Here is a 68,953-nt window from a genome sequence, read left to right on the forward strand (position 1 = left end):
CAAACTTCCAGTGACTTTCAGGGGGATGTGTGCATCTGGCTCCTTTGCCTTATAGCCCACAGGGGCAGGGTCCTCCCTATGCCAAATAGTCTGCAAGTGGAAAATTGCAACACACCCACCTCGGCCCTTCTTGTGACTGTTCTTCTGATTTGAACACGTTAGGTTGTTAGTGAGGAGCAAATTGCAAAACAAGGGACTTAAACAGGATGCATTGCTACAAAACCTTTCAACCTCTAATGCACATTAGCCAAGCGGCACAGTTCCATCAACCCCTCTCTTTTTTTCCCCTAAGAGTGGATAGGAATGTGGGACACACACAAGTTACACCCAAAATTCTCTAGAGGGGCCGGTAATTTTGGGTCACCATTTCTGGGTGCACAATGGTAGAGATGTAGGGTTGGATCTTTTTTTGGAGATGCTGAGTGCCCATAACCCCACCTGTCTTCAGTTTTAAGTACCTCAGAACAGGGACCGAGTCTTCCTATGTCTCTCCAGCACAACGCGACCCTGGTCCTGAGTGGAGACCCTGAGTGCTCTGTGATACAAATAATGGCGACCAAGTGTGTGAAATCCGTGCTGTACCTCAGCAGGGTGGCTTTGATCTTTCTGAGCAGCGGAGTCAGTGCTGTGGGTGGAGAACTTGCCTGAGGACAACTGCATCATCCTCTCCTAGGCAGCTGCCTTCAAATCCAGGTCACCTCTGAGGTAACCAATGGATGGGGCAGAGATGGGCTATGAAATTGTGACTTACAGAAAATGAATAGGGACAGTAGAAAGAGCCTGGGGATGGGAGTCAGCTTTATAGCTTTAGGCAGGAAAGTGGTCTAGTGGTTAGAGCCTGGGCTTCAGAGTCAGGACTCTGGGGTTCTCTTCCTGGTTGTGCCAATGACTTGCCAACTAACTGTAGGCAAGTTGCTTTTATTCCTCTGTGCCTCAGTTTTCCCCAGTCTGGCAAATGGGACTTAGCACTCGGGCTCACCAGGGTGTTGTGTTTAGTTAAATGAATGTGTGTAACGTGCTGTGAGATCCTCCGATGCAAGGGGCTAGAGAAGGCCAAAGCATCTCGGCAAAGGCCATGGCTCCTCTGGCAGGGCTGATGGGGAAGGCAGACTGTAGGAAGAAGCAAGGCAAAGGGCTTAGCATTGGTGCAGAACTTGTGTTCAGCTCCAGGCATGGCTAACCTCACAGTCAGGGCCGGCGCTTCCATTTAGGCGACCTAGGTGGTCGCCTAGGGTGCCAGGATTTGGGGGGGGCGGCAATTCTGCAGCGGGGGGTCCTTCCGCGCTCTGGGTCTTCGGCGGCAATTCTGTGGCGGGTCCTTCCCTTGCTCCGGGACTCGCCGCCGAAGTGCCCCGAATACCGGGAGCGCGGAAGGACCCCCCCCCCCCGCCCGCCGCAGAATTGCCAACGACGACCAGGGGCGTGGAAGGACCCCCGCCTAGGGCGCCAAAAACCCTGGCGCTGCTCCTGCTCACAGTGTTACATGATTCGCTTTCCCCGGGCTCGAAGCTGATTTCCTCTCCTCCCCCCACCCCCTTTTTTGCTGGATTTTGTGCCCTATTAACTCTTCATTCACTGGGATGAAACAAATGAGATGGGGAGAGAGGGAGGAGGTGTGTGCAGAGTCTCTGCTTTAGAGAATGAACTAAAGACGGCTTTCAGATGCCCTTAAAAATAGGCCTTGCTCCAGGGATACACAGATAGCTGCAGCAGGAGGTTCTGGCTGGCTTTTGGCTCTAACCAGCACCCGGACACTCTAGTTTACGCTGAGTTCTCTATCCATCCATCCATCCATCCAGGTTCTTATTCTGGGGTGAAGTTCAACCTTACGAGTCTGGGCCCAGGCCTGCAGTTGCAGGAACTTTGGGTTTGCCCAGATCCCAGGCACAAGTGTGGCTGCCTTAGGGTTTGCTGGACAGGTCTAGCAGCAAACCAAATGCTGGGGATAGCTAGGTATGCGAGCATGGGGTGGGCGGGGAAGGAGTGAGATCATCTCTGCTGTAGCCCATTGGCTGGGGAGTCGGAGTGGGGGAGGGGACGACGAGGTAAAGCCCATGGGAGGTTTTCCCACAAAATGTCCTGCAAAGATACCCAGGCAGCCGGATCCCTGGGGAGGCTGCACTGACCTATTTCTACCGGGTCCGGGCTCATCAGTGTGATGTTAGCTGGAAACTTGCTCACAACTGGGCTTGGTCGTGGAAGGGGAGACAGAAGTGATATCAAATTCAGGGCTGAGCTAGCAGTGTAAGAAAGCTGGATGTGTCCTCTGTCTTTTATTACACTATAAGTATAGGAAAGGTGGGGCTCTTTCTGCAATACAGCGTGTGGCTGGGAGGCCCATGCCATGTAGCCCCATTAAAGGGATAAAGCTAATGGAAACTATTCATGCATGATATTCCCAGTGGAGCTGGAGCTGCAGGGCTCAGAGTAGGGGTGAGAGTGGGGTTATATATGATCCAGCACCTCTCTTATAGGGCATCCCAGCTTCTTTCTCCCTCTGGAAGGGGGCTGTGTGTGCCATGCCCTCACCTTGCCTCAGGGACAAATCTGGTCTGTTTCTATTCATGCCACTGCCCTCAACTTCAATAGGCCCTGCCATCAGATGACAAAGTAAAGGGAGAGAGCACCCATGATGGGAGGGATGGGAGCTTCCCCAAGACCTGGGTGTGCAGCCCGCTGACTGGGGCAGGACATGCGCTGAAATCAATCAGTTTCACTGGTGGGGCAAGGGATCAAAACATTTCTAAAGCTAAATGTCCCATGTTATCAATAGGGTGACCAGATAGCAAGTGTGAAAAATTGGGACCTGTTTATTTTCAGGGGGAGGGGGAAGGAGTATAGTTGCCTGTATAAGATAAAGTCCCCTAATATCAGGATATCTGGTCACCCTAGTGATCAAGCATCTGCCCAGGACAGGACTTTGCCAGGACAATGGGCCCAGGGCAGAGGTGGGCAAACTATGGCCACGGGCCACATCCAGCCTGTGGGACTGTCCTGCCCGGCCCTTGAGCTCCCGGGCAGGGAGGCTAGCCCCCAGCCACTTCCCTGCTGTCCCCCCTCTCCCGCAGCCAGGGCCAGTGCTACCATTTAGGCAAACTAGGTGGTTGTCTAGGGTGCCAAGATTTGGGGGTGCCAAAAAGCGGTACCCCCATTTTTTATAGCATTCCTAGGCTCGGCTGCGGCACGGTTTCTGCTCCACTTCTCCTGCCTCCCAGGCTTGCAGCGCCAATCAGCTGTTTGGCGCTGCAAGCCTGGGAGGGGAGGAGAATTAGAGCAGGGGCGGCGTGCTTGGGGAGGAGGTGGAGCAGAGGTGAGCTGGGGGCGGGAGCTGCCGTGGGTGGGGGGGGTGCCTCAGGGCGGGGAGGCAGGGAGCTGCCGCGGGGCTCGGGTGGGACCCTTGCATCGGCCCTGCCTGCAGTCTGAGCTCACTGTGTTGCCAGCACTCTGGCCCACCACTCCTGCTGGACAGCGCGGCGGCATAGCTAGCTTCGGCCAGGCGGCAGGGCTGCGAGCTCCTGCTGCTCTGAGTGGCATGGTAAGGGGGTGGGAAGCGAGTGGGTTGGATAAGGGTCAGGGGATACCGGGGGGCAGTAAGGGGACAAGGGGTGGTTGGATGGGGTGGAGGTTTGGGGGGGTGGTCAGGAGATGGGGAGTGGGGGGGGGTTGGATAGGCATGGGAGTCATAGGGGGGGGCCTGTCAGGGGGCGGGGGTATGGATAGGGGTTGGGGCAGTCAGGGGACAGAGAGCAAGGGGGGTTGGATAGGCATGGGAGTCCCGGGGGGGGGCTGGCAGGGGCAGGGGTGTGGATAGGGGTCAGGGTAGTCAGGGGACAGGGAGAAGGGGGGGTTGCATGGGGGTGGAGTCCCAGGCGGGGGAGGTCAGGGGACAAGGAGTGGGGGGTTGGATGTGTCGGGGTCCTGAGGGGTGGGAAGTGGGGGGGGCGGGGGCCAGGCTGTTTGGGGAGGAACAGCCTTCCCTACCTGGCCCTCCAAACAGTTTCGTAACCCTGATGTGGGCCAAAAAGTTTGTGCACTCCGGTCTAGGGGGTGGCATTATTAATTTCTGATCTCCGAGCAGGATCTGCCACTTGTCCCAAAATCCTGCTCGTGTAACCTCCCCTCTCCCCAGGCCTCTGTGGGGTTTGAACCCCTTGGCCTTTAGCATTGACCTGAGGCAGGAATTCCATCAGTTGGCAGCAGCAGGAGGCTGTTATCCACTAGCGGACCAGCCTCTAAAGAGGCAGAACGCCGTTAGCTCCCGGGCAGTGCCCGCCCTCCCGTCTCTGCCCAGCGGGTGGGGCCCTGGGGTGCCTTGGGGAAGGCGGGGGGTGGCTCCAGCCCCGTTCATTGCTCCGGGCAGGGAGCCGCAGCGATCTGGCTGCCTATCGGCTGATCCTGGTCGCTCCCCCAGGGACCATACACGTGTCTTGTGGTGTGTGTGGTCCCCCCGCTCCCCTAAGAAACTGCCTGGATGGATCCTCCCCCCTCCCCTCCCGGGCGGGGCGCCCCCCTACAGCGCGCAGGGGTGTGGCTGCACGAAACTCCTCCCCCAGCTCCCCGGGGAGGAGCCCCCTCCGCTGCCAGGCACTGTCCGGAGCTGGCGGGGCGGGGCCTGGAGTCCCACCCCCAGGGAGGAGGCTGCAGCGAGCCCCCCCGTGCGGTGCCACTTGCCTGGATACCTGCACGGTGCTTGGGGCAGGGGGGCGCCAGCCAGCGGCCCCTGGTGCATTTAGCACGAGGGGCGTTGCCTGCAGATTCCTTCCCCCAGCTGAGCAAGCAGGGGAGGGACCCCCCCTTTGTCTCCCCCAGCAGCCGGTGACCCCCCCCCCCCCACCAGCCCTGCAGCGAAGCTCCCCGGGCTGCTCGGCTGGGACTGTCACACCTGGGCGAGCTGAGCTCCCGGCCGGAGAGCGACTCCTGCGCTCACTCATCCCCGGCCCGGCGACCTTGAGACAGGTACCGACCGCTCCTGCAGGCGAGCGCCCAGCCCGAGTCCGTGCCCTGCCAGCGCCACGGGCGGGGAGGCGATGCTCAGGTGTGTGCCCGGGCTGCACCTGGGGCGGGGGACTGTGACGGGTGGTGGTTTGGATAAAGGACACGGGGAGGGGGGGTGTCTTGCAGGGAGGTCCCCCCCCACCGCAAGGTGGCTCGTGCCTCCCTTGGGATGATTTTTGCACAAAGGCTGTTGGGGTGGGGGTGTGTTGTGGGGGGGTGTGTTGTGTCTGTGATCAGCAAACAAAGAGCAGCAGCTGGGCATGCCGCGATCCGTCCCCCCCACCCCCTTTTTTGCAACGCTTCTTCTTTTGTTCGGTGAGCAGAGTCCCCCCAGCTCCAGGGTCTTTAATGCTGCCCGGTCCTTTCTTTCCCAGAGAAGGGGGGGGTGAATTATTGATCACTTATTACCAAACTCTCCTTCCCCTTCGCCCCCCCTCCCGCCAGCCAGTTATCTGCCTCTTCCCCTAAAACAACAGCACCGTGTGTGGGGAGGAGGGGGAGAGGGGGTTGGCGAGATCAGGGGGGGGGTCACCAGCAGAGAGAGAGATTCTTTCCGAGGCTGCTGACCCTGCCTGACAGCGGCGCATAGCCAAGTCTGCAGCAATGATTCCAGTTAAGCACAGCCCTGGGGAGGGTGGGCAGTGGGTTCTGTGGCCAGAGGGGCTGGAACTAGGGCTGCAGCTGCATCTCCTGGCTTGAAGTGGTTTCCATCATATGCAGGGTTTACAGTTTGGTTCAATGGCTCTCAGTCCCCTCCCCCCCGTACAAATGGTTCCAACTTCCAGCACCCCCGTCTGTGGGTGCTCGGCAAACTAAAGGGACTAGGGAGCCTTTGTAAGTCAATCCTCCTCAATACCAAGCTGTTTCTGCCGAGGTGCAGAGGGGTGCATGCCCCTCTCTTTGTCTCTGGGCATTTGAGGTGGCACGAGCCCAAACCTGGCTTAAAGCATTAGCCTGTTGGACAACAGAGAGGCGGCCCTGGGAGAGGTGGAATGGGGGAGGGAGGTGTTGGTTCCTTGGCTTTCTGCTGAGTCCTGGCTTGCTGGCTGGTCGGTGTAAGTTCTCTTCCCCTAGGAAGAGCCCAGAAGATGGGGTCTGGGTCATGATTCCAGTGTGGGTTGGTTGCCTGCAGGTTCTCCCCTCCCCTTGCAAGTTCTTTTCTCCAGAGTGACAGAAGAAACCCACCGAGGTGCAGTGCAGCCTGAGCTGTTTTTAATAACCCTGGGCTGGGTCTCTAGTGCTGCCTACTGCTAGAGAGGAAAGTGGGACACGTCTGACTGCAGACTTCCCCAGCCCAAGCTGCCAAGGCGGGGCCGCAGCCTCATGGTTTGATTGACAGGCATCTTGCTCTCACCCTCTCCCATGCTCCTTGGCTGACTTTCATGCTGCACAGACCATTGGTGCATCAGGACGGGGAAGCCCATATTTGATGCTTCACACTAAGGCAAATGATGCGCGTAACCAGTTGTCCCAGGCGGTATATTCATAAGTGGAGTTCTTGACCTCCCCCAAGCAATCAGCTTATGCCCTGTGCCATGAGCGTCCATCACCTTTATGCTAGTGGGAATAGTCACACGTGTCTTCATAAAACTGCCTATCAGAAAGGCTTAGGTTTGGGGAACCATGGACAGATGGTAACAGGGAACCTGTGAACAGAAGGGGCAGCAGGCTTAGAGCTGGGGGGAGTGCTTTAAACCATAGGATAGGGAGATGGTTCACAGGCAGAAATGACCAGAAGCTCCTTAAAACAGATTATAATAAAGGAGGGAGACAAATATTTGGAGGAAATGTAGCAAGCCTGCTCCCAATGGTTTAATCAAAAGAGCAACCTAGAGGAGTCTCCTTTCTAAAACCTCTTGTTTCTGGTCGTGGGCCGTTGCCCATTCTGTGCCCACATGGCTAGGCTGTCCTGTGAGGCAGGGCGTGGAGTCACAGGGATATATTCAGACTTGGTGCCAGCCCATGAAACTCTGCTGAAGTCAATCATGCTTTCACCCCCTTATGAACTGGGCCCCGCAGCCTCTTCTCCACTGGGAAACGAGGTGGTGTCAGGACACATGTTGAGTAACATGATTGTAAATGTGTGAAGGAGGACGTGTTGTCCTGGTTCACTGGGGCCCGCTGACTCTGTCAAGCAGGACACTCCTTTGGCCTGTGCTGAGTGCTAAGCTGTGTGTGACCTCATGAGGGCTATCCTATGTTATTTCCAGTGTAGACCAAACGCCCAAATGCAGCGACTTCTCTGCCATGCGGGTGATGGAAATGGGTGGATGTGATTTCAAATAAATAAATAAAAAAGCCTAGAAGACATTGCAGCTGGAGGCGTCTTCCACCTGCAGGGGGTTCATTTCCTTGAGTCGGGCTAACGAAAGAGACCGTATCCACTTGAAAATGCAGGGAGAGGGGAGGGATTTGGCTGGGGACATGGCTTGGTAGCTCTCTGTTAATGTTTGATGATGATTGTCAAGTATGTTGCAATATATGTCCTGGCAGTTTTTCAGCGCTCCTTTAGGATGCAGGGATGTCAGTGTCAGGAAGCGGCAAGCTCTGTTATTGTTTTATTGTCCTGGGGAGATTACTTTCCAGCTGGAGAGGGAGGAATCTGACTTTCCAAGGCATCCTCCTTCCTTCCTTCTATTATTTCTTTCTTTTTCCCCAAGATGACTTTTTTTTTTTTTTTTTACAGCCTTTGGAGATGATCCAGAGAAGGTGAGTTTTCAGTATTTACATTCCATTCCTCAAGCTCCAGCATGTGGGATGGGCTGCCCTCCTCTAAGCAGAAGTTATTTTCCACTCCAGCCAGTAAAGGCTGCAGAATAATAGGGTGTTTGTTGCCTTGCATCCTGATTGCCTTATGTATTTGAAAAGAATGTAACTGAGACTCTGGGCCCCCCACGGACTTCACACCTGTTGCTATGCCCACTGTGACCCAAGTTCATGGGAACAGCAAGGACAGACCTCAGATCCTTGTGCTCAGAGACACAGAACCCTGCTACCTGAGCTGCAGGAGAATCTCCACTGGCTGTTAACACTATAGAGTCTATGACTTGCAACTGAATAGTTAGAAGGCAGTGGTGTACCCTCTGCCAATTCTATTTAGCATTGTCTCATTTTATTTTTAAAGTGCTCTTGTGGCTGCATAAACCATTAAACTACAGTCAGGAACTGAAAGGCTGGTGTTTTAAGGAGTAGCTTAAGCTAAAAATGGACCCTGCATAAGAGAGACAAAAGATGCGGGTAGGGATCAGAACTAGAGTGCGGCAGGACCCATGTCAGTTTGAAGGTCAGATATCATACTGGGGCTAGAAACCAGCGATGAACTCAAGGCATGGAGTTTAGATCTGGGCTGTCCCAAATTTGGATGGTGTTTGGATAGGGCCCATTAGAGAGAGATGCTCAAGCCAATGGATCCAGCATTCATTGGGGAGAGGGTTCTGGATGCAGCAGTCAGTGGGGAGAGGGTTCTGGATCCAGCACTCAGTGTTCCGATTATTTTTCCAGCTAAGGTGGGTTTTACAGACAATAAGGAGTGAGGTAAATGACAAGCCATGGAGGGTGAAATGTTTTACCAGCAGGGTCAAAGTGCAGTGGGGGGTTATTTTAGCAGAGTATTTTGTACAAAGCTCGGACAATTCCTCTTTGTCAATTACAGGCATCACTGTTCCACCCTTTACCCAGAGCCTGGAACTAAGGTGCTCTAAAATGCCCACCAGAGAGGGAACATGCTGCTAGATAAAAGCCTTCTAACCTTGTTATCTAATGTTCTGCCTGGGGGTGGGGGGTGGTAGAAACCTCATGGCCACGGTGTCCTTGAATCTTCTGTTCCTTCCAGCTTACTGACGATCTCTGTGAGACCTTGGGCAAATCAGTGACCCTCCCTTTGCCTCAGTTTCCCCATCTGAAATACTTCAGGGACATTGTGTAGATTAAAGAATGGATGTTAGTACAGCTCCTTGAAGATGTGTGGGGGAGAAACGTTAGAGCTGTGCTACATTTTTACTCATGCGATCCATGTAGGTGTTAGCTCTCTGAAGAGACCCTCACATTCAGATGGTGGAAATAATCCTGATCAGAATAGAGGTTGAAGTTTTCAGTCCTGGGTACAGAAAGCAAAGCTCTTTAACTCATCATTAGGCTCCTAAATAGAAACAATTGCTATTTGGATTCTAATAGCACCTAAGGGCCCCGCTGTGCAGGGTGCTGTACAAACATAGTAAGAGACAGTTCCTGCTCCAGAGAGCTTGATGTCTGAATAGGCAAAGCAGTGTGGGAGAGAGGAAGTGTACTGGGTGGCAGAGGTGCCGAGCCCCTGCAGCTCCTGTTGACTTCAATGGAATTTTGGGGTGCTCAGCAAATCAGGCCGAGTGGGGCTAGGTGAATTTAGGGAGCTAATTTTCGACACCCTAGGTTTGAAAACTTCAGTCCAATCTCACAAACCCACCATGGTGAAGGGGGTCGGAATTGGCCTTTGATCTTGGCATGGGGAAGTCGGGGACTCTGCCTGAGTTGAGCCTCCGCTCTGCACCCCCCTGATTTCTCCCCCAGTGTCAGATCTCTGGCACGTTTGTCTCTTTTACCAAGCGTCAGTTCATTCCTCAGACAGCAAATCCCTCTCCATATAGATCAATATAGATCCACCCTCATTAGGATTCCAGAGCAGCCCTCTCCTGGCAGCCGTCTGCCCCTGAAATGCTCTTGCCTGGACAAACGAGCTCGCTTGACCCCTGCCTGTCCCTGGCTTAGATGGGAATTAGTTCAGTTGGCCTGTGGGGAGCTCTGGCAGGCAGAGGGGAAGCGAAGGCTTTAATCATAGGGTGACCAGATGTCCCGATTTTATAGAGACTATCCTGATATTTGGGGCATTTGCTTCTATAGATGTCTATGACTCCCAACTCCCTTTCCTGATTTTTCACCCTTGCTATCCGGTCACCCTACTTTAAGCACCTTGGCCAGGGTGGCAGCCAGCGTCCCAGAGACCTGCTCTCGTTAGAGGGTTATCCAAGGTGAGAGCTTCTGTCAGATGAGTTGAATGCAGCAGTTGGATGGAGGCTGGAGCCAAGGTGCAGGGGGAGGTGGATTTAATTAGCCAAACACTGTGTTTGTTTTATGCCCCAGCCCTCGGGGGACCGGCTGCACTGTGTGACCTATGTGTGGTGGAGTCGCTGCAGCAGCTCGAGGTGGGGAGAGAGTCCAGGGGGGTTGCAGGCAGGTACCTGCTGCAGGTGGCTCTGGTGCCGGACTGCACAAATCCACCATCATAGTTTGTTTTGTTCGCCTTCTCTTGTATGCAGGTCCTTTCCCTGCACCCGTGTCCCCTTGCACCGTATCCTTACTCCTTGTCTTGCTTCCCAGTTTGCTCTGGGGGGGATTTTCATAGGCACAGCTGGGAGTTAGGCACCAAATTCCCGTTGGGGTCTGTCATGAGGGGAAGGGGATTGTCTGTTAAGGGAGATGAGCTTAGCCCCTTGTGACTAATTATCTGCCTCCCTGGTGATGGGTCAGGGGCTGGGGATCAGGTGAGAGCCTGCAGATCATCTGGAAAGGGGCCAGGCGGCAGGACCTGGTTTGTCTGTCTAATAACTTATATGGGATTGTTTTAGTTTGGAAAAATAAACTCCTCCCTGAAGGCAGGGACTGAGATTCTGCCGCTGGTGGGAGCATTCTTCTCTGTCCTGGCCGATGAGTGCGCCCCACCAGCTGGCATGCTCTGAACTGCCCTTTGGGCCTTCTGAAAACATCTCCCCTTGAGAGCCCGTGAGCTGAGTGGGGTGGGCTCAGTCCCACTCCTACCAAGCTTTGGGTGCTGTCACCTCCACCAGGAGAAGGCTGTTGCAGGGGCACTTCTAGGGCTTAAATTCAGGGCCCTGAAAGGTCGTCAGGTTTGAAACACTAAGACTCATCAGTTCGGTGGGGCTGATGGAGCGTTTCGCATGTGCAGAGCAGATAAACTCCGGAATTAGCTGTCTCTTTAAACCAAGCTCCTCTCCGTTCGGCTTGGTGCTAGGCATCATGGTGCCATCTCTCAGCGTCTGGTGTTTGCCCAAGTGGCCTTGGCTGGTATTTGAGATATTGTGGCCTAGTGGTTAGAGCAGGGACTGAGCGGCAGAACTCTTGAGTACTAATCTCAACTTCAACGGTCACTTGCTGCATGACCTTGGGCAACTCACTTAATCTGTCCGGAAAAGGGGTGGGGAGGTATCATGATACCTTGCTCCCCTGACAACTAGATGGGATAGAACCTGGGGCTTCCCTCTCATTCTAGGGTCCCCTCATCAGGGCTTCGCTCCTCCCGGGCTCAAGGGATCTCAAAACATGCTTAACAAAGCAAGGGTGTGAACCAGCATGGCCGTTGCTTAACCCACTGCAGCCTTGAGCACCAAAAGTTAGAGTCGGCTATTGATTCATATTAATGGCATGGGTTGCCGCACCTCCTGGCCCCCAGGGAAATCTGGTTTGGTACCCGATACCTCAGTGAGGGTGGCAGGATCTGGTCTATCCCTTCATCACCTTTGATTTAAACAGGGCAAATAACATGGTGACGGAGGGCTTGGTGGATTTCATCCTGTCCATCCCATTCTTAAGCTGGTCTTGTCTATCTGAAATGTTAGGAGACAGACATAAGAACCTGTCAGGTTCCATCATCCTAGGATATGGTTTCCGGGGCTCTGTCCACTCCCGGACGTTTCTCCCACTTCCCCTGCAGAGATGGTTCCATGTTACGAACTCTTCCCAATATAACTCAGAAGCAGCTTCTGTAGTTCCTCACACGTATAGAATTGGACAGAAATAAACATTCATGGTTTTTTGGGTTGGTTATTTTTTTTTTGGTTTACTTTTTTCTCCCCCTAAATCCTGAAATTTCATAGAAACATCAAAATCCCGCCCTGCGATCTAGAACTGGTCAAATTTACAGATTTAATCCAAATTTTGTTTGGGTAGAATATTGAAATTTTGACCCCAAAAGCCCTTGGTTGAAAGTTGGATCATTTTGACCAGCTCTACCCCATTCTCTTATGAAGCTGCAGCAGCCACCGTGTCTGCTCTTGTCCCTTCCTGTTGTCTTTTGCTCTTCATCACTGTTGTTGGATTTGGTGCCTTCAGTGTAGCAGTCTTGTAAGGAATGCCCTGCGGCAGTTGGCAGTATCAGTAGTGATAGTCTCTGGTGAAGCTAAGCTCCTGGGTGAATGGCTTTGTACATTTTGGACCTCCTAGCACTGGTTTCTCCTTTCTTTACTTTTCTGCGTTACCTTTTAGGTGTTGAGAAGCCAAATGAGATGCCCCCAGTGATGCCGGCAGCACTCCCTTCCCTGAGCGACCTCCCCTTGATCGCACCTTGAGAGGTCCTCCCTGAGCCCCCCTGGCCAACGGAACAACGCTGGACCATGAAGTCCCCCAGTGCTGTGATCTGCAGGGAGAAGCCGGCTCTGAATGTTTACCCTTATGGCTCTGAACAGGATGGCTGGGAAGAGGCCAGGGATGAGGACGTGAACTCAGCCCAGATCAACTGCACCATAAACCACCTGGAGCAAGCTGGTAAGGGAGAATGGATGTTGATCCAAGAAGCTGAAACCTATTATTGTAGACACTAGACATGGGCAAAGTTGTTAGATCCTCTAGCCTCACCCCTCTCCAGCCCAAGCTGTTCCCTAGAGACTATTCTCCAGGGCTCTGTCCAGGCCAAGTCTTAGATATCCCTAGAAACAGCTTCCCTTGGTTCTGGTCATTTGCTTTCCAGCCAACCAGATCTCAGGGTCAGGAGACAAGCCAAAAGCAGCTAGTGATTTTTGGGTGTCCGGCTTGAGACCCCTTAAATGTGTCTGATTTCCAGAGGGCAAGTGCTCAGCGCTTCTCTAGGGCTTCTGATGCAACCTCAGTCATGCTCTGAGAACTGCACACACACAACTTGTCAGGAGCCTCAGCAGATAGATCACTGACTGGCTGGGTCACGGAGACCTGAATTCCCTTCTCCTCCTTAGAAGCTTTCCTCTGGGTCAGAAAACACGCGCCGGGCAGCATGGCCTCACCCTGGGTTAAACAGGGGCCATCAGTCTCCAGGGATGTCAATCTGGCAACTCATTACTCTCATTAAATCCCGACGCGTCAGTTTGCACCAGCAGGGATAGACCCCTAAAGCTGCCTTTGCTGCTGGAGAAATCTGCACCAGGGGACAGGGAAATGGGCCTCTGTTATTTGAATCTTGCGATGGCCCCCGCCCTAGGGGTCAGGGCCCCACTGCACTCAGAGCCCTGAAGAGCTCTCAGACAATAGACAACAGGTGGAGAAAGCAAACAGCTGGGGGGAACATGGGGAAGCAATGAGGCGATATTGGTCAGCATGGAAACATCGGTCACAGCACACCAGCTGCCTACCCATTGGCCTTCTACCTCTGCCCCTTCTATTCCCTTGTCCCCCAGCTCCCCTGGAAATCTCTTGCATGGGACAGCCATCCTGCTCCTTCCACCTTGGCTCTTCCCCTCTCTGTGTCCCCCAGGGCCAGCTTTGTTGGGTGAAGCGGTAGGGCTGACCTGCGTGTGATGGTGCTTTCTCTCTTGGGCAGGTTGGTACTGGGGTCCCCTCACAGCAGCAGAGGCCAGACGCGTTCTCTGCCCTGCCCTGGAAGGCTCCTTCCTGATGCGTGACAGTTCCAGCCCAGACAACCTGCTCACCCTGTCGGTCAAAACCTCTGTTGGGCCCACCCACATCCGGATCTGCTACAGCGCCGGCCGCTTCGGCTTCGACTCGTCCGTCCTGGCCAAGCCCAAGCTCCAGAGCTTCAAGGACGCCATGGCCTTGGTCCAGTTCTACTCCCTGGCCTCGCTGAAGCAAGCCAAACGGCTGGGGCCGTCGGAGCAGGAGACCACGTCCGTGTCCAAGGATCCGGCCATCCACCTGAAACTGATCAAGCCCCTGTATGTCTCTGTGCCGGCTTTGCAGCACCTGTGCAGGCTAACTATCAACAGGAGCACTCGGCAGGTCTCGGCCCTGCCCTTGCCTGTGAGGCTCAAGGACTACCTGCTGAAGTACCCGTACATGCTCTGAGAGTCCCGTCCCCCCACCTTACTCACCTTTCCATCCTACCCTGGCAAAACATGGTGCTCTCCCTGCAACCCACGCTGATCCAGCACCAGCACTGATGGCCTCCAAAGGGTCCCTGGCGTTGCTCAGCAGGAGTGCTGCAGTACGTGGTCTCGGGGTCAGGTACAAGTGTGAGGAACTGAGCGAAAGGCAGGGATCTCCGGAGCTCAGATCGAAGCAGGCCGGGGGCAGAAAGCGTGTTTGTTTGTTTGGTTTTTTTTCAGGCTCTGTCTGGCTCTGTCGTCCCTAGCTAGGGCCGCTAATAAAAATTAATTGTACTATTGCTTGTTCTCCCCTTGCTACATCTTTGCACTGACTTCTGCTTGCTTCACTGAATATCCCTTGGACAGGGCTTCCATTCTTGCTGTTAGGGGGAGAGTGTGGGTTAGTTTGGGTAGGGTTTGATGCTATTTCTTTAATATAACCAAGTCCTGATGCACATCTGGGGCTGGGATTTTTTTTTTTTCGAGAAGCAACTGATGATTTTTTAGGGCCCAACTTGAGACACCATAAAGGGGCCGGATATAGGGTGGGTGCTCGGTGCTGCCTGGAAATCAGGCCCCTTTTAAGGGGTCTCCAGCTGTGCACCCAGAATCACTGGTCACTATGGGAAAATCTTGACCTGGGTTTCCCCAGGGCGGGACTAGATCTCCAGGCATCTCTATGGTGGAAGCAGCTCGGGCTAAAACACACTGAAGCTCACCCTATGATGCTCTTTACACCCCAGCAATTGCTCCACTGGGAGTTTAAAAAGCTCACCTAGGAAAAGGATTGTTTGGCTGGCTTCTCTGGAGATGTCCGAGTGAAACAGGCAGACTCCTTTCTCTAGCAGCATGTGGTTCTTTGTTCCAGTGTTTTGCTAGTTGCATGAGGCCCAAGTAAAACCAAGCTCAACTGCTGCAGCTAACACAGGCTCCCCTTCCCAGAAGCAGTTTTTGGTCTGTCCACAGCGCACAGCCAGATTTATACTGGTGCATCCGGAGAAAACCTTCCCCACTCCCATAAGGCCTTGGCTGTTCCTACCACAAGGAGGATGGTGGGTGGCTTCTCCCACACATGGTGCAATGTCCTTGGGAGGTAGGAGGACTGGCTCACCCCAGTTCCACAGACCCTGTCGGCCCCTTCTCCACAAGTCCTGCATTACAACCCTGACAGTTTTGTAGCCCTGATTAGAAACATGATTGAGCTGTGATTCCTATTCATGTGGGAGTGGCGGGGGGTGGGGTGGGTTGTGTGAAGGGGTGGGGGTGTATTACTCATGTTGTGTGTGGAATCTACCATGTTCCCAAGGCAGGATGAAATTCACCCCTGTGCAGAGGGCCAGCACAAAGACTAAGTGCTCATGTACCCTGCACAGGGCTGAACTTCCTGGTCAGTAACCTCTAGGCCCAGATGTGTGGGCATAATTACTGCATTTGGGATAAGAGTCCGTGCGTTTTTGCAGCTGGGTCATTCTATTAAAAAAAAAAAATTGGGAGCAGTAGCTTAGATGGTCCCTACCTCAAACTCTGCTGCTTTCCTCAACTGGGGCTCGGAACAAGTGCCTGTAAAACAACTGACATTCTCCTGTTTCCTTTTAAACAAACAAACGGTGCTAACGTGGATTCACAACCTCGTGAGACGTGTGTGTGTGTGCGTCCAAGCCTAGCATGCGTGGGGTTTTAATCACAACCTCATGGGGCTTGTGTGTGTGTGTGTGTGTCCAAGCCTAGCATGCGTGGGGTTTTAATCACAACCTCATGGGGCTTGTGTGTGTGTATGCGTCCAAGCCTAGCATGCGTGGGGTTTTAATCACAACCTCGTGGGGCGTGTGTGTGTGTGTGTGTGTGTGTGTGTGTGTCCAAGCCTAGCATGTGTGGGGTTTTAATCACAACCTCATGGGGCTTGTGTGTGTGTGTGTGTGTCCAAGCCTAGCATGCGTGGGGTTTTAATCACAACCTCGTGGGGCTTGTGTGTGTGTGTGTCCAAATCTAGCATGCATGGGGTTTTAATCACAACCTCATGGGGCTTTTGTGTGTGTGTGTGTGTGTGTGTGTCCAAGCCTAGCATGCATGGCGTTTTAATAGCCTTTCCCCTTGCAAACCCTGAGCCTCTGCAGGAGGGTTAGAGCCTCTCACCGGCTTTTCTAGGAAAGTGTGATAACAGGCACATCTGCTCATCGTTCTGCCAGCGAGAGAGGGGGAGAGCAAATATGTTAGCCCAGCGCAGTTCTTGGAAGCTGATGCGTTTCGGCTGAATCTGTGCAGGGAGGATGAGCCGCCCTTTGGAATTGCCTGCCGTGGGTTGCTGCATGTCAGGAGCAGCCTGGTGCCTGGTTTGTTGTTTCCTCTTTCGGAGCTCACGATTCTGGATTTGCTTCCTGTGGAGCTGCTGAAAGACTTGAATGAGGGGCTGCCCGTGGCCATCATGCTCTCCCTCTCTGAGGGAGGCAGATTGGTTTATTCCTCATCTTATGTCGGCACCCCAGCAGTGCTAAATTCTTCAGGGCAGGGGATGGTTGTTTTGTGGTTTGTACAGCACCAAGCACAATCAGGCTCTGGTTGGGGGGAGGGATAGCTCAGTGGTTTGAGCATTGGCCTGCTATATCCAGGGTTGTGAGTTCAATCCTTGAGGGGGCCATTTAAGGATCTGTGGCATAAAATCTGTCTGAGGATTGGTTCCCCCTTTGAGCAGGGGGTTGGACTAGATGACCTCCTGAGGTCCCTTCCAACCCTGATATTCTATGATTCTATTATGACTGGAACTTCTGGGTGCAAACATGGCATAAATAATAATGGTACTTAGGAGGAAACCCTGTCCCTCAAGCCTGTGCACTTAGTACCATGGGGAAAGGCAGAGAGCTGGGCTCTGTTCCCAGTTCTGCCACAGACTCCCTGTGTGACCTTGGGCAAATCACTTAAACCCAGGTGCTCCACTCTGCTTTCATGAGGGGACTGAGTTCCAGCCAGTCTCTTCTGGGAAGAATGGGGAGGGGGGGCTGTGTCCAATGTCCTACTCCCCAGGACCACTTAAGTCCTTCAGCCAGGGCTCCATAGGTGTCTGGTTCCCTGGGTGATGCAGGGAGAGATCTAGGGGATAAACCTGGCATGGTCCCCTGGCTCACCCCAAGGGTTTCCATTTGGAAATCCAAGCGGGAGTGACTTGGCAGCTGGGGAGTAGGGCTGGTGCTGGGGTTTAGTTGGTTTGCCACCAGTTTGTCTGTTTTTAACTGTGTGATCTCCAAGCTGTGGAGGATTTCAAATAAAATGCAACCCCTCCCCCCATATCTTGGAGCCAAATAAAATGCAACCCCTCCCCCCATATCAGGCTGCCTGGCGGCATGGGCAGGGGCCCACACAGGGTAGAGCTCATAAATAAGGCCACGGGTTATGCATGCACCACTCGCACAGCAATTGAGATGCCTCTAACACAGAATACAGCCCCCTAGGTACAAAAGAAAGGGAAATTCTGCCCTGCTACTTCCAAAATACAGCCCCACTGAAAGGGACTCTGAGTCAGGACGTCTGGGTCCCCTTCCCGGCTCCACCATTGACATTCTGCAAAGGGGGAGGAGCTCTTCGGGTCACCTTGGCTCATGCAGGATGGATGTGGGGCTGGGGAGAGGGCGGCAGAAGGCTAGTGGCTGAAGAGGGTTGGGAAGCTGTGGTCTAGTCCCACCTCTGCCACTGCCTTGCCGTGCGGCCTTGCACAAGTCGCTAAGGGCGAAGTTTTCGGAGGCGGCGGCTGATTCTGGGTGCCTCGGCCCGCGGGAGCCCGACCTGAGCTGAACTGCCATGACGTCAGTGGGAGTTGATGGGAATTTCAGGTGCTCAAAGCCTCTGGAAGATCGGGCCCGAGGGGCCACGTAAGCAGAGCACCCAAAATCAGGTGCCCGTTCTGAAAGGGTTAGCCTGACCCTCCGTGCCTCAGTTTCCCCATCTGTAAAATGGGGGTGATACAGGCCTCCCTGCCAGGGTGTGGGCGAGCCCAGCGTGCTAATGTTTGCTCAGTGGCCGCGTGCCGTAGAAATCACTAATAGCCGCTGCCTAGGCAGGCGGGCGTAGCCGAGGGCAGAATTTCTTACAGCGTCCGTTGAATGGAGACGGGTTGTCGCGTTGGGTGCGCTGATATCTGCAGCCCCCTCCCTGGCTTTTCCCAGGACCACCCCGCAACCTGGGCCTTTCAACCCTTTTCAACCCGCTCCCCCAAGCCCAACCACCCCCCTTCTCCCACTGCAGCCGTGGGTTTGCTGTAGTAGGGTTGCTGCCTGGCACCCATTCTCATCGCAGGGTGCTAGCGATTCCCCACCAGGCCAGCTCGGTTATTCCTCACTGGGCACGGGCGGGGCGCTTGTCTGGTCTCCCCAGTGCCCACCTATTGCTTTGCAAAGACCCCCCTGCTTTGCTCTGGCTATGTGCTCTGGGGAGGGCTGGGTTCTCTCCGCCTCATGCTCTCCTTCCTCGTCTTTCCCTCGAAAGCAGCCTGCCTGCTGGCTTTCTGAGAATAGGATGCTGAGAGGCTTGTCAGCTGAGCTCCCCCGGCCCCACCCACGCCGGCTGCAATAGCATTGGCAGCCGCCGCCCCCTCGCCTTTTGCTTTATGGATCCATTTCTCATTTGACCCAGTTAGCGGTGCCATCTGGTGCCTCCGCGCACGCAAAGAGGATTACGCAGCCGCCGGTAGGAGGGAAGGGAACTGGCGCAAAGAGGCTCGCCCTCCTCCCCTGGCTAAGCCGAGGTGGGGGTTGGGTGCAGCGGGGAGGATCAAGGCTTGGGCTCCCCCAGCCCCGTGCGAGACGGCGAAGATAATCGGCTGGCACGTTTGTGCATCTCCCCAGCGCAGTGCAGAGGGCTACCCAAGCTCTGCCAGGCCAGTTGTATAGAAACAATCCTATGCACTACCCACCCGGGTTCATTACTTAAGCTCGACCCCTACCCTGGAAGCTGGGGGAGTATCAGTCCCATTTTGTTTTACAGGGGGAAACTGAGGCACGAAGCGGTTGGTTCGTTTTCAGTGTCCTGCCCCAGATCATGGAGTGAGCCACTGAGCCAGGAAAACAAGCTAGTTCCACCCAGGCCCACTAGCCAACAATTCCTCCCTACAGATAGCTTGATTCACTACTTCAGCACAGCCACTAGTGTGGAAGGCAGCAGCTGTTTGACAGAGCATAGCAACCGTGCAGAATAGGACAGGAAGTGGAGAATGCCAGAGCCAGTGAAACGGCGGGGGGATTTTAAGAAGGCAGAAGAGATGTACTGTCAGGACGCTTCGGCTCTTGCAAACAGTGCGGTTGCATTATGAATGTTCCCAGGAGAGCAGGAGCTTGGGTTTATGTCTCCTTTGAAACGTGGCACCTGGTAGCAGCGCGGCGCTCCCTAATGACACCACCTGGGATCCTGGAGACGCGCTAGAGCTGCGTGAATTAGGGGGAGATATTCTCTGGGCGGTTCTGTTTGAATGTCGGTGCACATTGGTGTTTGTCCGCCTTTGTGATTTTTTTTTTCGTGTGCTTCAGTGCTTAAGCTTTATTCGCGCGTGTGCAAGGAGATGACCCGTCTGGACCTGTGCTTAAGGCACTGCAGTCAGGAGACGCTTGATACTGATGCTGCCACCGACTTTCTGGGTGACCTTGGGCAAGTCACTTTCTCTCTGTGTGTCTAAAATAGGAGTAATACTTCCTTTCTCCCTCCCTTTGCACAGTTATGCCCTGATCTAAGCTCCCGGGTGGCAATACAATGAATAATAATAAGATGCTCACAAAAGATGGATATAAAGCTTGAATATTTGCCAAAGGCGCATTGTAGATTCACTGGTAACATTTGCCGTTTATGTGCTGTTGGTCAGTTACATAAATCGTCCGCTCAAGGAATGGAAACAGTGCCCCGTGTCATTCCGATCACTAACCAATGCAGTGCCAAGTGTGACTATCTGCAGTGAGCAATAGGCAGGCCAAGTCCGAGTCCCTGAAGAAATTTGCAAATCACGGCGGTTAGCTAATGAATTTGAGAATCTCATGGACAACGGGCCAGGGCATTTAGCCAAAGTTTCTGATTAAATGATTCATTCTGACTTATTTGCCGTAATTGCCAACACCACCTCTTGCAGCACCGGGGCTTTCCCTGGAGGGCATCTGACTGCAGCCTTGCTTGGCCCAGCCTTATGAAATCAAAGGAGCCTGGAGCCTGCGATGGAACTAGCTGAGATCTCTCCAGCTAGTCTTGTTCATTTTCCCTTTGGTTACCTGTGACGCTGCAGGTAGGGAAGGTTGCAAAGTTGTGTGCGTGTTAAGGAAAGCAACAGTTTGCAAGAACCATGCAAACTAGGCAGCTGCTGGTAGAAGCAGCCAGTCTCTGCAATGTACCCCGAAGACAGCTGGAGGGAGGGAGTGATGGCTGATGCTGCGATTTGTGTTGCAGGGACAGTTTCCAGTAATGTTCAGAGCAGCTCAACAGTTCGTCTAGTCTGCTCTCCTGTCTCTAGCAGCAGCATCTCCCAGATATTGCAAAGGAAGGTGTGTGTGGGGGGGAAATAAACACAAGGCACCAGACCAGTAGTCCAGTATACTGTATCCCAAAGGGAACCCTGACCCAGCTGGAGAACAGCTCATGCCTTGAAGCATGAGAACGGAAAGTCTGGTCATCTTGGCTGCAGTGCCTGCAGATGCTGTTGCTATTCTAGTGCTGTTCATTCACAAGTGACTGAAAGGCACTAGCCAATCCGAATGGTAGCAGGGCAACAGAGAGTCAGGCTCCTTCTGCCTTATTTTTTTTTTGTATTCTCCTAAACCATTTGCCTCTCTCATACCCTGCAGCAGTGAGTTCCCCAGGCTAACGATGTGGTGTCTGAAATAGCTCTATGTAAGCTTGGAAGGGTTAGATTTTATTGATCAATGTTGGTAACGGTTGATTTCACCGTACACACACAAACCCACGAAACAATATTTCCATCCACCATAATCAAAATGTACAGCGAGGCAAAGTAAGGAAAATGCTGCTCGGGAACTTAGTAGGGATTGATTTCAGGATATTTACTTGGTATATTTTGACATGTGATGTTGATAATTTGTGCTTTAATGGTTATAAAGCTTTAACTTTGACTAGCAGTGCCTATTGTCATTAAATGAATATTGCCTCTCCCCCCCCATAATTTCATGTAACTGTGAAAATGTAAATTGATAAGAAAATGCTTAAAAATAAACATCCATTGTATCTGTCGAAATTATAAGGAAATAAAAATCAAATTCTGCCAAGCCTAGGTATATGGTCCTTTTAGAATCCTTTCCTAGCTGTTGCTGTTTTCATGTATAACGATAATTCTTTTCTTACTCTTAAACCCTCCGCCTCCATAACAGTGTGTCAGCATTTTCCACTTCCGCATCTTAAGTTTGACATCGAATTTGGGGCCATGCATGTATTTAAATGTCAATTATCATCCCATCCACACAGTGCTTTAAGCACATCAGGCCTGACAAAGCATGCGCCTCAGCTGGGATTAATCTGTGGCGCTCCATGGGAGTGGATTTACACCCGTTGAGGGTCTGGCCTAACGAATGAGAGAGGATCAAAAGAGCTCAGAAGAACAGAGACCCCTGCTGGTCTGGACAGGTCTAAGCCACGGGTGCATAGGTTGTGGAGCATGCAGACTTTTCAAGGAGCCTGGGCCTCAGGCTGAATTCCCCATAGGTTGCACGTAGCCCTGTGTGGGTGTCTGAGCTCATAAGCCATGCCCGGTGTGTGCCTGTGGGGATTGGTCCTGCTTTGAGCAGGGGGTGGGACTAGATGACCTCCTGAGGTCCCTTCCAACCCGGATATTCTATGCGTCTGATGAAGTGGGCATTCACCCACGAAAGCTTATGCTCCAATACATCTGTTAGTCTGTAAGGTGCCACAGGACTCTTTGTTGCTTTTATGATTCTATGGTGGGTGCATTTGAACCTGCTCGAGAAGACACATGGCATTTCCATTCAGACCTGTTAGCGCTGTGTTTGGCTTCTTGACATGCACGTTCAGGTCAGAATAACCAACTGACACGGTCCTGTCTACACTGTAATCTCTGTCTAGAATCTGTAATGCAGTAGTCCTCCCACATGGATAAACTTGGTTTGCTCTGCAGAGTAGATAGGACTGAGACAAACTTTCAGACCATGCCACCACCCTGGACACCCCAAAGTGAGGGAGGTATCATCCCCTTTAACACATAGGGAAACTGAGGCACAGTGATGGCGTGTCACACAGGCAGTCACTGGCAGAGCTGGGGAGGTGGAACCCAGGTGCCTTGACTTTAACCCACTTCTCCTTTGCATTAACCTCAAGACTATGCTTCCTCCCATTCCACAGTTGCTTTTCATGTCCTGCCTATGCTTGCCAGAGCTATTGCCTTGACTACAGATTCCTTGAGGCTGGCTCTGTGCCTTGTGCACATGTAGGTTTTGAAGCATCTGGCCGGGAGCCAATCAGTGCTATGTGAAGAGTGGAAACATCTCCCTGTGGGATAAGGCCGATAACATACTGGGGATGTTGAAGGATCTGCTCTCTCTTCGGCATGCAGGTTCTCACGTGCACAGGGACAGGGAATGTCCAGGGAACGTCCAGGGAACATCCAGGGAACATCAGACTGGCACGTCCTGGGATTCCAAATGGAAAGACTTGGCAAGCCCAGGCGTAGCGCAATGCGGTGGCTGCCAGAGACAGGCGGCCTCCTCCCCACTGCCGTGGACTCTTTGAATGCTGCTTTAATCAAGGAGAGAGTTCCGTCTCCCAAGGATACTGCAACCCAGCCCGGTCTGAACGGCAGGGCCAGAATTCCACTCAGTGGGGTATCCAAAGAGAAGAGTCACAACATGGTGACGGGGGAGTTTCAAGTGAGGTTCCTACATCCCTATCGAGGCATCCAAATAAGTGGCCTGATTTCTAGAGACGCCCAACACCCCACAACTTAGTGGCAGTCATGGGGCTGAGATAAGGACTTAGGTACACAATTTTAAGCACCCAAGTTTGAAGACTTCTGCCACCGTCTTTGATTCAACTCATCCGTTCCTTGATTGTGAGTATGAGAAAGGCACCCCTGTGGCTTTGCTGTCACAAGCTCTGTACTAGCCTGATTTGCAAAGGTGCATAGAGCCCTCTACCTGCATTAACTTCAGCGAGAGTTATGGGCACTCAGCTTCTTGAAAAAATGAGCCCAAAATTGGCTCTGCCCCCAAGCTCTCAGGAGGAGGTGATGGCAGACTTAGCTCTGGGCCATTGAAGGCTCCTGGATCTGTGCTGTGAGCATCTCTCATGTTACAGGATCTGGTGACAACATGATAGTCACCTGATGTAGTTAAAGCAGGGTATAGAAGGGACCGAACATCACAGGGTCCACGATTAAGGGACCATGGATGCTACAAGGCCAAACCATGTGTTAATTGGGCTGGACACAATTGTGTTGCAGCTGGATCTGTGGATACGGTACTAGTGTCTGTAGCGAGGAGGCTTAGAGGTGGGCACAGAGCACTGAGGTGATATGTGCTACGGGGCTTTGGAGACATGATATGGAACCTCATGGACTATTGGGCTATATGTGGCACTGGGCCTTGGAGACCATTTTTTAGGACAAAGGATGTGACCTCAGAGCCTGCTGGGGGTACCCTGCTGCCCTATGGCCTTTGCCAGTTGGCTGAGGACGGAGTGGAAGAGCTGCAGTTGAGGGACATTTAAAGTTTCTCCATTATGTCTGCCCTGAAGTCTTCGTTGGATTCTACCCATCCTTCCCCAAAATAGGAAAGTTCAGCTCCTCCCAGGAAATCCCTGGTTTTCTCCTCCTTGTGGCCATGGAGGTATCTCAGATGCCTTCCAGCTATTGCAGGGTGAGTTATCTCCCCATATCCCTCCCATGGAGCCGTCTCAGGATGTTGACCCGAGCTGGGTGGCAGTGGGGCGCCAGTGGACCTGCAGCAGTATCTGAGCCCGAGTGCAGAAGCAAGGGTGTGGGAGCAAGATCCATCGATGTCTGCGGTGCAGCCATCAGTGCTGGTGCCTACAGCATGCCCGTGGCCCTGGGACGCCTACCCTGCCCTCATGGCACTGAGTTCATGAGGTGGTGGATGGGACCTTTAGCCCGGGCTAGGCAGCAGCAGCCCCGGCGGAACGAGGGGCCCTGTCCCGGAGAAGCCTGCATGGCATGGTGCACCGAATGGCACCCTCAATGCCCCCTGTCGCGGTGGCAGGGCCAGCTGGCTGCTGCCAGGGCCCTGGACAGACAGTGCCTGTGCGGCTGCTATAGCCACACATGCTGCCCCTTCTCCCCATGGCAAGACCCCCCCGCACTCCCAAAGATGCAGCTGGCCTGGGGGAGGGCAGCACCCTGGCAGATGGGGCGTCCCCAGCTGGTGTGAACCTAACAGCACCTCCGGGGGGGCTGCCCCACTGCAAACCCCTCCCATCCCCTGCGGGTCTACTGGGGCAACAGCCCCTCACCCAGGCCTTCATCTCTTCCGTCCTCCTCCTCCTCCTTCCTGCCCCTGATCCCTCCGCCCCAGCTGGCCGGCTCGCCCCTGGCCGGGACGCAAGCAGCTGCTGCCCCCTGCCGCCTCTCCGCTGCACCAGCCGCCTCCGTCTGGCCAGCCCCGCCTCTGTCTGGCCAGCCCCGGCTCCGCCCCCTGCCCGGCACCGGCCGAGGCCCCGCCCCGCCGCGGCCGGCTGTCAGTCACGCGCCTCTGGGCCCTTCCGGATGGGTGGGGCGAGGAGGGGGTGCGCGGGGCCGGGCGGCAGGTAAGGGGCTGGCGCTGCCCGGAGCTCGTGGCAAGCAAAGGTGGGGACGGGAGGGGAGTAGCAAAGGGAGGGGGGCAACAAGCCGGGGAGATGTAGCAGGGCAAAGAGAGGGCGTAGCAAACGGAGAGCCGGCAGGTTTGGGGAGGGGGGATGCAGCAGGGCAAAGGAAGGGTCTGGGGGTGGCGGCAAAGGGAGAGGGGTGGGGTAAAGGGAGGGAGGTGGGGGTGCATCAGGGTAAAGGGAGAGGGTGGAGTAGGGTAAAGGGAGAGGGGGCAGGGGAGATGCAGGAGGGCAAAGGGAGAGGGGTGGAGGATGGCAGCAAAGGGAGGGGAGTGGGGGGGTGCAGCAGGGTAAAGTGAGAGGGGGTAGGGGAGATGCAGGAGGGCAAAGGGAGAGGGGTGGGGGATGGCAGCAAAGGGAGGGGAGTGGGGAGGGTGCAGCAGGGTAAAGGGAGGGGGTGGAGTGGGGTAAAGGGAGAGGGGGCAGGGGTGCAGGCGAGGTACTGGAAAGCGAAGGGTGGCCAGACTAGGGGAAGGCAGGAGTCTCTCTGGGGCCTGCAGCAGGACGGGTTAGGGGAAAGTGTAGCCAGCAAAGCACAGCAAGCTGCAGGGATTGTACATGAGCCCGCAGGGTTTTCTTGCAGGGCTTTAGTTTGAGCCTGTGCTTGTCCTTCCTCAGGACCTAGCTGTAGGGCTTCGTAGAGCCTCCCGAGAGGGTGATGAACACGTCTCGGGAGTGACGCCTCGCCAGCAGCAGCCGTTGCACACACTGCCCAAGCGCTGTGGAGTTTTTGGTGGTGAGCAGGGCCATGCACTAACGGAGGGAGAGCTGGGAGGGGGCGTTATATGTACGGGGATGGAGAACACAGCAGGTAAAGGGAGACACTGCCACTAGGTTAAAAACGATAAAGCCCCCTAGCTTAGTACCAATAACCCTATAGATAACGAAGTGCTAATTTCTCACTATGCGTGCAGGCCCTGATCTTGCAATGGGCTCCCTGCCAGCAGATCCCTGCTATAGGAGGTCAATAGGCTGATACTTGTGCTGAGCCTGTTGCAGGATTTTAGAGCCTTATTCATTGCATTTCTTTTCTGCTTGGACAATGCAGGCTGACTCCTATGAGTCTGATGTGTACATAAGATAGATGTTACAATTCTAAATTTTTTTTTTGCTTGGAGACTCCATGCCTGTCTGCTATGGTGTCCGTTCCAGATAGGCTTTAAGGGCGAGTCTGAGTGTTGTCCCTCATGCAGACTTTACATTCGTTCTTTCTTTGTTAGGCTTTCCCCCCCCGAATCTGAAATAAGCCTTAAAGGTTTGTAAGCCATCTGTGCTCTGTCTGGGGGATAGAGAGCCACAGAAATGTAGGGATGGAAAGGACCTCAAGAGGCCACCTGTTCCATCCCTCACGCTGGGGCAGGGATAAGTAAATCATGGATACCAGGATTAATGATGCCATGGCCTAGACTAGTACTGTGGGGTTTGGGCTGCCGGTGGGGAATGTTTGCATCCAAGCACAATGATATTTCTTAGGACCATTCTGCCTCCTTTCCCCCAAACCTGGCCCTCGACTGGCTGCCAGCATCCCTTCAAAGGAGGAGAGATCTGATGATGGATTGGAAGCTCTTTGGGGCGCGGACCATTTTTGTTGATGTATAACACCTAACACAATGGGCTCGTGGGCCATTATGAGGTGCGACAGTAATACAAACAATAAACAATGGTGGGGCCTGGGATGAGTCCTGCACAGGACGCTATCAAGCTGCTCCCTGTGGCTGTGGGTCTTTGGGTAATTCCCTGTAGCGGATAAAGGCCCATTGTGCTCATCTGAGATGCAGCCTCATGGCTAAGGGCTTCCAGGGCGTTTCCTGACTCCAGAATGCTCGGGGGTCTGCTCCCAAGCCAAGATCTGGCCTTTGCTGTCTATTTCAATGTGTGTCTTTATCCATCTCAAGAGAGTTTTTGTATGTGCTGCGTATTGCAAACTCGTGCTCTGAGATACTTGTCTACGGCAGAGATTCTTTCATGGATTAAGCTGCTGGGGGAGGTCTCTGCACCAGCGTCACGGAGGAGAGATTTGAGACAGAGCTGGGCTGTTTTTTCTCACATCCCCAAATGGCGCATTGTTAATTATTATTTGTGTTACCGCTGCACCCAGGGCTCATTGTGCTAGGGGCTGTGAGCTGTCTCTGAACCGACGTCCTCATCTGGACGTTTCTGTGGGAGCAGTGAGGCCGTGAAGATGTGTTGGCATTTCCTTGAGCCTAGCGCTCTTATTGGTGTCAGGCTAATGCCTAGGGTTCCAGGTGAGATCAGGGCCCCGGTGTGCTAGGAGCTGTACGTGCATGTAGTGAGGAACGGTGCTTACGATCTAAATCAGTGAGACAAAGGGGAGGAGAAACAGCATTACCATCCCCATCTTAAAGGTGGAGAACGGAGGCACAAAGAGGGTGACTTGCCCAAGGTCATACAGGAGTCAGTGGCATAACAGGGAACTGAATCCAGGTCCCGAAGGCCAGTGTCTAAACCACAAGCCCGTCCTCTCTCTCTAGTAGATGCAACAGCCCGACAAGGCAGTGGTGAGGTGTGTGGGCTTCAATTCCTGCCCAGGTTGCAGGCAGGTATTACCTAGCACTGCAGGGGGCTGTGTCCTTCTCTGGCACCTTTCGTCTCAGCGCCTCACAAACATGACCAAGATGTCTGCCTCACACCCGGGGACTTAGGAGGGTGAAGGGAGGCACATCATCCCCGTTTTAACAGATGGGGAAACTGAGAGGGGGGACTGGCCCACATTTGAACCAGGGCCGTGACTCTGTCTTGGGCAAATTGCTTCTCCCTTTTTTGTGCCTCCATTTTTCCCCATCTGGCAAAAATGGGGGTGAAGTTATTGATGCAGGGCGCTTTGGGCTCTGTGGCTGGGCTGTGCTCTCTGAGCGCAGCGAAGCGTTGGAAAGCAGATGCTCAGCGAGTGCCTAATAGATGTGTGCAGGCTTGTTTTGAAATGTGCCGTTTCCCTGTGCAGCATGGGTAGCTTTTTAAAGCATCCCCCTCCTGAGTGCGTTTAAACGCTAAGGATCCGATCCCTTACCTGTTATACCTTCCCTTGACCCTAATGGGCATTGGGTGGGGCCTGAAGCAACCAATCGGATGTCACCGTCAGTCTCATGACTCATGTTATACGCTGTGGTACCAATTTGGGGGCTTCACATCCTTTCCCCCCACCCCCGGCTGGAATTTGGCAGCTGAATGGGAGAAACTGATTTGAATCTTAAACTTAAATCTACGATCTTGTTCTGATTGTTTGTTTATGGACGAGAGGGTTAGCCAAGAGGTTGTCTTCCCGATGAAGATCGGAGCCACCCCTCTGTCTCCTCTCGAGCAGCTGCTTCCGATGCAATGAGTAACACGACCACTCCCACCTCTGCCGGCACCTCCAGTGACTCCTTGGTAGGGTACATCCTGGTGCCCTTCTTCCTCATCACCGTCATCGGCATCGTTGTGGTGGTGGTAAGAGACTTGTTTTTGTTTGGGAGTCCCCATGGTGCGATCCTCTAGGTCGCTAGTTCAAATCCAGGCATTGACCAAAAGTTGTAACCACCTCGGTGGCTGCTGGTCCCAGTGCAGATCACGTTGGGAGCTCTGGCAGAGACCAAGGGCTGAATGGGCCCCATGGAGACCACACTCCTCTCTCACCCCTAGACGTGGTCTCTCCAGGTTGGGGCTGACCTATGCCAGTGTGTGGTGAGCTTGAGTGGCCGCTGCCTGGGCTGTCCCTGCTCTGTGGCTAGAGGATGTCAGTCCACCCAAGGGGTGGCCGTGTGAAGCCTTTCCCCAGCACTGATGTCCCCAAAGAGTTGGGGAGAGCGCGATCCGCGAGGGCGCGGTTCTCTGCTGGCCTGGCAGAATCTGCACTGTTGGTACAGTGCCCAGTGGCTTCTTGTCTCTGACCTTTGGCTGATTGCACTCCTGCTGGGAGGGCACTGGGCATTTAAATGCAAACAGAAGTGCCTCAACTCTCTTTCTCGGTTGGTAGTGGCCTCCACAAATACCTGGCTACGTCTGGCTCCTGAGAGCTGGGCTGGCCCAGGCAGCTCGCTCAGTCAAAGAGCTCAGATCTAAAATCAAAACCCGAGAGACCCTCGCGCCCCAAACAGTTTTGTTCGAATCGGGGAGGGGAGACCTGCGGTGGGGTTGCACGTAAAGGGAGGATTCATTGTAAGTGGGCAATGATGGGCCAAAGCCCATCCCCAGGGTGGTGTCTTGTAGACTATAAATGGGGTGAGGGGATTGGATGGCCTTTTAAAATTTTTTAAAGGGAGTGTGTTCTAGCTTGACCACAAGGCATGGACTCAATGCAGGACTCATTGGGTGAGGTTCTCTGGCCTGTCCTGTTCAGGAGGTCCTAGAGAGCAGATGGTTCTAATGGACCTTCCTGGCCTATGGTGATGGGGTACAGAGCCTTTCGTCTCTGCCAGCTGGATGGGTACTGCTTGCAGGCCACCCAGCAGCTGTCTGTGAAATGAGTGGATTTATCCGCTTCCTGCGGAATGTGTGTCCGGATCACAAGTCCGATGACAACGCTGGCAGCTTGATGGCAGTGGCATGGACTGAGCTTCTTTGGAACAGTCTCTTCCTAGGTGGCCAACTCCTCGCTAACACCTAGGGCCGGCGTCTCCAAAGCGCTCAGCCTCCAGCGTGTGGAGCTGTCCTGAAAATCTGGCGTCAGGTGCCTGGAGATCTCTGGCCAGCCCCATTGACAGGGGATGCTATGGGGGGAGAGATAGTGCTGCCGCCATCCAAATGGAGGTCTCCAGGGCTGGCCAGCCCCTTTCATTAGCGCCAAACTCACATTAAATATGATAATGCCAACCCATGGGCTGTGTGGTTGCTCACTACATGCTTTCCTCCCCCCTTGCAGATGATGTACATTCAGAAGAAGAGGAGGTAAGTGGCTGAGTCTGGGGGCTCTGGTATGTTAGGGAGGGGAAGTCTGTTTTTGCTTTGGCCGGAGAAGAGGGGTGGTCATACAGCATCTGCAGCACTGGCCTAGCTGGAGATGATAGAATAGATCCAGACTCACTCGGGGGAGCACAGGGGCCTTTGTGTGTCTGGGAGAGAACTCACTGGCTGTAGTCACTCGGTGCCTTTAGATTTAGGGCCTTCCCCCTAGATCAAGAATGGTGCTAAGGGAAGGGAGGGTGTGCAGTGAGGATTAACCTCTGTCCCCTTGTTCTGTCCATGTCCACCTTCTGGGGCAATGAATATCTTCCACCTGACTTGGATCCTCGGCTCTGTGATGCCAGATCCTTTGTGTGCGGCTATGACCTGTGGTGGCAATAGCTGGGGGCTCAAATGCTGCAGTCCTTGCACAGGCCAAACGCCCATTGACTCATCGTTGTGCTCGGTCCCAGTGTGCTAGGCGCTCCGCTGCCCTGAGGAGCTTAGACCCGAGTGTAAGAGGAGACAGTGGGTGGATTGAACAAAGAGATGGGGGAGGAGTGTGAGGTAACAGCGAGATGGTAGCTTTGAATGAGGAAGGAGAGCTGGCTTTGGCCCATGGGCTCAAGACCTGGGATGAGATTTTCAAAGCTGTTTAGATGTTCAAATTAAGGCAAGGAACGTGTCTAAACCCCCTAGGCGGCTCTGGAAATCTCAGCCCCTGTGACTGTCCCTTCCCCTTTGCTGGCCGTGTGATCCTATTGTCAGCGTCACCCTGGGTCCATAGCGGGGCTGCGGGTTCACAGAGCAGCCTCGCAGTCCCCTGTCTCTGCGTGTGTCAGGTTTGACAGGTTACGTCACCACTTGTTACCGATGTACAGCTACGACCCCGCAGAGGACCTGCACGAGGCTGAACAGGAGCTGCTGGGGGATCCAGACGACACCAAGGTGAGCTGCTCGGGTCCAGAGGCCACGCGCGAGAGCGGCTGTGGGCGGGCGGCATGAGTGGGTGTGATGCCACTTGGAGCCGGTCGTCCCCGGCGCCAGTCACGTTTGCTTTTGGGGTAACTTGCTTGTGAGTCAGGAGGGTTGCCAGAGAGGAATGTGAGGAGGCACTTTACCGAGCATCCAGACTGCTCCGGCTAATGTTCCTCATCCTAAATTATCTGCTGTAGAAGATCTGCCCAGGAGAGCACTGTGCATTCAGCAATCTTGTACAAGAGACACGGGGGATGGGGTCTGAGCACAGGACCTGGTTCAGTGCTTAAGTGGCTAGTTATGTGGGCAAGTAACAACCTTTCGGTGCCACTGTTGGCCTGTAATCACAGAGTGATTCAGGTTTCTGTGTAGTCTCTCAGGGAGTTTGCTCCTGGAGGTGAATTCCTAAGGGCTGTTGTAAATGCTAAGTTTGAAAGGGTCACCGTCAACTTGGCAAACCACATTTTTGGTCTGGAAACTTTGTATCTGGTATTGTTAATGGTAACAGTGGAGATCACTATCACCAGCCTGTTACAGCAAAAGTCGGGGGTTGTGGTGGAGAATCAGCTTGACATGAGTGACGCTGTGGCCAAAAGGGTGAATGCGATCTTGGGATGCAGAAATGGGAATTTTGAGTAGGAGCAGAGAAGTGGTTTCACCTCTGCATTTGGCACTGGTGCAACCGCTGCTGGAATCCTGTGTCCAGCTCCAGTGCCCACAATTCAAGAAGGATGTTGATCAATTGGAGAGGCTACAGACAGGAGCCATGAGAATGATCAAAGGATCAGAAAACCTGCCTTCTAGTCCTAGACTCAAGAAGCTCAGTCTATTTAGCTTAACAAAGAGAAGGTCAAGGAATCACTGACTTGATTACAGTCTATAAGTACCTACAGGAGGGACAAATATTTAACAATGAACTCTTCGCTCCAGCAGAGAAAGGTTTAACACAATCCAAGGGCTGGAAGCTGAAGCTAGATAAATTCAGACTGGAAATAAGGAGTAATTTTTTAACAGTGAGAGTAATTAACCATTGGAACAATTTCCCAAGGGTTGTGGGGGATTCTCCAGCACTGATCATTTTTCAGTGAAGACGGGATGTTTTTCTACAAGATCTGCTCTAGGAATTGTTCTGGGGAAGTTCTCTGGCCTGTGTCACACAGAAGGTGATAATCACAATGGCCTTTTTTTGCATTGGAACCTATGAAATGAATCGTCCTTTCTTTGGCAGCTCATTCTGTGTAGTCAGTTCAAAGGATTTCCTCGGTATTGTCAGGCCCCAACCTTGCAAACGTTTTACCATGTAACTCATTGGGTCTGTTCCCCGGTATAAAGTTACCTTTGTGTTTGCAGCATTGGTATTTCCTCTGCTGAAAAGAGCCCTAAACTCTAACAAGAGAGCAGAAAAACTTTGTCATTTGCTTTTCAAAGGATTTTAATAAGATATTCCTTTTAAAGGGGCTCTGTCAGAAACAGGATATTTTTTCCCACTTGGTCCATTTAAAAAAAGAGAGAGATTCACGTTGACTGTATTCCTTTAAATATCACTGCTGTTACTCAATAGGAACCATTGAATAGAAATGGAGGTATATTTAAAAAAAATCTGGCTTCAGAAAAAAATACTAAGAAATACCCACTTGCCTCTTAAAAACGTGGTTTTGAAAATTCCGTCATCTGCTGTAACTAGAGCTTTGACCCGCAGTACTTCAGTTACCAGGATCAGTAAAAATCGGTACAAGATTTTCCCCCTTCCTCATATTGATCATCCTGTCCTTTAAAATACACCTGTAGAGACAGTGACCCCTGGGTGAAAGGAGGCTGCACAGCTGAGGGAATAAGGCATTGAATTGTTGGTCAGGAAAGCTGAGTTCTGTTCTCAGCTCTGTAACTGACCTGTCCGGGTGTCCTTCGCTTCTCTCTGTTTTCCCATCTGTGAAATGGGGATAATATCAGGCTTTGTAATGTGCTTTGAGATCTATAGTTTAAAAACCCTATACAAGAATTAAGCATTTATTATTATTATTATTTTATTATGCACTTGAAATATGTAGAACAAATCCATAACTATTTAATGTAAAGCTCTGCAGAATAAAGTGGGCATATACCATTAACAATCACATCTTAAAATAAATGAATTAATAATACTGTAGATTACTAAAACTGTACAAAAGTCCAGATCTGATTTTCCACCATTTATACTGCTTTGCATTTCATTCCATTTGGATGATGAAAACAGGTCAGTTTCCCATTGTAGTTCTCACGTGCTATCCCAAGGCTGCAGTGTTTGGGCTGCAAATACAGCAGGGGAATTTTTAACTTAATTACATTGAATTTTTAAAAAAAAACCCAGCTTTCACAAAACCTAAATGTGGGGCCGCAAGCTCTAATTTAAAGGGTGTGATGGACAGGGAGTTGAGAAGAGGCCAAGTGCTGTAGATAAACAACATCGGCCCTGTGGAAATTAGGTCAGTGACTCAGGGTGTGTGGGGCGTGGCTGATTGCTGGGGATGTGTTAATGCTGAGATGATCACCAACAAAGCTGCGTGATCTTGTTCAGGCCAGTTGTCCTAGGCATGAGCCTAATGCACTAGATCAGAACTAGAGGGAAATTTAGATCAAAAGGGTTTAATCCTTGCCTGTTTCTCCTGTGCCTTCTTAGTAAGGCCAGGTCTACACTAAAACATTGTCAAACCAGCTACGTCGCTAAGGGGTGTGGCAAATCCACACGCTGGGTGACGTGGTTAAGCCTATCTATCTCCCGGTGTGCGCAGCACTAGGTTGACTGAAGGATTCTACACGGGTTTAGATCGGCTTAACTATGCTCACACCTCTGAGGGTACGTCTTCACTACCTGCCGTATCGGCGGGTAGCAATCGATTTATCCGGGATCGATATATCGCGTCTCGTTAAGACGCGATATATCGATCCCCGAAAGCGCTCACCGTAGACTCCGGAACTCCGCCAGAGCGAGCGGCGGTAGCGCAGTCGACGGGGGAGCCGCAGCCATCGATCCCGCGCCGTCTGGACCCCAGGTAATTCAATCCAAGATACTTCGACTTCAGCTACGCTATTCGCATTGCTGAAGTTGCGTATCTTGGATCGATTTCCCCCCCCCCAGTGTAGACCAGCCCTGAGTGACGTAACTAGATTGACCCATCTTCATAATGTAAACCAGCCCATAGCACCTTTCTGAGCTAGATTGCTGATGCAAATCCTGCCTGGATCAGCAGCAAGCTGTGCATTTACGCTCTGGAAGCGCTATGGTGCCCCCCGGTGAAATGAAGTGGTTTAGACTAAGTTCCATTCCAAGTGGGCTAGTGTACACGCTGCACAAACTTGTGCTGCAAGTGGTGCTAATTTGGGGCCCCTTTTGCAGGCAGACTCCGCGGAGGCCATGATTTGACTGGCTCAGAGAGACTGAACCCTTTGGCCAGGGGAAGGTGCTAGGGACATTTCCCCCGCGCTTGCCCACGTTCTGCCTGTTCTGTGCACAAACCGAAGGCTTGGGTCTGCAGGATTGTGTAGATTTTACAGGGTGGTGGAAACGAATTCATGAAAATAACTGGTTTGGGCAGGCAATGGGGCCTGTGATATTGGGCTTCAACTGAACTTTAACGCATGTTCCATGAGAGAAACTGACCACTCCAGCTGATCTGGCTTCTCCAGCATCTCAAGAGCTGCCTCTTATTACATGCAGTTGAGGAATGTTGTTTGCCGCTATCTCCTTGCTAGCCAGATAGCATCCAGAGTTTCTCCTCTGTGGCTGTGGACTGATATATGGGATTTCCAGTGCATCAGCTCATTTTCAGGTCATGACACGTGGAGGGGGGAAGGAAAACCAGCCCCTCATGATGCAGACTGCGTTTGTTTCTTTTCACCGCCTCAATGGACACTGGGAATTCTCGAGTTCTGATCCCGATGCCTTCCACGCCTCTGGCAAGTTGCTTAATCTCCGTGCCTGGGTTTCCTTATCTGACCGAGAGGTTAACCCTGACCTTGCTTTTGTGCCCACGGGAGCTTGAGGGGTGTGTGTGTGTGTGTGTGTGTGTGTGCCTGGCACTTTGAAGGCAAATAAGCATGTATTGTTTGTTGCAGGTGATGCGAGGCTGGGGTGGATATCAGCCCCATCGGACTCCGCTCATGGACATGAAAGCATAATGCAGCTCGGAGACCAGTGCCCAGGCGATGTACTAATCACCTCCACCCCTCTCCCTTCTTGTTGATTTCTGTGCTAATGTCAAGTCCTCCCACATGGAGTTAATTGTTTAAAGCTCCAACCTCCGTTTTGCTCGACTTCTGCCCCCCTCTCCCTGTTCTGCCCTTTACAAGGTACGGCGTGTGGGCGTAGTCCCTGCCAGCTTTAGCTTCCGAGTGCTGTCAGATGGTGCTGCCCCTGAGCATTCCTGCCGGCGAAGCACTGGCGGCATGGGCTGAGTCTTGGGTTTGCACGTTTTGACCAGGAACAGCTCTTTCCTCCTCTTGGTTGCGGATATAAAACCCTCTGAGCCTTTTCACACGGGCCCAGAAGAGAGGCTGTCGATCCTGAGAGTGTGTTGGTGAAACTCCATCGCTGGGTGGCTCAAAGACTCAGCCCCAATAAACCCAGTTATCACAACCTCCCCTTCAGTATAAGCCATTTAAAACCAACGCAGTTGTAGTATTGCAGATGCATCTGCTGACTGCACAGAGAACAAACCTCCTGCCATGCTGCCTATCTATCGATGCACATCTTGGGCGTGTTACTTTGCATGGGGCAGTCCCATGCACAAATCTGATTATTGTATCTCTTGCTCGCTCTGTATGGGGACCTAGTTTAATGGAACCTTTGCTGCGATCTTGAAATAGCTGACAGCAAGCATGTTTCCTTCAGCCCTGCAAAAGGCCATTCAGATGGGTGCATTTGAAACAGTCCTTTGATTCTAGTCACCCCAGGGCAGGGATGGGTACAGTTTGGCTATGCAGTAAAAAGAGGGTGAGTTGAGCAGAGCAAAACTGTCTTTGCATTCAGCCAAGAGGCCTTATGTATTTGCCAAGGAGGAGAAGTCTTCCTGGCACAAAAGCTACTGGATAGTAAAACAACCGAACTTTGTAATTCAGCAAGGTGGATCTTTCTATGTGGCTGATTTTTGTATTCAATAGTAGCTCATCTCTATATTTTGTAAATAAAAAGGCACCGTGAATGTGTGTGTCTCTGGCAAGATCTTTTTTTTTTTTTTTTTTTTGATAATCTGCAGTTCCTGTCTTTCCGCTTAGAGCAGTCAAAACCCATGTGAAGTGCAGCTTGTGTTGTGTTAACCCTTTGTCAACTGCAGAGCTGGGCCTGGGACACCATGATTGAAAAGGTATTGTGTCCTCTGAGCAGAATAGAAACCTCACCACCACCTGCCTTGAAGTCAGGTCCACTGATCTCTCCAGACTATGGCATGAAGTGTGTGTGTGTGGGGGGGGGGGGGGGGGGGGGAAGGCTGGTCCTTGGCTCAGCCCTGTCTGCTTGCTCTTTAGAGAATCCCTTATGTCCAGGACTCTCCTCACACTCCACTATCCCTGCACTGAATGCAGTAGAGATGGGTGCTGATGCTGAGTGCTTCATGCAAGCAGGTTGCACGTGGCTGTGCCCCAGTGAGAAATCATCTTCTGCACCAGGAGCTCCTGGAGGAAAAAGGCTGTTTTTGTTTGCCTCCTTCAAACTGGGTGACAGGGAGCTTAGAAAAAAAAATAGATCTACATGGTATAGCTCTTGACAGCTAAAACCAATCGTGGTTACAAAGATGCTGAAGTTACAGGCGTACATTAGTAAATCAAATGCATGGTAACCATTCCAGAACATTAATTTAAAAAAATCTCTCAAATGTTAGAAACCCAGAAAATGCAGAGTTAGGGCTGCACACTTCTCAACTAAGGTGCCTATATCACCTTAACTCTGACCCTTTAGATGCCTCCTCGCCATCTTCTTTTGTTTGAAAACTGGCCTTGCAGTTTGTTACATTAGATAGGTGTGTCTGAATATGCTGCCTCGTCCCTACAGTAGCCTTTGCTGTTTTCATGGGCGTTCTCTGTCGTGATTAGTGCCTGAGAGGCCTGTCTGGAGACATGATAGCAACAGGGGTGCCATATGGAATTGTAGTGCTCAATCCTGTGAAAGTCCTGAGCACCTGGGAGGAGCCTTCAGCCCCTGGCAGGATCAGGCTCTCATGGAGGAGTGGGGAATGATCACGTAGCAAAATCAGTTTAATAGGGAATGTGTAACACGAGTGTGCGCGCTTTGGGTGACCATAACAAAATGTGGACAGCAACCCATGAACTACGCAGTTGAGATGAGCACACAGCATTTGTGGCCATTGACCAAATGAAATTTGTAATGGGCAGCAAGTTTCTAACCTTCTATGCAGCTCTGTGCATGCAGACTTGCAGTTCTTTACTCACTGAGGTGCTCGCGCTGTGTTGATGGGCACAAGTGAAAATCTAGATGATGGGTGTGGTTTTGGGTGCCTTCTTGGAGAAGGGCAGCCTTTACTTGGCAGTGTCTGTGTTTCTAGGTTTCAAGGGTTTCTAGCCTTGGGGGGAGGGATAGCTCAGTGGTTTGAGCATTGGCCTGCTAAACCCAGGGTTGTGAGTTCAATCCTTAAGGGGGCCATTTAGGGATCTGGGACAAAAATCTGTCTGGGGCTTGGTCCTGCTTTGGGCAGGGGGTTGGACTAGATGACCTCCTGAGGTCCCTTCCAACCCCAATATTCTATGAATTCAGTTGGCTGGGCTGGGTCGGCTTGTCTTTTCTTTTACCTTGGGATAAACTGCCTCCAAATCGACTTTGACTTGAAGGTCCCACTGCTTCCATTGGGTGTATTTCTGTAATCCCAAGGTCACTGCACAGAACCTGCCCTGTGTGGAGTTGTACGTGCCCTGCAACCTTAGCCAAAAACTATACCGAGGATCCGTTTGCTGCCAGAAATCCTATTATGTTTGCACCATTGTTGCCTGAGCCAACAGACGAGGGCAAGTGTCAGATGTTCTCCCTGCTCCGAGGAGAGGTCTGTAAGGAATATCCCTAGGTGCTGGGGATATAGCTAGGGGCGCTATTTAGCTCAGGAGTGAACCATTATTGTAGAGAGTAGGAGCTGCTGCTCTCACCTGTCGTATATGTTTACGCTCCTGTCCCCCTTGTGGCTCCGGGTTAGAAGAGGGACCTTGTGTCCGGTGCTGTTCTCACCCAAGTTCTCTGAGGTTTCGGTGGAAGGTGAATGGCCACCAGCAGCCCTCTGTTGTGTGCTGTGTCTGTATGTAGATTGAAAGGCAGAGGTCTGCCTGCCAGGGAGAGAGTTGGTTGTTCTGTGGCAGGGGCTGGGTGCTGCTCTAAAACCAACCCACCAGGTGGGAGAAACGGGGAGGCTGGAAACATCCGTAAAATGTTTTATTCAAGTAACTGCAAATAGGAAACCAAAAGGTCTTTAACAATGGGCCAAAAAAACCTCCACTTCTTGCCAACTGTCAGCCACCTGCCTGCTTTCTCCAGACACGACTTACGCTCACATGGTCCCTCCCCGCCCTGCTGGACAGGTGACTTGAACACCCAGTAAAAACACTCAACGTAAAACCTAAAACTGCTTTCACCCCCTTGGCCTTCCCCATAGTAATAACCTCCAGCTCCGCTGCAGTTGGTCGTAGCTAAGGGATGGAGTGGGGTGTGGCGAAGGGATCTCCGGGCCCGTAGGTCACTGGAGGCAGATGCTCACGCTGTGTACTTTCCTGCTGAGTCTAATTCCCAGCCAGGAATGGAGCATGAGAAGAGTACCTGGTGTGGATTAATGAGCAAACAATATCTCGCCCCTGCCCCTCCTTTGCCTGCCGCAAGCAGCGCTGTTGTGCTGAGGCGCCTTCCCGCGAGCTTGCTGCCTCACCTCACGGACATCGTCCCCTCCGGGAAACAGACGCCGGGGCTGACTCTGCTGTTGTTCAGGCCCAGTCCAGCGCCCGACCCGGGCTGCTTCTCTCTCTAGAGAGCAACATCTCTAGTTCAGTGACGTCGAGCAGCCGGGGAACGTTTCCAGGCCACGGCAGTAGAGAGCTAATCCCAAGGGGGCAGAGGGACAGGGAGGGGTGTTGTCCCCACCTGCAAGCGCTAAGGGCTGGTGGGGAATAGGTCATGGGTTGCTGCTTTACCATTTTCTCTCATTTTACTAATGTTGGCTGGAAAGCCCGGGGGAGAGGGTTGATGGGATGCCTTCACCACACCCCTTTGAAAGGCTTTGTCCCTTTCTATAGTAGAACAGCCTAATGCTTTAAAATACTCCCCCCATCTCCCCACAATCCAACCGACTTTGGCTCTCTACCGTAAATGAATCGTTCCCAGAGGAGGGGGGAGGGAGGAATAAAAACCAGAAAGACCATGTTGGAATAATAAATGTTGTAACCAGTACAGCAGCAGTAACAGCAGCAGCATATCTATGGTTAAGAGAATGGAACTTAAATTATCCAGAGGTAGTTGTGAATGAAGGAGGAAAAAACAAACCAACAAAAATAAACCTTAAAAAAAAAAAAATCCACTAAAATCTGGCCTGGAAGTACAAGTGTCACTAAAAAGCCCACTATGCTATTCCTGATGGAGAACTCCGCAGAGCTGATGGGAAAGAGAAAGAATCAGCAACGCTGCCTGTGAAAGGCGAATTCCCCTTTAAATGGCAGACACCCCTCTGGGGCTGATCCCACAGTCCTCCTGCAATCAGAGGGCTGGGGCGGCCTTGTGAGCCTTACACACGGGGTGGGGGGAATCTGAAGCGAAAAGGCAGCTAACGGTGCAGTGTTATGTCTATTGTGCGTTGCGGGGGGGGGCTCGGTCTTCTGCCGAGAGGGAAGTCTGCTGTTGTAAGCTGGAAGGAGGGATGCAAAAAGCATTAGTGCTTCCTTAATAAGAGAGCAAGGGATAGCTGGACTTTGTAACTTAAAACAAAAGGGCAATTGTTCTTGAGCACTGAGTCTTAAAGGTTCTCTCAAGATGGCAGCAGGTCAGTTTTAATCTCTGCCCCAGAGTAATGCAGACAAATCTGGCTGTGCCCTGGTTCCAGGCTTGCGATTGTGCACTGGTCACCTGTAGGGGCAGGGGTGGATCTGATTGCCAGCTGGTCCCTGTACCTTGTCTGCTCTGTGCTCCAGCATCAAGCCCCAGCTGTGCCACCCTTCTGACTGCTCTATCACCAGTAGGATGCGCTGTAGGCATGTCTAAGGGTCCTTCAAAATGCATGTGATGGTAACACCTAGCTCTTGCCTACCACTTTTCATCTGTAGCTCTTCCAGCACTTTACAAAGGCAGTTGGTATCATTATCCCCCTTTTACAGATGGGGAAAACTGAGGCACACAGGTGATGTGACTTGCCGTGGGTCAGCCAGCAGCAGAGTCAGGAATAGAACTCCCGTCTCCTGAATCCCTGGCCACTGCTCTAGAGCCCTATCTCGTGGCATATTCTCACAGTGGGACTCTGCGTGCTGGGTGTGATCACACGTCAGTCCCAACAGGACATGCCTTGGCTGAACTGAAACAAACCGTTAACACGTAGCTGCGGCTCAGAGTCCCTTGTGCAGCCAGCCATGGAAGCGGTACCGTTGGGCTACCCCCAAAGTGATTTTAATGCATAGTTCAGCTCTGCTGCTGGGTCCAAAGGGGAAAATGACAAGGGTGATGGTTCCCCTAGGCCAGCACGGGGCTTTGGGGAGCTCGGCCGGAGCTGGATTAGAATAGGAGAGGGAGCTCCCTTCAAGTTCTGTCAATTAGGGGATCTAAGAGCAGGAAGGGCAGCCTCGAGGCCTCCACCTTCAAATCTTCCCCACAGGGCCAGCAGCTGGGGAGGGTGGGCCAGAACATCAGAGCTGAGGGAAGTGGGAGGAAGAGTCAGGCAGTTCTGCGACTGTGAGTGATAAGGGAGTTTGAGATGATCAGGGGGAGCGGTGCTCAGCCAGCTCTGTCAGACTAACCCCCCTCATGGACCTTGGCTTCCCTCTCAGGGCTGCAGGAAGAAGCTCTTCTCAATTGCATACTGGCGGCAGCTTCTGTGCAAAGTGGAGATGAGGGATGCAGCAGGGAAAATGGGTGTGTGTGTGGGCGGGGGGGGGGGGGGGTTTGACAGATCTGTCCCCAACTACTGTAGTTTAAAAAAGAAAACTAAAATATAGACAGCCATAAGCAGCCCCCGCCTCCTTTCCCTACCAAGAAGTGTGTTGGAAAAAAAAATAAATCACAAAACAATAAAGCAACTGTTCTACAGAAGCCTTCCCTCAGTGAATTTCACTAGGAACAAAAGAAACTACATAAACCAGTAGGCTAAATTTTAACCCTGTCCACTAAGAAAGAGAAACAACAGAGCCCGTTCTCCCCCTTCGAGTTAACAGCGTCCGTCAGTGAGCGCGACGGCCGCTCCATCGGTTTGATCTGTACTCCGGTGCTGCTGCTGTTTGAGTGTGAGAAAGTTGTGCAGGGGGGCGGAGGAGAAAAAAAAAAAAACCACCAAGGATTTTTGTTTTGTTTCGTTCCTTCCTCAGTCCAAGAACTTGACGAGAAATTGGTAAGTTGAATGATGAGGTAGTGCCGGGTTCAAGCGTTTTCACTGCTCCTCTTCGGATGACTCCTGCGAAACGTTTACCTCCTCTTCGTCCTTCTGCTGTAAGAGAAGGGAGGAGTGAGGTAGCACCCGGCCAGCCTGGCTCCAGGTCAGCGTAGGAGCATACGCCATGTCTAGTGCACCATGAACAATACAGCCCTCTTTAGAAATGCCCCTTTGATGACTCTGTATGTTTAAAATACTCTCACTCAACGGTCTTTGAGTGGAGCCCTAACCAGATTTAACTTCAAATCAAGCTCCCAGGCACTGCCAGGCTCAGCCAGGCACTTGGAACTGGCTCCACGCCAAGGCACAGATCCAAGCTAGTCCCAGTATTGCCACGGTGACTTTGGGGAAGTCACTCCGCCTCTTCGCCCCGGTTTCTGTACCTGGGAAATGGGGATAAGGACACTTGCCTGTCTTTGGAAAGTGCTTTGAGAGCTACAGATTAAAAAGTGAGTGAGCGACAGTCACGTAACCAAGGTCGTGTCATACTTGGCGGTGGCTAGCAACTGAACATGGAAGAATCCTGACATTCGGCCCCTTGCTCGTAGCATTGGACCATAGCGCCTCTGCCAAGGAGACACCCCAACTTCTGTGCCTCCAAAGGGCCCCTGTAATGGATTCTGGTGACCGTCTTCAGAGAGAAGCACCTGCGCTGGCTGATGGTGGCAGGGCCAGTCTCAGATATTAATGTGGTGGTGTGCACCCTGGGGCCCTAGTCCTGAGTAGGTCTTTAGCCTCGGCCATAGCAGAAATACTCAACACCAGTAACTTTCATGGACATGAATAGCCCAACAAAAAACATATCCAGCGGCGAGATGCAATGCTTCCCAGAGGCCACAAGAGGGGACCCCAGCAACAGCTGGAATCCCAACATGCCTGTTAAGACCAACTGTGCTCTTCCTCCCCCCCTTTTGCAATGGACCTCTGTTCGCCCACTCAGAGAGCAGCACCCTCCCTTGCTCACTCCACCTCCCAAACTTGCAAGGCAGGGGGCACACATCAGCACTGCTGGCAGGAACCCCTGGGCTAAGTGCCACAGCGATGGCATGAACCGGAGCTAAGGCATTCCTTGAAACGCACTCCTCCGCCTGGCTCTCTTTAAAGAGACACGCACGCTCTCAAAACAGTCTGAGTCACCCTCACACTCAGCCGTGAGTCAGCAACCTCCACTTCCTCGCGTTTCATTCATAAAAAAATAAACCATTGAAGCCGGCACGGAAAGTGGCTGCCAATTCCATACAAAGTGTTCCAGTGACACAGACCTTCTCACTTAGAGAAGGAAGGAAGTGAGGGATGGGCCCTGGTTAACCCTTCTCCGCTCCTGGGAAGCAGATCGTGGTTAACCAGCATGCCAGGGCAACCCAGAATAGAAAAAGGGGTTTGGCAGCCCCACCTGGGGAGCGAGGAAGCCGGCTAGAAAATCCTGCAGCTGTACGAAGCCAAGGCCCTGCTCGCAGACTGAGCTGTTTTCAGTGTAGACGTTGGTTTCGCTTGGAGAATTTCAGGTGTTTAGGTAACAGCTCCCCAGAGCCAAAGAAACTGTAAAAATAATTTGAGGTGAGCTTGGTGGATCACTTGATGATTACCTTCCTTCTGAAGCACCTGGCGGTGGAAAACAGAATCCTGGACTAGACGGACCTTGGGTCTGACCCAGGGTGGCCGTTCTGATGTTTGTTCTAGAACACTAGTGAGTCAAGGATTGTGCAAGTTCCAGTGATGCAGCTTTGCACTAGACTCCTGCAGTGCCGCCAAGCCCCCAGCTGCTCTTGCTACGGCAAAGCACCCCAATCCCCTCCCTTCACCACACAGGAATGCTGGGGACGCTTGTGTAGTCTGCGTTGTGCAGGAGGCCAGACTCGATCATAACAGTCCCCTGTGGTTTTATGAATGCACCTCAATCTAGATCTGAAGCCCACCCTTTGCTGTTCCCATCTTGGGCCTCATTCAGCCAGGGACGGTTCTAGAATTTGGCAAGACAGGCATTTTTCTACCAGACAGGCCTAGAACAAGTCTTCCCCTCTTGCTATCCAAGCTGGGATTTGAACCTGCGTCTTGAAGAGCGAGCGGCCAAGTGCACTGTGCACCATGTACGTTGTTATCCCTTGTCTGAGTTTCCAGACAAACTCCCTTCAAAGCTGCATTTAGGAGACCCCTCCAAATCTGGTGGCAAGCAGCAGCATCTCGCAGCATTGGTGCAGGATATTGGAAACCAACTATCCGGCTCCCTCCCCTTCTCCGTTTGTGGGGTCACTACAGCCAACCAGCAGCGGGTGAGCATGGTACGTTTAGCAAGGATGCTTCTGCCAAAGGCTGAGGTTGCAACTTGCTGAGCCTGAGGTGGGTGGGGGGATCTGCTATGCAATGTGACCTTGACAGCAGCGTAATGCTTAGCTTGAATGGAGTTACACCAGGGAGGAATTTACGGGGTGTACAAAGAAAGGGAAAACTCAAGGTGGTGGCTGGAGACAGCAAAGACCGAAATCCTCAGGGGGCTGGTGGGATGCAGGGGAACCCGTAGGGCAGTTAGGGGAAGTACTGTTTACAGGGTGCCCCAAAGTGCCAGGCTATCCAAGCTGGCTGTACAAGGGGATCCAGCGGAAGAGGCAGGCAGTGCTGCCTTAACCTGGAGAGAAGCAAGAAAACCATGGTTCTGCAGAGCTCCTGAAGCCAGCAGAGTGCTCCCTAGGGCAGCAGATAGCAGCTTACAGCAGGGGAAGGGTGGGGCTGCTGCAGGAGCTTATCGCTGCTGGGGTGGGGCGGGGTGCTGCTGGGGGAAGCTCAGACTGCCAGGCACTGCAGGAGGGTCTGTGACAGCCAGAGAACCTCGGTGGCTGGGAAAGGGAAGAAAGAGAAGCAACATATGGGGGCAGAGGGAATTTGCTGTACACTCACTCTACAGGAATGCCACCCTGGTAACACACCACAAAGCCTTGGGCAGGCCTGTGCCAGCTAGCTGAAGAGAACAAGCCACTTCCTGTTAGTCACTCCAGGGAGCAGGGAAAGAACACTGAGCTAATTACAGCCATTTAGAGTGGTCATGGACCACGGAGAGGTGGATTACCACCTACTGTATTACAGTTTACCTCCCAGGAACCCTGTGGCACTGAGACACCCGTCCCCTCGCTGTACTCCCCCGGGCGTCATCCGGCACCAGGATGTGACTGTGTCCCCTCGACGACAGTACATTGCATCACACCCCTAAGGTGCATCACAGTGCGGCTTCCAAGGACATCTGGCACGGACTCAGGACTGCGACCCTTCTGCTAATTTGATGTCGTAGCCCTAGGAACTTCCAGCCCCGAGATTCGGTTGCATCCCCCCATGCTATATTTTAGCACAGGTCCTGAATTGCTTCCAGTATCAAGACACAACCATATGCCCTCTGCTCGGTTAGAGCACGGCCTGTGCTGCCAATGTCCAGCACAGAGATGCAACTCCTTGCACCTCAGCCCCTTCCACTCTCCGTGGTGCTGCTGTGGTTGCAAAGTAGTCGAATGAGCGTGGGACCACGTCGAACCACATGGTTCTCATGCAAATTCACAACGACAGAAGAGACAGATCTCAGGCCCAGCTTTCAGTGCAAAAGGAGAATTCCCATCCGCAGTACAAGGGCTATGGCATGGAGTGCAGCAGTTTGCGAGCACTGATACCCATGCAGACTAGCCAGGGTCAGTACATGCATTAGCCCACCACCACCTGGAAAGCCCCAAGAATAGAGACCAGCTCTTCTTACAGCGGAGAGGTGAAGCCATCCAGCTGCAGTGTGGAATACCCGGACTGCAGTCACTGTGATTTCTCCAGGGCACAAGAGGCTCAGCTGAGTTTCCTGCTGCTACTCTTGATCCCACCCCCCTCGAGACTGGCTTCCTCCCTGCAAGAAGCAGGCCTCTTTCCCCACCTTGCATCTGTGCAAGGGCCTGATCCTGTGGGGCGCTGCATGCTCTCCATTCACTGGGAGCAGAGAGGGCTCAGCACCTGGCAGAATCGGGCCTCGGAGAACTATTAGGATAGGAAGGTTCCACTTACCGATTTTTTGGGCCGACCTCGAGGTTTCCTCCCAGGTGTTACTGCAGCTTTCTAAACACAGAGAGAACTTTTAAATCCACAGAGGGGACCGAAGAAAGACCCCCTCGTCGCCTCCTTCCCTGGAAATCTTTGATTTCTATTGTCTTCTAGGTCAAGTGTCTTCTAGCTCACCTTGTCAAACTCACACGAGTGGCAGTTCCCAGCCTGCCCTTTGGCTGCTGGACACAAAGATGGCCCCACGGGGCTAGATTCCCTCCCCCCCCCCCATCAGAGTTATTTTCCAGCAGACGATGGCCAGGCCCCAGCCCCATGACTCAGAGAAATTTGCAGGATATGAGTCGCGTGTTTTCAAAACAGCTTTAACACACAAACACACACACATATCACACGAACCTTCTGTATATCTCTACCCCTCCCTTCCCAGCGATGTCTCATACTCTGTCATTTATACAGTCTGTCCTCAAAGACTTCCTGGGGGGCCGGGTGGGGGCCTGAAGGGAGCTGGTAACCTCATCCCCCTCCCTAACACACACGCAACCCTGGGAGAACCAGCATGCTGCTGCTAGGTCACTGCTGCCATAGACCCCTCCCTAAGTATCACCTTAGATATAAGACTTTGCCCTTCTATGAAGCAAGGATCTCAAAACCTTCCACCCACCTCCTGCCAGTCCTGTCTGATGGGTATCCTTATTCCCATCTTACAGGTGGGCAAATTGAGGCACAGGAGAAAGTGACTTGTCTAAGGTCCCACACAGCAGGAATAGAACCCAGGTATCCCAACTCTTGCCTCCCCCTTCCAATGTAACCTTCCCATTTACTGGGGGAAAATATCCCTCTGGAACTGCTCCCCTCTTGAACTCCTTCCCCGTCAGGGGCTGAGAGCCAGGGAGCACGTGCACAGCAACGGCCTGGAGCAAGCACGCGACTGGCAGTGGCTGCAGAGTCTGGGTCTAGATGAATGTGCTCAGAAAGGAGCCTCTTCCTATCCTCTGCCCCACACAATTCCTTTGGGGCCCGTCCGCCGTTTGCAGCTGGCTAGAATAATGGTGGGATGCTCAAGACTGCCGTTAAACAGAAGATGGGGTGTGAGCCCTCCCCTCGTCCAACTGATCGCAGCCCAGAGTCTATAGTAAGATTTCCCTGCTCCACCCCCACTTTTCTCCCTGCAGAAGGTCCTGATCTTTCCCTGCCCAGCCTTGGCCATGCAAACCCCAGCTGCCTCGATGCTGCTCATGCTGACACTGAGAAACAAAATGTCACCAGCTGTCCCACTTGGATGCAAACAGCTTCACGTGACAAGTCCTAGGGACCCTCGTGATCCTCCATCCGCCACCTCTCCACACAAGCATCAGTGATCATTGACTTCCTTGAATGAGGAGTTCACAGGGTCTGTATTGGTGATGGCAGGGGCGGAGGTGCGAGGGGGGGTAGGGAGTACCTAGGTTCCTCCCTGCAAAAATCTGGGTGCCCATCTGTCTGGTCCAAACCCTGTCTGTCTGCTCAGCTCAGCTGGGCTAGAAATCTCACCACTGAGCCCAGTGTGTGCGTGTGGGAAGTTCTGTCACCTCCAGCTTCCCAGAACAGAAATCCTGTGGATTCCAAGAAATCCAAGGGAGAGGGACATCTTGTGACCAGACACCCCCAGGCTCCCAGTGCCCAAATGCCAAGGAGTCACTTCAATCTTAAATGGCCATTAAGAAGCAGTGGATGGGGAAGGTCATGTGGTTTTCCCCCTCCCACCCCATACCTACCCTGCCTTTAGAAGTGGCCTTATTTTTGCTCCCCTTTGGTCTGCCACGTGGTCTCTTGGGGGTTGGTGCCTCGCTGGGTTCCTGCTGGAGACAAAGGACAGAACTTGTCAGCAGACACCCAGATCTGCAGTTATCAGTGCTGAGAGGCAGGGCTGGGACAAGCACAGCCCATTCACAGCCCACTTGCCCATTCAAGTGGGATCTCACTGCACCCAAGAGCATGAAGGATTCCCAGCAAAACAAAATAAATCGGAGTCCCGGCATGCATGCCACAGGGCCTCTGTTATGGAAATGCCCGCAGCACGGCACTGCACCCACCCCCCTCAATCTTAATACACAGATGCCAACCAAAACACCTGGCTAGTGTTTGCATTGCAGCAGAGGCAGATCAAGAAGGAACAATGCATGCTGGGACCTGTAGTTTCCAAGGGCTGTGGGAATTCAAAGCGAACGGATGGCCACAGAGGGCACTTAGACTAGCTCTGCTTTCAGGTGACGCACTCTGCTGTGGACAGAATGCACCTGTCACGCTGTGCCCAGGAGGGATGTGGGACAAAGCAGACGGGGGCTACCTGGACTTCTGATGGAACGAGCCATTGGTGAAGGGGGAGGAAAGGCATGAACCTTCTGAGAAGAGGCTGCTTTTCCTCCCAGATTTGGAGACGTAAGAGAGAACGTCATGGGACTGATTTTTGGAGCGGGCACTGGGATGTCTCCCTTTAACAATAAAACAGTTAACCCAAGAGCCCATAGCCCAGGAAAGAGCACCCTGAAATTTCAACACCTGGAGACTCGTACAAAAAACATTTTGTGAATTATGCATTATTCTGGTGTCACTGCTACAGTTTCTAATACCCAGGCACTTTCCGTTTATAGCTGCAGCTATTAGCAAACCAGTAATCCAACACCCGCAGCCCTGCCCCCACCTCCACCGAGTGACTGCCTCCCCCCACCAATCCGAGCCCTGCTAGGCAGATATTCCACCAGCCAGAAGAGGAAGGAGGTGGGATCAGCTGGCTCAGGGCAGTTAAAAGGTTGATACCAAGGGCCAGTTGCTGATCTTGGTTAGGCTGGTATCAATGTGGAGAAATTGTAATGGCTGAGAGCAGAGTTAAGCTCCCAAATGAGATGTGCTCATGATTTCTTGTGCTTCCCCAGCTCCCTGGGTTTATGCTTAAGGTAATAATACAACAATAAAGGGAACAGAGGAATGACACTCTCCAGTGGTTAGAACACTAAGTGGGAATTGGGACATCTGGATTCCCTTCCTAGCTTTGCCACTGACTTGCTGTATGCCCTGTGGTTGCCACTGTAACGTGCCTGCTTAGCAAAATGCTTTGAGAGCCTCATCTGTGCAGGCACTAGACCATCCTCAGCTGAACCCAATTGGTCCTAAAGTTTGAGAGGATTATTAGTTGCTAGTTAACTGCTGCAGTTCCAGGTGATGGACAGGGGAATTCTCCCTTCCCTGCAGGTTTAGCCAGTCATGTTTCAGGTTCTGCTATAAGAGTTATAAATAGTTGGCTAACTAATTGTGTTGGCTGCATGACAGTGAGCAGAGAAATCAGAATTAGTGCCTGGGCCTTACGTGAGAGAAACTTACACAAACAAAATTCCCACTGGTTCAGCAGGACTGACTAGCACAGACAAGGCAGCTCCGGTGTTTTTAATCAGTGTTAGTTAATGAAACCTGCTTTTCAGCAGGTTTAACTACCATGATCATAAAACTTGGCTCAGCTGCAGAAGTCTTGTCTCTATTAGGACTCCCCTCAGTTCAACTAAACCAGAGGTAGAACTGGTGGGATTCTCTTTGTAAGTTTCCTACTGTAGCTAAAGCCTTTAAGGTCATCTTGTTACCATAACCTTTACTTAGCTGGAGTTTCCTGAGGACCTTTGGGCATAGCAAGGAGAAGAACATGATGTTTATGTAACTCCAAGTGACTCAAAAACTATACACCTACAGAAATGCAGCTACCACTGGGGCAGAGGAGAGCAGCTGAGAGGTAGGATATTTTGGCAGAGAACATATCCTACCAAACTCACACTCTGTAAGAAGTTCCAGGGGGTCCCTGCTGTCCACATGTAGCAAAGAGTCAGGTTTGTAAGTTTGTATCAGGAGACAAGCTATGCATATGTTTGCTTCCATGGTGGTGAGCCCAATGTCTAGAAATGGGATGTATGGCATGATTCCCAATGCCAGTAAGTACCTTATGTGGAACCCCATTTGTTTTGTTCTGTTCATCCCTAGGGTAAATGTTACTCTTCAATGAAAGTTCCTTCTGTTTATGCCTTCCTACTGCCTTTTCGCCTTGCCTTCTAAGTCCTTCTGGAGAGGGCCATTTGGCCCCAGCTTCAAAGCCAGAATTTAATGTTACCGGGCAATAGAGGCTATTGTTTTGCCCCACGCTAGATCTTGGGATGAAATCTCGATAAGCATCGATTCAGCCCTCTCCGATGTTAGGAGTAGCCTCATTTTGCAGATCACAAGTTAAGAAACTTGCCCAAGGCTGCCACACGTTGTAAGGCAGTGGCGGAGCTGAGGAGAGAACCCAGGATCCCTGACTCCCAGTCCTTTGCTGTAACCACCAGAGGGTGCAAGATGGGTGATGCCTCCCAGGTGGCAAGTCAGTCATGGAGATGCCTCATTTTTTTCCTTTCCTCCCCACAGACCTCCTGTCTGCATGCCTCATAGAACCCCTCTGTATAAACATTGAAGAAAGCAATTCTCCATACCTGAGGCTTCTTCCTGGGTCGTCCCCGTCCTCTCTTCTCAGACACGTCCTCCTCCTGTTTGGAAGCCAAGGGCTGGCTGGATTTTGCACTAGATTCACTCATTGTCTTTCTTCCAGAGGACAAAAGAAGGAGAAAAAAGGGTAAGTACAGAACACTTGTCTAGATGACCCTTGTTCTATAGGTCACAATCATCCCCATAATACTGATGGGGAAATGGGGGCACAAAGAAGGGAAGGGTCATGTGCATGGCTGATTTAGTTGGGGTTGGTCCTGCTTTGAGCAGGGGATTGGACTAGATGACGTCCTGAAGTCTCTTCCAACCCTAATATTCTATGGTGTCCTAGGGAAAGCCACCCAGGTCCTGGCAGTCAGAATTACAAACTGGGGGGGGGGGTGTCACTGGCCTGTGCATCTGCCGTGTCCTGTCAGAATCTTGCACTCCCCTCCCACTCTCCGCCAGTTCTGACCCTTCTTTCCCCACAATGACCTGTGTTGGATCTGTCAGCAATAAGTTTCTTGGGGAGCAGCAGTGCAAGGAGTCTTGGTGTTTCCTTCAGAACATGAAGGTTTGTGTGCCTCGCTCTTTGCCCACCTCTCTGCAAGTACCCAAAATCGGAGGCCCCCTTTGAAAGTCTGGGCCCTGCCATTGCACGTAGTTGTCCACACACCCCACTGCTTAGGTCAGGATGGGGCGGAATGGCAGGAGTGTCAGGAGTGCTCAGTGAAGGAGGGAGTGAATTATATACAGTCGACTCCTGCTATGCCTGGTGCTAACCAGCAACCCTTCACTGCATGCACCCTCTAGTTATTTACACAGGTAGAGGAGTGTAAATGCACACTTGGACAGAACTACCAGGAAAAGAGCAAGATGCATGAAGGCTATGGAATAGTCTCCCCATGGAAAGTGGCAGGAGCCCCATTGCGTAGGGAACTTTTAAGTAGGCTGCACAGAGTACCCCACCAGGTAATAACCCTGCCTTGGTAGGGAGATGGTCAAGGTAGGACCTCAGAGGGCTTTTCCAGCTACCAGTTCTGTCTTTCAGGCTGATCCTCTGCCTATTGGCGTTTTTAATCCATGCTCTGTACAGTGCTTCCCTTTCTTGTGTAGGGAACACTTCCCTAAGGCTCCTGGAGAAGATACTCCACTGGGCATTTATGCTTCTGTTTGTATTGCTGAGCTCAGGGTCCCCACTGTCCTAGGTGTTGTACATGTGCAATAGTAAGAGGGAGTCCCTGCCCTGAATTGCGTACAGCCTAAGACAAGATGGAGAAAAGGAGGATTATTTGCCCCTGCTCTGCAGATGGGCAATTGAGGTGTAGAGAGATGAAGAAACTTGCCCTGGATTGCACACTGAGTAGTCAAGGATCAAATCTTCTAAATCCCAGCCCAGTGCCTTTGCTATAAGACCCGCCTTTAGCTCTGCTGTATCTCATGCTGATCCCAAGAATACCCCACCCCAAATGTGGACAGGATCCACACCTTGACCCAGTCAGAGTGCCTGGCTCTTCTGATGCTATCCCGCAGCTCTGTACTGTCCCTCTCAAAGTCACAGGCAGATCTTAAGGCATACAGAGCAAAATGCATCCTGCACTAGCCATTGTCATCCTGCCAGGCTGAGAAATGGATGGAAGGGGGAGTAAGTTCCAACCTGACATAGTGCTAGGTGCTGTACAGAGACCGTCCCTACCCCAAAATATTTAGTCTGAATCAATTCCCTGCAGCATTGGAGCCAAACTGTACCCTCTGTGGAGGAGCCGTGGGTGGGAGAAGTGGTGCAAAGGTCACCTTGGGGCAGTTGTTAAAGCCAGTCAGAAGGAAGTGCCCCTGGGCAGCCCCAGCTAGCTCCCCTGCTGAGTTCTCATGCTCCTTGTCTCCAGCTGCGGCTCCCAGCACTGGGGGTGGGGGTGGAGCTGGGATTCCCCCACCCTCCACAGCCGCTGCTCCCCTGCTATCCCTTCCCCCAGCCGTGCAGTGTCCTTCTCACTTATTGCACGCACCAGGGACTCCCTGCAACTCCAAATTCTCTGTGTGCCCCCAACCACACTCAACAAAAGAAGTCCATTTTTCTAGCAGTTAAGCCACTAGCCACCAGTGCTCAGAATAACGTCACCTCCAAGTCAGCAGCGACTAGAATGGGTCCAATTCCAAAAGGATCAGCAGCATTCAGGAAACAAAACCCACGCCCAACAAAATGACTTTGGGTTCACTAAAACAAGTGACACCAACATCTAAATTAGTTTGTCTGAATAAATCTGTGGCAGAGCAGTCGGCAAACTCATCCCCAACTGATCACAAAGGAAGCCTTAACGTAGTCCATGCGAGACCATCTAGAGTTAATGGACTCCCATCCAGCTCCAGGTAGCTAACACCTTGGGTAAAGGTTAATCCGGATACTTTAGAGTAGTAAAAAAGTTTCAAGGATCCTCCTCCCATCTATAAAGAAGGGGTGTTTGCAACCCCCTGAAACCTGTTCACAATCCTCCAATGGAGAACCCATGTCCCAGGAAAACAGGTGCTTAATGATATTAGTTGTCAGCAACTGGATCCCATTCAAATGGCGCTGAAAGTTGCGTTCGGAGAGGACAAAGCTCTTTTCAACACCGTTGCATGCCTAAGACAAGCAATGGTCAGTCCCCTCTACCCTCCTAGCTGTAGCAACCTAACAGGGTCCCCTTTGCAGACAATTGCCCTCAGCAACGGGCGGTTTGCTCAAATTCACACCAACAGTTATCGTCCCACGGTGATGGGCACGTAGCCGTCCTCAGCAGGGCTTTGCTGCTATAGTCTGAAACGGCCAAGCTGGGAAGGTCAGATTTCTAAAAAGTTGCATAGTGGGATGAAAGCCCAAGGAAACCACACACACATCCTGAATGCACAGACCTTCTAGGTTTTTAAAACCGTACACATGGGCTCATGTTCAGTTGTGGAAGTGACTCACAAGTAATTAAACCTCAGAAGCCACAGCCTCATGTAAACACCCCTATGTATTACTCACTACAGCCAGAAGCCCTTCAAGGATTCTCTCCCTCAGAAATATGGTCCTAATGTTTTGGGTTGGGTTTGTTTTTAAGTAAAATTCTTGGCCACTTGGGTCTCCAGTTAAGAAGTCAGGATGCTTGTCAAATGTGATACATCCTCTGAGCACTCCCTTCCATCTCTAACAACCTGGGCATGCAGGCATGGGGAGCGCTGGACCCACAACATAGTTCCCTCCACCCTATGGAAAAGCCCCTCATCTGGGGCTGCATGGGGCAGGGCTCAGCCCTGTAGCAAACAGCCCACTGTGCTAACTCAAGGTTCCTGGTCCCCATTCTGACCCTTTAGCGAGGTTTTTGGCAGAGCTGTTGCCATGGAGGGAAGAGAGTCAGGAAGTAGCCTAGAGACACAAACCTCTCAGTAGATGGCCCTACCCTCCAATGGACCCCTTCAAGAGCTGCACGGACCCGTGAGGAAGAGATTTGCAGGTTCTCTGGGCTGAATCCCCTGCCAATTTTTGCAGGGGCCCTAACAGGCAACCTCACTGCAGGATTATGCTGCATTGGGAAATGGCCCTATATCTATGCAGGGATGTGATCGGTCTCTTCCCTGTCTAAGGCAGAGTCTACACTACAGCCATGTCACTGTAGTGACGTAGCGTAGCTGTTGCCTGTGTCGACGGAAGAGTTTTCCCCATCAGCATAGTTCATCCACCTCCCCAAGAGGCAGTAGCTGGGTTGAGGGATGAATCCTTCTGTCTACACCTGCATCCCTACCAGGGGTTAGGTTAACCTAACTACATACAGTGCTCTGGGCACACAGTTTTTCACAGCCCCAAGTGAAATAGGTCGACCTAAGTTTTAGGTGCAGACCAGGCCTTAAGCTTATGAAGAGAAGACTTCAGGGGTGTGGGAGGATCTAGTCAGATCACATGGTTGTCTTCCTGCTCTCTGGCCTAACCCTCTGCAGCTGGGGAGCAGGAAGTTCAAGCACAGCAGACAGACACAACTGGCTGGCACCTGAGGAAGGGACATGGCATTTGTAAGAACAGCCATACTGGGTCAGACCAAAGGTCCATTTAGCCCAGTATCCTGTCTTCTGACAGTGGCCAGTGCCAGGTGCTCTAGAGGGAAGGAACAGAACAGGTGATCATCAGGTGATCCATCCTGTTGCCCATTCCCAGCTTCTGGCAAACAGAGGCTAGGGACACCATCCCTGCCTATCCTGGCTAATAGCCATGGATGGACCTATCCTCCATGAAGGTATCTATTTTTTTGAACCCTGTTGTAGTCTTGGCCTTCACAACATCCTCTGGCAAGGAGTTCCACACGTTGACTGTGCGTTGTGTGGAAAAAATACTTGTTTGTTTGTTTTAAACCTGCTAACTATTAATTTTATTTGATGGCCCCTAGTTCCTGTGTTATGAAAAGGAGTAAATAACACTTCCTTATTTACTTTCTCCACACCAGTCATGATTTTATAGACTTCTATCATATCCCCCCCTTAGTCATCTCTTTTCCAAGCTGAAAAGTCCCAGTCTTATTAATGTCCCCTCATTTGGAAGCTGTTCATATCCTTAATCTTTGCTTCTCCCCCCCCAATCGCCACATTTGAGACTGACTTCACAGTTCCTTTGCATCAGCCACTGCCACCAATCCAAGCCCAATCACCACCTCACGGATTAACAACAAAAGAAAAGCAATATCCATAGGGGAAACTCTCTTGCTTAAATCTCAGTCTCCACATGCCCAAGAAGTCCTATCAGAACAGTGTCACCGGGACACCACCCAGAAGACAGAGCAGGGCAGTCCCAACAGCAAGGGGATAAAATAAATAAAACCCGGTTTTATTTAAGAGCACAGGACAAGAGGCACATGCAATTCCCTCCCTATGAACTTTACTAACATTCCAAGGGGCTGCTTTGAAGACCCCCCCACTCTATTAGAGCAGCCATCCTTTAAAACAAGCATGATAAAAAGCAGGGGACCCTCGGAAGGGACAACACCATAAGCCCTTTGAAGATCTGTGTCTTAGAGGTTATAATCAAAACCACCCACAGCAAGAATGGCTTGATTTCAGGAGTAGGGTCTAGACCCCTCCTCAGGGGGAAGGAGTGGGAGTGGAAAGAAACCTTGTAAAGTTTACAGTGGGGAAAGCCATCATATATCTTCCCCCATCACCACACCTTTGGATTGCAACGGAGTCTAGCCTCAGCCTAAACGGAACAGAAGGAAAGACCAACAGAACTCTTCCTGTCTGGACTTGTAATGAAACCAAGCCCTGGCCCCCAGCTGGATGGGAAGTCTGGGAGCCAGGGAGAGCCCATAGCTGCTGGAACTGGGGGTGCTGTTGCACCCCCTGACTTGAAATGGATTCCATCACATACAGGATTTACAGTTTGGTTCAATAGCTCTCAGCACCCCCACTGTACAAACTGTTCCTGGTAGAGACTCTCACACCTCCAACAACAGCACCTATGGAGAGAGACACACCTTAGCTTCTCCCTGCCTGCTCTCTATTGCCACCCCCCCCCAGATGGGCAAATCAAAGAGCCCCAGCCCTGCAGAAATTAAAAAGTACCCCCTTGCCGTATGATCAGCCCACCACAGCATGTCGGGAACATTGCACCCAAAGAAGACAAGCAACCCCTTTACATAATGAACAGCACAGAGCCGCAAGAAAGCCCCCGCCCCCGGCACCCCGAAAACACAGCAGTGGATTTACCACAATCTCTTCTTGGTTGGAGAGGGGGAGACATGGCTCTGGGATCTGCCCCTTTAAAGGGCCAGGAGGAGGCGGGGTTTCTTGCGAGCCCAATGCACTACCTGCTCTTTGCAAAAGAAATGAAGGAGGAAAAAAAAAAAAAAAAACCTACCCCAGCTCTGCCTGGCTATTGGCAGAAATGCAGTGCAAAAAAACCGAATAAGTGGAGGAAAGTGCTGTCGCGCGATTTGAAAATGAAACCGGCTCGGAGTGTGCGTATTTGCAAAGATCGCAAAGGCGGGGGGGGACCAGAAGCAGCACCATCACCCAAGCCAGCCACCATCACCCGAGCCCTGCAGCAGCGAACTCCGCTAGCAACCCGGAGCCGATTGCAAGCTGAGCTCTTTGGCAGGGCACCCCCCGTCGCTGCCGCTCCTCCTCCTCCTCCCCAGCGCTCAGCTGTTGTCTGCGGAGGGGCTTCCATCCATCAGCTCGGAGACCTGCTGAAGAAATAGCAGTCCCTCCCCCTCCCAAATCAGGTGCTTTAATAATAATAATAATAAAAAAAAGAAGGGGGAGGGAAGGTAGCATGGCAGATTCTGCCTACCCCAAACCCAGCAAAAGCCCTCCCCACTTCCATTCTGCAATGCATGATGAGAAGGAAAGCAAAGGGCATATTTTTTCCGCATGCCTTGCTCGCGTCTCTCTGCAAATTCTGCAAACCAGGCTTCGTTAGTATTATTTGCAATTTGAAAATTATTTTGCCCCCCCCCCCCCAGGTGCCCATTCGACTACAAAATAATTATCAAAATAAACAAAACACCAACTTACTAACCTCCCCCCCCACCTCCACCCAAAACAAAACGGGAAAAAAAAAAAAAAAAAAAAAAGGCCAGACACTCACAATTGCTCCCGATCGCGGATCTGTGTGGTGTGTGTGTGTTTTTTTTCCTTGTGTGTCTATGTTGTGATCAAATTAAACCCAAACCCCCCTTCTGGTTGCTGCGGATTGCAAAGACGGCTCTGAAACAAGAAGGCAGGCAAAGAGAGACTCACTCACATACATATACAGACCAGCCAGGGCTCTCTTATTTATATAAATAAAAAAAATTGTTCCAAGAGGAAGGATGCTGGGTCAAAATCATTTGAAAGGGGAGGGGGAAATAGGAAAGGGACCAAAAAAAAAAACAACCCTTCAAGCCTTACTGGAGGGAATCCAGCTGCTAAAAATAGCAAAATCACACTCCAAATTAAATAAGGGCAGGCAGGCTAAGCTAAAGGGAGCTTTAAGCCCTTCCAGTTGAGGGGTGGAGCCCAGCAGAGGCTACGCTACGCCATCACCAGAGGGTGGGGAAGATGCAAAGAAGGGGAAGGGAAGGGTGATTTAAAAGGGCTGCTGTGGTTAAAGCTAATGTTGGAAGGTGGGTTGAAAGTGGGTAAGAGAGAAAAACCAGCAGTAGCAAAAAAGCAGGAAGAACCGCCTCCTCCTCTCGCCCCCTCCCCCCCCGCAACAAAACAAACCTGGTCAGATGGAGGAGACAAGAAGAGAACTAGTTTTCAGAGCTGTCATTTATACATATAAATATTAAAAGAGGGTAGAACCCCCTCATTGTTCTTTTGTTTAAAGGAGAAACGATTCCTGTGTAGTTGGGCATCCTGCTGGGGGAAAGGTAGTGTGGGAACCTTGTCGTTCTGAGACCGTGGTGCTGTTTGTTATTTTTTAAGAGATGCTCGCAAGTGGCTTTGAGCCCCCAGTTTTTAAAACACATTTCCTGTTTTTTTAAATATACAAAATCACTTTGATCGTGAGCTGGGGCAGGACCTGGTTTTGTTACCTGCTTGTGCGCCACAGTTGGGACTGATCCTTGACTGGTGCTCCTAGGCTCTGCTGTAATAGAAATAAATAATTATGAAAGGGACACAGTCAACTTCAACCTGATGGGGATGTGAATATGTTCCCCTACTGCAGTTACTCCTGATTTGCACCGGTGTACGTGAACGAAGAATCAGGGCACTATAGTGTAATGTAGGGAACTTTTTCACAGCATGGGCTGCATATTAATAGATGGTCTTGTGGCCATCTTCCCTTCTATTTGTGATTGTTCAGGCCCACCTCTGACCCATGTTCGCCACTCCATGACATTCTTGTAGTAGTTACGGCAATTGCTTATGTGGAAAAGTAACAGTAGGAGTGTATTTAATGTATTTTTAGCTTATTTTAATGTGATTTAACAACTGGAAATAATGAAAAGCCCGTGCCATGTGACCAGCCCCGACCACCAGCCCCCCACTTTTTTTTCCAGAACCATTGTTGTAAACCACACCCATTTCTTCACCTAGGTTATTATAGCATTAGTCTATTAAAAGTGAAATAATTTTTAAAATCCAATTCACTTGTCCCCTCTTTATGGTCTGTTTGATTTGCATTTCTCCCAGCTTGGATAATGAAAATGAATTGAATCAGTTTCTCTTTTTCTGAGGGTCATTTTCCCATCCAGGCTTTTACTCTGTCTTTGGGTTTCAAACTCTGCAGTTAGTTTAAAGTTGTTTCATAGATTCTAGGGCTGGAAGGGACCTCGAGAGGTCATCGAGTCCAGTCCCCTGCCCGCATGGCAGGACCAAATACTGTCTAGACCATCCCTGATAGACAGTTATCTAACCTACTCTTAAATATCTCCAGAGATGGAGATTCCACAACCTCCCTAGGCAATTTATTCCAGTGTTTAACCACCCTGACAGTTAGGAACTTTTTCCTAATGTTCAACCTAAACCTCCCTTGCTGCAGTTTAAGCCCATTGCTTCTTGTTCTATCCTTAGAGGCTAAGATGATCAAGTTTTCTCCCTCCTCCTTATGACACCCTTTTAGATACCTGAAAACTGCTATCATGTCCCCTCTCAGTCTTCTCTTTTCCAGACTAAACAAATCCAATTCTTTCAGCCTTCCTTCATAGGTCATGTTCTCTAGACCTTTAATCATTCTTGTTGCTCTTCTCTGGACCCTCTCCAGTTTCTCCACATCTTTCTTGAAATGCGGTGCCCAGAACTGGACACAATATTCCAGTTGAGGCCTAACCAGAGCAGAGTAGAGCGGAAGAATGACTTCTCGTGTCTTGCTCACAGTACACCTGTTAATGCATCCCACATTTGCTTTTTTTGCAACAGCATCACACTGTTGACTCATATTTAGCTTGTGGTCCACTATAACCCCTAGATCCCTTTCTGCCGTACTCCTTCCTAGACAATCTCTTCCCATTCTGTATGTGTGAAACTGATTGTTCCTTCCTAAGTGGAGCTCTTTGCATTTGTCTTTATTAAACTTCATCCTGTGTACCTCAGACCATTTCTCCAATTTGTCCAGATCATTTTGAATTATGACCGTATCCACCAAAGCAGTAGCAATCCCTCCCAGTTTGGTATCATCCGCAAACTTAATAAGCGTACTTTCTATGCCAATATCTAAGTCGTTAATGAAGATATTGAACAGAGCCAGTCCCAAAACAGATCCCTGCGGACCCCCACTCGTTATGCCTTTCCAGCAGGATTGGGAACCATTAATAACAACTCTCTGAGTACGGTTATCCAGACAGTTATGCACCCACCTTATAATAGCCCCATCTAAGTTGTATTTGCCTAGTTTATTGATAAGAATATCATATTTCGTTGTCCTGTTATTTTGAAATGGCAGAGCTATTTCTGAGAGCCAAAGTTTTCAACTCTGCATGCCTACAGTTAAGTTCCCAAATAAAGATTTAGGAACCTAAATTGAAGTAGCTGGATTTGCAGATGCACCGAGTAGCTGCAGCTCTCACCAGGTCTGAGCCCAGCAATGAGCTCAGCGTGGCCACAAAGGTTCACCTATGCAAAATTCAGTGCAGGATTAGCGCTATGGATCTGGATCGGAGCTGAGATTCTCAGTATCTCTGGAAATCAGGCCACTCTTATAGGAGGGATAGGATTTTTGGCCAGCGCCTAGCACAGTGGAGTCGTGGTCCCTGACTAGGGCTTCTAGGAACTAATGCAATACAACTATTACTAGTAGTAGTACTTTTCAAAAGCGCATAAACCCTTAAGGAACACAGAGCAGGTTTATTTTAAAGAAACCTAAAGGAGTTAGGTACTGAGATCCCATTGCAATTAAATGGGAGTTGGGTGATTAACTCTCTCAGACTCCTTTGAAAATTCCAATCACAAGTCAGACTGCACGTCAGTAACGTTCGTTTATCAGTTTGTCACCCTTAGAACCCTGAATGTAGATTTAGGTGCCTAACTTTAGGCACGGACGTCTGACATTTTTAAATTTGGGTAGTATGTTTTTAATAAAAGCTTTTTTTCCCCAATACAAAATTAACATCTTATGCCAAATTGCTCTTATCTTTTGAATAGGATATTTTTCATGACCTTAAGAAAACAAATACATATATGTAATGAAAACAAGCATATCCTGGCTTTTCTGTTTTGATTTAAAAAATCCCCTGCAAATTCCTCTGTACGTTCCTAATTTAAACACACAATATTGTTCCTGGCCGCTGGAAAGTGAAACAGACTAAAAATGAAAGGGAAACTGATTAGTCTATTTTTAATGTTTAGAAAAATGCAGGAAAAAATTAAACAAATGGGACAAATGGAAAAAAGTAAATATTGGGGGTGATTCTCCTCTCAGACCAGTTTGACACTCGGTAATTCCACTGAATTCAGTGGGGTTACTCCTGATGTACACTGATTTGAGAGAAGAATCAAGCCCACATAATGGTGTTTAATCTCAATTTACACCAATGCAGATGAGACGAGAAGCAAGCCCACTCTGATGTGCTTTTGGTTTTAAATCTGCTTTTTAATAATATAAAGCTTTAGTAACACAGGTAAGGAACTTAAAAAAAAAAAAAAAAAAAAAGACACCTGGTGCTATGCAACAGTAAATAATAAAATCACAATAGAAGTACCAGATCTGATTGCTTTGCAATTTGTGTTATCATTTACAGCTGTGCAAAGTGAGTTTAAAATGCTGCCTTTCTGACTGGAGATTTTTTTTTAAAAAAATGTGTCCTTTCAGGTACTCTCTTTAGATCCAGGAATGTGATTATGGTGTGTGAGTGTGTGTGATGATTTTTTACTCACTTCTATAGTCTATCAATTAATTCATCAAATGGAGACTGCTCAGTAATGCATCACGCAGTGTTTTTCTATATATGTTTTTAATTCTAGTGATGTCCTGTGGAAAATGCAGGATCGTGGAGGAATTTATAGGGTGCTCGTTAAGAGACCTGTAGATTATATGTGACAATGTCAACTACTTAACATAATGTTACAAAATTCTCTGTATTGGCAACACCCACGTGGAAGATTGAAAATAAAAAAGCCATATCTTGCTGTCTGGTTTTAAGCAGAACTCCCTGCTAGAAGCAATGCTTAAGAGCCAAAGCATTGTATAGCCCAAAATATATTTTTCACTATTATTTTTGCCATCTGATTTTCCTCTTTCCTGAGCTAAAACCAAAAAGACACTGCATTGATAGGCTGTAGGTGTAAGATTTATAAGGAAAAATAGAAGGGCTTACAAAACCTGATTATAACAAAAATGAGCTCTTTGGAGAACCTGGCTCCATAAAGCAACTTTTACAAATATGGATTTAAAACATTTACTTCAAGAGTTTCCAGTCCTTACATTGCAGCCCCGGGCTATTGCAAAACCAGGAAGTAAAGCTGCCTAGAAACAAAAATGAAAGTGACCCACTTTTCCATAGTCCCAGCTGAGTGAAAGGCAGAAAGTAACTGAGCAGCGTACATTATTAAAGGTATTTTTTAAAAAACCTCCTTTGTTTTAATAATTTCTAGGTACTCCTACTAATGCAGGTAAGGAACTGTTTGTTAGGCAATATTTTTAAGCTGATTGTGTCCCTGACTATGTAGCAGAGGTGAACTTATAATGGGATTCTTTCATAAATAGCTTCAGATGACACACAGTGACTCACCATGCCAAAGCACTCTGGTTCATGTGCCTCATCAGTCACCATGACTGTGGGAGGAGTTTCTATCAGAGAGTATGATTTATTAATTATTTGTATTGCAGCATCCAGAGGCCCTAACTGAGCTCAGGGCCCCATTGTGCTGAGCACTGTGTGCTGCCATGGTAGAAGACAGTCGCTGCTCTACAGAGTTTACCATCTAAATAGGCAAGATTGACAAAGGAAGGATTAGTATCCTCATTTTACAGATGCGGAACAGAGGCTCAGAGAGATTGGCTCAGGGTCGCACAGGAAGGAATTTCTACTGCACAGCCAACAGGGGGAAGCACAGCATTTTGTTTTTCAGTGGGTCCTACAAAATAGTAGCTATGTTTTGAAAATGACGATTTAAAAAAAAAATATATATATATTCAAGGGGAAATTCTATTCTTGGATAAACTGGTGCCAGTCCGGAGTCATTCTGATGGAGCTACTTTGGTGTGAATGAGCAGAACTTGGCTTTAAGAATCTAGCAGATTCCCCCCCACCCCCGTTGGTTTATTAAAGTAGGTGAAGTTTTGAGTCACTCTTTAAAGCTGGCATAATGGAACGGAAACTGGAGGTGATACATTTTATGTGAGTGTTCCATACTTTGATCCAACTTTAGTATCAAACACAGTAGCTAATGAGTGGATGTGGGCACAGACACAGAGCAATCCTGATCATTGTCCTATTCCATTTATCCCCAACAGAAGAGGGGGAAAAGGCTGGTGGTCCAAGATAGGCGAAAGTGAGAGTTAGACCTGGGAGGCTGAGGAGCCTTCAGGGGCCCTGTTTAAATGGACAGTTTTAAGGAGGCCTTCCACCACTGCACTAACAGTGTAACTCAACTGGTTCTAATGCCAGTGGAAGCGTTAGACCGAATGCTGGCAGTTTTATATGACTGTATTGTCTAGATCTACTCTGAGCAGACAGGGCATGGTCGTAAAAATGATTTAGCCCTGTGTATACGAGCACCCCACACTGTTGATCCCGCTGGTGGAATGGCACTGACACTCGTGCAACAGTGGGAGATTGCTCTAAAATTGTTGGGTAGATGCAACATAGGAGGGTTTGTGGGGTATGCTGCTGTCAAGATGACAGGGCTGTCCCCTTCTTGGTCTCTCTGAGTGCATACCTTCGGGTATCAGGCCTAGTGCCATTACCTCTCCTGGGGTGGAACATCACAGTTCTCCCACTCTTTGACTGGGCCTTGGGCTACAGCACCCAGTGTATCGACCGGGCTTACCCAGCAGGTCCAACTGCGTTTGGCGCCTGTGGTTCTTCCCTTCGAGAGCCTGTGACCAGTGGTGACCAACGTATTGTTGAAATTCAACAGTAGGAACACAGCATTTAGAGAAACAGGATTTTAAAACAACACACCGTCTACACGCACGTCTATCTCACTTAAAGCCCTGCCATCCTGTGATGCTGACCTAAGCAAGCCTAGCTTCTTCGGACACCCAACAGGTGTCTGAGTCAGAACAGCTTCCCAACAACTGCCTCTCCCGGGAAAAAGAGTTCTTTCTTATCCAGCGACAGTCCCATCTTCTGGTTATCACCCCTGGCTCCACGCGGCAAAACAAGTTTTGCAACGTGGCTAGAAGCAGGAGATAGAATCTTCATAGCTAATATCTTGGGTATCGTCTCTTAACAACACCAAAGTGTTTACCAGGAGTGGAGGTGGCTTCCCTTGAATCGTTGTTTTCCTTTCTACACTAAACTTCCCAATAACCTGGCCAACTCCCAGTATTCCTAAACTTTTATGGAGCAGTCCCTCTTCCATTGCAACTGACAAAGCTATTGTTTATTTATTACTACTAGTATTGTATTTTTATATAGCGCTAATGGGGATTTCTGTGTGTGTGTTTATAGACCTAGGTTAGCTAGCTGGCTATCATTTATGAAAGATTTTCCAAACTGACTAGTGATTTGGGGTGCCCAGCCTGAGACATTAAAGGAGCCTAGTTTTCAGAGGGGTGGGTGCTCTGCAGTTTCTAAAAACTAGTTGGTTTTAAAAATCTTAGTCAGTGGATATACTGTGTCGATATAGAGCGGATCATTCATCCATCATTAAAACGCAGCCACCTCTGGGTTGGAATGTGGCAGCTGCTCTAGGTCTGCAACATGAAACAAAAATGAAGAATGTACCGTATTCAGTTGAGATGACGGAGAGAATTTAGGGAGGCAGAATTGTTGCGATCCTGTTGAGCATGGCTTGGAAGACTACAACTCTACTCTCCCCTTCTTGGTAATTAAGGCAGATATTTGCAAAGCTGCATAGGGGATTTTGCACTGTTGAGGGGCTATTGATACATTATGATTGCTATCGATTGATAGCTATTAATATTACACCCCCAAAAAGCTACATAGACAACTTGGCAACAACTGTAGGCCACGCAGGGCTCAAATTTTGTTAAGCCAAAACACACATCCTTGAAATTCACACATCAAGCCATAACATCATATTAGAAGGCAAAAGTATCAATAAAGTAGAACAGTGTTTACCTGGTCAGCACCATACTAGCCAGCAGAGATCTCAAAAAGAAGTGACGCCAAGGCTAGGAAAGACAGCCACAGTATTCACTAAACTCTAAAATGCATGAAAACCACAGATCTATAGCACCAAGAGATAAAACTGAGAATTTTTGGTGTAGATGTAACTTCAGTGCCAACACATGGCTGTGACCACTTGAGAGCTATTAAAATGTTAGATAGAAAGTTAGACGTGTGTGAAAATAAGTGCCCGTGAAAGATTCTGAGCATTGGATGGAGATACTTTGCCACCACCGAAGAGATCTGAGAAATCACCAACCGGCAGCTCATCTCCATCACAATTAGAAGGATACAGTTGGGGCATATACTCCTGAGGCCAACACACAAACTCCCACATGAAGCTGTCAAGTGGAAACCAACTGGTGTGAAGAAACAAGGGTGCCCAAGAGAAACCTTATGAAGTACCCTTAGCAGGGAGGGCAGAACAGTCGATCTCAGCACAGAGAGCAGGTGGAAGCAGCAGCTAGTGATCGAGAGGGATGGAAGAGACTGGTTTCTGCCCTGTGCACCGACACTAGAGTGAGGATGTAATAATACAGGACATGAACATAAGTATAGTGTTTGTCATCTTCAAAGTCTTATGGAACAATAGTTAATTAATCCTCACAACTGCATTGTGAAATAGAGTCTGATTATACCCATTTTACAGGTGGATAACCTGGGGCACACAGATGAAGTGACCTGTTCAAAGTCACATAATAAATCAGTAGCAGAGTGTGAATTACAGCTCCTGACTCCCAGTCTGGTGCTCAGCCCACACCTCTCTCCAGTAGGAGGCTTTGACTCTCTGTTCAGCGAGACCCTCTGGGAACACAGTCTCCATCCTCTTTCTTCATGTGATCACATGGGTGAAAATACTGTCTGCTGCCTTTTGAAATGGGTGCTCAAGCGTTTCAGAAACAATTTGGGCAGGGCGCTCCTGGCTGAACTGGTCATCCAGTGGATGGTTCATTCTCAAGGCCAATAAACCAGATTAATAACAACACTTGGTTCTGCTTTGGTGCCTTTTATTGGAGAAGTTTCCAAACACTAATGAAACCAAACAGCCCTGAGAATTAGCCATGTATATTCCAGTGGATATACTGTGTAGATATACAGTGGATCATTCATCCATCATTAAAACGCAGCCACTTCTGGGTTGGAATTAGGTGAGCAATGATGTTCCCATGTTATAGATGGACAAACTGAGGCACACAGAGGTGATGAGACGAGCCCCCAGGGGTAGAACCCAGGAGTCCTAACTCAGAGTCCTGTCGTCCTCCTTTTTCTCTTGTTTTTTACTGGCATGCCCCTACTTTTAATAACCACAAAGGAGTTCAGACCCCACCTTGGCTCATGCTGGAGACCATATTCACATAGATCAACTACGAGACGTAGCATTAGAAAAGCCTTATGGTGATCTGTCTCAATTAACTATAGAAACTTAGAGCAGCCTGGGGAGTACGGGGGAGTAGGAACTGGAGGACGGAGCCAGCCTGATGGTGAGGGGTGGTTTGTGGGGAGTGGAAGCCTGAAAACTTGGGGATTGTGTGTGTGTGGGATTCTGGTGAAATTTACCTATTGTATCCCTGCCTCCCATTACCCCCCTGGAGCCACCTATCCCACCCTCCGCCATGCTGAGCCCCTTTCCCCCATTGTCCATCCCACTATAAGCCTCTTGCCCCCAATGAGCCCATCCCCCTGATTCTGTTCACCCTCCACAGAGACTTTGTCTCTCCCCTCCACTGAGCCCCTTGGACACCTGAGCCACTCTCCTTACCCACCTCCCTGCTGACAGGGCCCAGAAGCAGACACCGGCTGCTGGGGCATTCTTCAGCCCCAGGTGCTGTACACTGTCTAGGCACCCCCAGGGGGAGAACTGAGAACGGAGAGGAGAGTGACTCGCTGCTCCTCAGTGCTAGTGCTGCAGTGGTGGGGAGTGGAACAGGGCAACCCTGGACAGCAGCTGTGCAGTGCCTGCAGCCCTGCTGGATGTATGTCAGAGCCTTCAGCCGGAGCTGGGACAGAGACACAGTTAGTTGTAGTGATATTATATGTACTGAGTGAGGTCCGGGTCCCACTGTGCTTGGTGGTACATGTACGCGTGCCATGGTGAGAGACCGTGCCAATCGAAAATACACGCAAGCCTGTAAGTAATAACAAAAAAATAAAATGAGACCCCATCTGGATGCAGACCCCATCTGGATTTCACCAGTGCAGCTGGCCCCATAGTTTGAGAGAGCCTGCAATTGTCTAACCGCTAGATAGCGATGCTCTTGGGGACTGAAAAGTGAGACTGCAATTCGGGAATCCCGCTCAGTAGATCAGCTCCCATCCTGGCTGTGGCTCCTGGGGAAACAAATATGCAAGGCCTAAATTGTCAGAAGTGACTAGTGATTTTGGAGGCCCAACTTGAGAGACCTTTAAAAGGGCCTGATTTTCAGCAAGTGCCGAACGCCCAACCCCGCTGGAAAATCCGCTATCTCAGGGTGGACACCCAGAATCACTGTTAGAACATTTAGGCCAAAGCTCTTTCCAAAATGCTCAGGAACATTTCTTTTTGTTGGGTGAAATCCCAACACTTGTGCTATGCAAGAGGCCAGACTAGATGACTACCAACCTGCAATGGAGGAGGTCCTGGCTCTACTGATGTCAATGGCAAAATTCCAATTGAGTTCACTGGGGCCAGGATTTCACCCTATGAATCTATTAATGTAATTATTCGACCACTACAGTTATTGCTGAGGCTTTCAAAAGCCTAAGAAGGACCAAACCTCATATTGATTTAGATCAGGGGTTGGCCACCTTTCAGAAGTGGTGTGCCGAGACTTCATTTATTCACTCTAATTTCAGGTTTCATGTGCCAGTAATACATTTTAACATTTTTAGAAGGTCTCTTTCTCTAAGTGTATACTATATAACTAAACTATTGTTGTATGTAAAGTAAATAAGGTTTTTAAAATGTTTAAGAAGCTTCATTTAAAATTAAATTAAAATGCAGAGCCCCCCGGACCGGTGGCCAGGACCCAGGCAGTGTGAGTTCCACTGAAAATCAGCTTGCATGCCATAGGTTGCCTACCCCTGATTTAGATGGAGAGGTAGTAAGAATCATAGAATATCAGGGCTGGAAGGGACCTTAGGAGGTCATCTAGTCCAACCCCCTGCTTAAAGCAGGACCAATCCCCAGACAAATTTTTGCCCCCGATCCCTAAATGGCCCCCTCAAGGATTGAACTCACAACCCTGGGTTTAGCAGGCCACTGCTCAAACCACTGAGCTATCCGTTCCCCAGATTAGCCTGAAGAAGAAACATGTTGGTCCTAGATAAGGATTCTTGAGTTTGAGACTCATTCCATGCTGGTTGTTGTCTTACATTTTCAAAGCTGGATTAACTGAAGGCACTTAAGCCATCCGGGCTCTCTTGATGGATGATGTGACACATCTGGATCTGTTTCTCTGACTGTTTTGGAAGTGCTTTTCAGAGCCTGTGTACTTTACTCCAAAGAGCTGATCTATTAGTTTTTCAGTTGTGTGAAACTGGTGACATTTTTTTGGCTCTGGATTTTGATAGTCATTCTCCCTGGGTCTGCAGTAGCTCAGAAAAACCCTTCCCATATGTGACGGTTCAGGATATAACTCTCATAACCAACCTTGCAGATAGATTTTATAAGGCCGTGCTTCTGAAGAAGTAGCCCATGGGTCACCAGTGACCTGGCCCACCCTTTGTGGGGCTCCGCAGAACGAGTGGTCTTGAGAACCAAGCAGTGGTCGATTGGTGGTGGTCCATGAGAAAGTTTTTCTCCTGTGAAGTGGTTTGCAGAATAAAAAGCTCAAACCCCTCAGTAAAGACGGTGGTTATTTTGATGGTGAGTCCGCTTGTCAATTGCAGCGGGGTGCTGGAATCTGTTGTTGTTGTTGTTTGTATCCAAGTGAAGGCAGCATTTATTGAGATTATACTTCCTGTGGTGAGCCTGTCTAGCTAGGTTCTTATGTGCCCCCCCCCCCATCCCTGTACTATCTGAGAACCTTAGAAACGTTAATGATTGTATGCTCACAACACCTCTGTGCGGTAGGGAAGTGTTACTGCTAACAAGGACAGTTAAGGATGGGAGCCGGTTCCCTAGGGCGGTTGTGGAATTCCTGTCATTGGAGGTTTTTAAGAACAAACACTTGTCCGGGATGGCATAAGTATACTTAATCCTACCTTAGTGTGTGGGGGATGGACTAGATGACCTCTTGAAGTCCCTTCCAGCCCCACATTTCTACGATTCGCATCTCCATTTAACAGATGGGCAAACCGAGGCACGGAACAACTAAATGACTTGCCCACAGTCACCCAGGAAATCAGTGGCAGGGGGTGGTATCCTCATTGTACAACTGGGATATAGAGAGATTGGATTGTGAGGCTACCCAGCTCTTTGAGGCAAGGATCCTCTTTTCATTATATGTGCGTATAGAGCCGAGCACAATGGGGTCCTGATCCCTGGTACTAGAACAAGGACAGATGAGCCAGAGGTTGTGTGGGAAATCTCTGACAGAGCCATGATTCGAACTTCTCTCTCTCTTGAGCACCAGTCCAACGCCGTAACCACAAGCCCATCCTTTCTCTGGAAGACGAGCAAAAGGTCTCTCTTCCCTCACCGGGGACTTGATTATTCTGGAGCAAGTACAGAATAATTAATTACATTTGTCCTTAATTCTAATGCAGTTTAAAAGGCCAGGTGCCACATCAGCTGTGCACAGTATTCCTCTCCTAAAGCAAGATCCGCTATAGTTCAGAGACTAAACTCCTCGTCCATGCTAAAACTTAGCCCGTTTGGCTGTTGCCTATTGCACCAGCACCGAGATCCGATTGGCTCTTACACGTCCCATGCGGAGGAGGCTTGCCCGAGTGGTTAGAACAATTAAATGTCCAAGCTGGGAGAAAAAAACTCTTGTGATGA

The 68,953-nt window shown here is 50.6% G+C and overlaps 3 protein-coding genes across 13 annotated transcripts; 2 read left to right on the forward strand and 1 right to left on the reverse strand.

The window, feature by feature from the left end:
• Window positions 1-4,656: 4,656 nt before the first annotated feature.
• On the forward strand, window positions 4,657-14,353 carry LOC128836394 (suppressor of cytokine signaling 2-like). Of its 4 annotated transcripts, none has more exons than XM_054026641.1 (4): window positions 4,657-5,035; window positions 7,682-7,704; window positions 12,250-12,528; window positions 13,553-14,353. In XM_054026641.1, exons 3-4 carry the CDS (start codon window positions 12,378-12,380, stop codon window positions 14,032-14,034), a joined length of 633 nt encoding a protein of 210 aa, XP_053882616.1. In that variant the 5' UTR covers window positions 4,657-5,035; window positions 7,682-7,704; window positions 12,250-12,377; the 3' UTR covers window positions 14,035-14,353. The 4 variants fall into 4 exon arrangements, with proteins under 4 accessions (XP_053882616.1, XP_053882618.1, XP_053882617.1 ...); XM_054026643.1 differs by having other exon boundaries at window positions 4,657-4,956; XM_054026642.1 differs by lacking the exon at window positions 7,682-7,704.
• Window positions 14,354-24,721: 10,368 nt separating this feature from the next.
• SMIM29 (small integral membrane protein 29) lies at window positions 24,722-35,897 on the forward strand. Of its 3 annotated transcripts, none has more exons than XM_054026645.1 (6): window positions 24,722-24,800; window positions 25,479-25,596; window positions 28,119-28,307; window positions 29,719-29,744; window positions 30,581-30,686; window positions 34,809-35,897. In XM_054026645.1, exons 3-6 carry the CDS (start codon window positions 28,197-28,199, stop codon window positions 34,869-34,871), a joined length of 306 nt encoding a protein of 101 aa, XP_053882620.1. In that variant the 5' UTR covers window positions 24,722-24,800; window positions 25,479-25,596; window positions 28,119-28,196; the 3' UTR covers window positions 34,872-35,897. The 3 variants fall into 3 exon arrangements, with proteins under 3 accessions (XP_053882620.1, XP_053882622.1, XP_053882621.1); XM_054026647.1 differs by having other exon boundaries at window positions 30,620-30,686; XM_054026646.1 differs by lacking the exon at window positions 24,722-24,800 and adding an exon at window positions 24,803-24,840.
• Window positions 35,898-40,811: 4,914 nt separating this feature from the next.
• On the reverse strand, window positions 40,812-56,733 carry HMGA1 (high mobility group AT-hook 1). 6 transcript variants are annotated; one of them, XM_054026420.1, is made up of 5 exons: window positions 56,702-56,733; window positions 49,816-49,924; window positions 47,083-47,166; window positions 45,332-45,382; window positions 40,812-41,359 (listed from the first exon to the last, which is right to left on the reverse strand). In XM_054026420.1, the coding sequence occupies exons 2-5, from the start codon at window positions 49,915-49,917 to the stop codon at window positions 41,303-41,305; spliced, it is 294 nt and encodes a 97-aa protein (XP_053882395.1). In that variant the 5' UTR covers window positions 49,918-49,924; window positions 56,702-56,733; the 3' UTR covers window positions 40,812-41,302. The 6 variants fall into 6 exon arrangements, with proteins under 6 accessions (XP_053882395.1, XP_053882393.1, XP_053882391.1 ...); XM_054026418.1 differs by lacking the exon at window positions 56,702-56,733 and adding an exon at window positions 56,400-56,566; XM_054026416.1 differs by lacking the exon at window positions 56,702-56,733 and adding an exon at window positions 55,668-56,021 and having other exon boundaries at window positions 47,083-47,163.
• Window positions 56,734-68,953: the final 12,220 nt, after the last annotated feature.

This window comes from Malaclemys terrapin, chromosome 4, assembly GCF_027887155.1.
Source record: "Malaclemys terrapin pileata isolate rMalTer1 chromosome 4, rMalTer1.hap1, whole genome shotgun sequence".
NCBI classification, from domain to species: Eukaryota; Metazoa; Chordata; order Testudines; family Emydidae; genus Malaclemys; species Malaclemys terrapin.

What these genes read in the sequence shown, in the direction of transcription:
- LOC128836394 (XM_054026641.1), top strand. Translation starts at nt 12,378, where the DNA reads ATGAAGTCCCCCAGTGCTGTGATCTGCAGGGAGAAGCCGGCTCTGAAT. An exon ending in AAACCACCTGGAGCAAGCTG is followed by an intron (nt 12,529 to 13,552) that starts GTAAGGGAGAAT and finishes TCTCTTGGGCAG; the next exon opens with GTTGGTACTGGGGTCCCCTC.
- SMIM29 (XM_054026645.1), top strand. Translation starts at nt 28,197, where the DNA reads ATGAGTAACACGACCACTCCCACCTCTGCCGGCACCTCCAGTGACTCC. An exon ending in TACATTCAGAAGAAGAGGAG is followed by an intron (nt 29,745 to 30,580) that starts GTAAGTGGCTGA and finishes TGCGTGTGTCAG; the next exon opens with GTTTGACAGGTTACGTCACC. An exon ending in GGGATCCAGACGACACCAAG is followed by an intron (nt 30,687 to 34,808) that starts GTGAGCTGCTCG and finishes TGTTTGTTGCAG; the next exon opens with GTGATGCGAGGCTGGGGTGG.
- HMGA1 (XM_054026415.1), bottom strand. Translation starts at nt 55,819, where the DNA reads ATGGTGCTGCTTCTGGTCCCCCCCCGCCTTTGCGATCTTTGCAAATAC. An exon ending in AATAGCCAGGCAGAGCTGGG is followed by an intron (nt 49,925 to 55,667) that starts GTAGGTTTTTTT and finishes GTCCTCTGGAAG; the next exon opens with AAAGACAATGAGTGAATCTA. An exon ending in GACCCAGGAAGAAGCCTCAG is followed by an intron (nt 47,167 to 49,815) that starts GTATGGAGAATT and finishes CTTTGTCTCCAG; the next exon opens with CAGGAACCCAGCGAGGCACC.